Source organism: Uloborus diversus, chromosome 9 (assembly GCF_026930045.1).
Source record: "Uloborus diversus isolate 005 chromosome 9, Udiv.v.3.1, whole genome shotgun sequence".
In the NCBI taxonomy this organism is placed as follows: domain Eukaryota; kingdom Metazoa; phylum Arthropoda; class Arachnida; order Araneae; family Uloboridae; genus Uloborus; species Uloborus diversus.
In genome coordinates this window covers 150,212,293-150,273,240 of record NC_072739.1, presented here as the reverse complement: position 1 = coordinate 150,273,240, position 60,948 = coordinate 150,212,293, and the positions used below count along the sequence as shown (strand labels likewise).

The following is a 60,948-nucleotide window of genomic DNA, read 5'->3' as shown; positions in this document are numbered from 1 at the left end:
TGGAACGCACTTACCCCATCATAATTTAAAGAAAGGGAAAATGCGACCCCTCTTATAAAAAAAAGTCAGGTTACAGTAATTAATCAAAACACGCCATGTATACTTGCTGACTTCAGTTGTTTGATATGACAACCAAATAAACAAAACTCTAACCTTCTCAATCTTTACATTAGAGTTCTGTACAAGACATTTAAGTTATCACTGATTGTGTTTCATCTATGAGTACCAGTGCCAATCTCTACTTATAGGAATTATCCCTAGACATTCTCCCAACATATTCAATGTATGGCAGCAGTCTCTTCAAGTCAGCATTCCCATAATTCTCAGGGGACGCACTTACCCCGAACTCACCTTATACCAATAAGGTATATAAGTTAACAATATGTTATATAAGTTAACAATAAGTTATAAAGTACCAATAAGTTTATCAAAAGTAGTTTTTCCCTCAGAGCCTCAGATAGAAATCCCGGGCTCCTATGCACCTATACTGCCGGGTCCCGATTCGAAACTTTATATTTGCGACTTTGACAAAGAAAAACTCTTTTACATCTATACAACTATAAGAACATTTAGAAGTATCTAAAATGAATATTATTATGATACAATCAAAATAATCAAAATCTATTTTTCAATCTACTTTGATTAAATTTCATGAAATCTCTTTTGTTTCTAAACTACTTTCGGCCCTCTAGAGCAACGAGTTGCTATGCAATTGCCCCTTTTGCCACTAACTTAGACTCGGTTCTGTAGAAAATTTTGCTTCTATCTCACACGATACTGATTGTACTGGCCTTCGTGGTTCTGATGCAGACAGGGCCGTATTTAGGGGAGGGCAGGCGGGGCTACTGCCCCGGGGCCTCCACTACAAAGGGGCCCCCACAATAAAATTTTTACAAAATATCCTAACTTTCACGGGTCGAAAATACCGAATATATATACATATATATCAAAATATTCGGATAAAAATCAAAGTATCGGATATTTTCGAAAATATGATCTTTTCGAACCCTGATTAGGGGCCTCCACATTTCCAAATACGGCCCTGGATGCAGAATCTTTACTTCGAATGCCGGAGTTTGCACCATCGGTGCCCTGGTCATTATTTCCTGCCTTTGTGCTGCAAATCTTTCTTGCGTTGTCCTATGTGAAAGACCAAGCTCTTGAACAAAGGCACCCCATTCTCATGTATATAATACCGAATGATCGAATAATGCTCCTGACGTCATCAACAATGAAACTGGCGCCATGGCATGATAATTTAATAATATTTTTTGGTAATGTTCGACATTAACTATCAAAGGGACCCCTTGACCCTTAAACTATGAAGGAATGCGTGGCAGGCGCCTTGCCCTCGGAAGACAACACAATAGATAATGGTGTTATCTAGGGACAGTTCTAGAACTTAGAATCAGGCCAGGAGTTGAATAACTTTCTGGTCTGGCACCCCCAGAGGTATCGTTTCGCTTGGAGGACATTGTGACCATGAGCATATTTAACGTCGCCCAGTCACCATTAAAAACGACGGTGGATCTTCGACTAGCGAGGATCGAACCCGAGACCATCCGGCCCCAAGTCCAATGCCTTACCGATCAGGCCACCATCGGCCTAATGTTTGACATGCAGTCAAATGCTTTATTTTGACAAGGCTGAACTGGATCCGGTCAACTGTTTTACTGGTAAAACTGTCATTTTAGGAGAGTGAAGAAACGAAAAAGTGGTCAACTATTAGCACTATTTACTGGAGATTAGGGTTCATCCACTTTAGTTAAGGCTAAAATTTTAGCTATCAAAATATCACCTAACAGGTAAGTGCTTCGTTCAAATGTAAAAAAATAGAAGCAATTTTCACCCGTCATACCTTGACGGGCGACTTTCTAGTATTTTTATAGCGATTGGTAACTATGAAACTACAACAACTGATTGTGCTAAAGTTAAATTGCAAATTCTGAATTTAAAAATTTTAATATTTTACCCTTTAAATTAAAAGAAAATAAAAATTAATTTGAATTTTGACATCTTGAATTCAAATTATGCTTTTCGCAATCACGAGTGTGTATATGTAGGCGTGTGTGTTTGTGTGTGTGGGGGGGGGGGTAGGTGTGTTTGTGTGTAGGAGGTATGTGTATGTGTGTGTAGGCATGTGTGTTTAAGTCTGTGTGCTGGTATAAGTGTGTGGGTAGTTGTGTGTATGAATGTGTGCGGGGGGGGGGGGAGTATATGTATGTGTGTGTAGGCATGTGTGTTTGTGTCTGTGTGCAGGCATAAATGTGTGGGTAGTTGTATGTATGTGTGTGTTTGTTTTTGTGTGTGTGTATGTGTAGGTGTCTGTATGTATGCGTATGTGGGTGTATGTGTGTGTATGTGGTGGTGTGTGTGTGTGCGTGCGTGTGTGCGTGTGCGTGCGTGTGTGTGTAGTTGTGTATGTATGCGCGTGTGTGTAGGACATGGATGCAACCTGGAGACGGCTTTCGCTATAGGAGCAGCATCGTGAGGAGCCGGTCGACGGTGATGGTGCGGAGGGTGGCGGTGGGAAAATAAAATGATAGCACGCCAAAAACAGTCAAATAAAAGCAGTAAGCAATCGTGATTGCTCAAAAATATTTTCATAATTTTGCTGATATTATAACTGCTAAAGCATCCACAAATCAGAGGCGTTTCATTTCTACTGTTTTTTTACCCCTTTAATAAGTGGAAGAAAAAAGGGTTGAGTTATTTTTAGTTCGTGGCATCACTCTCAATGTAACGCGTTATCAAGTGTTTGACGGCTGATTTTATCGAGTGTCAACAATAGGTATCCGTAATAGTGTCAAATACCTGGAAATAAATCGGTGAGGAAGATAGCTTCGGAATTCTTACTCGAACTGTAGTAAGTCTTTTATATCAATATTCTTAAAATTCAAGAAATGATACTTACGTAGAATGCTTGTTTGTAAGGATATTGATAAGAACTTTGCCGTGGATAGGTAAAGGGATGTAACTACGCTTTATTATTTTTTCTGCCCTTTTTTTTGTCATCCATTAAGTATTTATTTTGTCATGCAGTGCGTTAGTTTTATTGTAGAAGCTTGCTTATTTGGTTTTCGTTGAAAATCAAGCATGTAAAAAACATCTAATTCCAGCATTTCCCTATTGTTAGTATTGAATCCAAAACGCATTTCTTCAAATATCTCGAAAACTCATTTCTGCAAATACTGCCGTTTACCTGCACACGGCAGAACTGTGCTTTGAGGTATCACTTTGATAGGATGAAATAAAGGTATGTAAGAATGCTGATTTAAGTCTATATTTGTATAATGTACACTGAAAAAAAATTGCAGTACTACTATCAAATCTGTAAGAAACTGGGCTTCCAAGCCCACTTTCCTAGAGATTTTCTAGTAGCACTACAGTTTTTTTTTTGTTTGTTTTTTTAAGTGTAGATCGCATTTGTTTATGCATCATGTCGTTGGCACCATGTTAAACTAACGAATGTGAAATTTGGCACTTGTCAGGAGAGCCAAAACAATATTTCTTTTCTCCCACCTGACGCGTTTAGTTCTTTTTAATGTTTTAATTTTTACTTCCTTTTACAAAAAAAGAAGTATTGTTTTCGCGAAAAAATTTTCACTCAAAAATCGACCTTAACTTCCATTTTGCTCACCCCCGAATGAATGTTGAGTTTTTTTTTTCGACTCGACCACACGTGGATAAGTGCCTAAGAGCGTATAGACACGCGAAATATCCATTTTGACGATTCCCGAGTTAGTTACAACGAGTTTTCTCGTGACGTCTGTATGTACGTATGTATGTATGTGCGGATATGCTTATGTGCGGATGTATGTCGCATAACTCAAGAACGGTTTGTCCTAGAAAGTGTAAATTTGGCACGTAGACGCCTAGTGGGGTCTCCTTTTTTGGTTGTATTCGGGTGTTTCTAAGGTTGCCTTTTGCCCCTTTTTTTTGGGGGGGGGGGATCATTGTTAATTTCGATGTAAACTCAAGTGGTGTTACAGTTTGGCGGACACTTGGCAATATATCGCCAGTCTTTAGGTCGCCCAGTTTTGTCGCCAACTTGGCAACAAATTTGGCGATTTGCTTTTTTAAAATCTGGTTTCAATTTGGCCACTGTTGGTGATATTTAGAGAATAAACTATTGAATCACATTAAAATTACCAATAATGGGAAAATGATATTAAATTGGAGTAAAAGGAAGTCATGTGAGGCACACAACAGCTCGTTAGCTCGTTATAGATAACTTTAAGTGTAAAACTATCGTTTGGAGTAGTTATAACCAGTAGATAAGCCTTTTTGAGTGCTTGAGTAAACCATCGAATTCGAAAAACACGATTCGCGATTGTTTACATTCGTTAGTTTAGCATGATGCCGACGATGTATTGAACATTTTTATGTAAACAATAGACAAACCGTTGTTTAAGTATCATAATGAAATATTTTACATTGTTTAAGCTAAGAATAAAATTTTGCAGTTTTTAGCGTTGAAATTCGAAAAGATTGAAGAAATAGATTCTAGTCTTTGCTGTTTAGTATTATTGATTCTGGTGTGAGTAAACATTTCATCTTGGTAGCAAATTGAAATTGCATTGAGTATAAACGCACTCTAAGGTACGAACTGACTTTATTTATGTTAAATAAATATTAAAAATACGGAAATAACTTCAATAATTACATGAGATAATTAAATTTCTAGAATTTAGTCCAGATCAAGTTTGATGAAATTTCCAAAACTTCGACTGATTGATTCTGTTGCGAATACTTTGATAAATACGATATTAGTTTAAAACCAAGACACAAAAAGTGCCGTTTATAAGGATTACGCATGCATTACCCGCGGGATTGCGAACATTGCATCAGAACGCTTTTGAATCTCTTTCGATGCAATCCAAATTTTAGTTTGTTGAAGATTACTTTAATCGGGGGGGGGGGGGGGGCGAATAAGAAATTGCAAAGGAAAGCCTTCGAAACGGAAATGATGATGATGATTTTCATGTTACATTGTTCTGTTCTTTTATAGGTTCTGTTTCCCAAGTGGATTTATGCAAAAAATCACGAATGTATTTGCATAGAGATGAACATAATATTCTTTTTTTTTGTGCAAAAGTAATTTTAGTATAATAAAGAGAGCTTTAATATGAATAAGAAATTATTAAAGCTTACCTTGCGTCGACTGTACATTTGAGAAGATCATACAGTGAAACCTGTGTAAGTTGACCACTTGCGGTACACTACTTTAATGATCAACCTAAACAGGTATCTATGGTAACGAGCTGGCCGATACTCTTGCCAAAGAGAGTCTTGCCCATCCAACACCTTTCACTTCGGAGCTCACTTATCTAGAACTGTTCTCCAAGCAAAAAGTCAATAATAAAGAAAAATGGTTAATACCTCTATCTCACAATTGGTACAAAGGCAAAAAAAAAAGGCCAAGACAATCTCTTGCCCTTCCCTGTGACAGGCAGACTAACACCCTTCTGTCTCGCCTCGCCAGTGGACATCTGAAAAGTCTCACTTTCTCTGGAAGCGCCAAGAGGTTCCCCATCTGCCCTAAATGCCAACAAGACCAGGTATCACCACAGCATACCTTGAGCTGCCTGGGATTGGACTGGAACGACATATTCGACGGTCCACTGCTAGTGTCAGATTTCATAAGGGTCAACGGCTTCATCGACTTGGTCTGACGGAGTCAGACCAAAGGGCGATTAAAAACAACAACTTAAACAGGTGGTCAATTTATAGAGGTTGAATTATATGATATAGATCTAACTATGAGCCTAAAAATAGCGGTCAACTTACAAGGGTGGTCAACTTTACAGGTTTTACTGCATTAGAATTATTGTTCAGTTAGAAATTACAATTGAGGGAGTGAGAAGCAAAGGGATGTAAGTGGACGCTTTGAATAAAATGCGTTTAAAGTTCCAGTCTTTGGTAGGCTTTCATTGAAAAGTTTTTTCTAAATCGTACTGTATAGCAGCACCCATCAGCGTTACTAATACTATCTCTTGCCTCAAAACAAAGGAGAGGTTCTCCTACCATTTGTACTGACTGTCTCCATTTTATTTAATTTTGGCACTTACAAACTTTTTTTTTCTCACTGGCTCAATTGCAATCACTAAAAGGTTATTAAAGTCCCGTCGTAAAAAGGAAGAAGTTTGACTCGCGCATGTGTATATTTATGTGCCTGTCTGTGGCATCGTAGCACCTTAATCTAGACGGATGAACGGATTCTTTTTTTTCTTTCATTTTTTTTTTTTTTTTGAACGGTGATTTAATCGAGAGTATTCTTTGGTTTGTCCAATGGCCAGTGAATCTGATCCATGTAGCCTGTTGTTGTTTCAAAAGTGACTTGATGAGAATGTTTTTAGTAGTTGTGACTCTTTAAAACGATTTTTTTTTTAAATTTTGGATTTAAAATTTGCTCTTGTTTTAATTTTAGAAAAATAATTGCATTGATTCCTGGATTGCTTAAAATGCAAATGTCTTATTTATTTATCCATTCATTTTTTTTTCAAGTGGCATTTGAACCATTTAGTTCTGTCACTTGGAACCATCAAAACAGGTCAGCTTTATCTCCAAATTTTTCAAAAAATTTAAAAGCAAATAGAAAAAGTAGCCAAGCTCTAAAAAACAAAATACAGTATATGCTATTGCAAATTCCCTGGGGGAAAGAAATGTAGATACCGACCGCGATTTTACTAATGAACGTCTAAAAATAATCACAGAATAGTAGAAAATGTTTTCCCTTGTGCATTGACTAATTCAGATAGAACAATTTAAAAATGCGCAAAAAAAACGAAAAAAAATGCGGAAATGGTTTGGTGTTTTACATAAGTATGTATAACAAAAAAAAAAAAAAAATCATACAATGTTGCTGTCATCTTTTGCAAATTTACTGGGCACGTAGCAAACGCAATTCCTAATGTTTGCCTCTGACCCACTCTAAGGCTCCTATATATAATAGCCTAACACCTAGGAGTTGGAGGGGGAAAGATTAGCTCTCACTCCGGGAATTTTAGAGCCTTGATTTACCCCTAAATCAGTTCGACTCGCATTCACGACTTCAACTCTGACTCCGCAACACTGGCTGAGTTGCGGACTCGGAGGTAAAACTACTGATTCCGACTCTTGGAATTTTAAAGCTGTCGACTCCCAACTTTGACTATTTTACCTCAAAAGCACTTCAAGACTAACTCTGCAGCCCTGGTCAACACCAATTGAGGCAGTGAGAAGCAAAGGGATGCAAGTAGCAAAATTAAACATTTGGAGAACACCAGTACACATGGTAGGGGAAGCTTTCCTGTGTCTTGGGGCAAGAGATGGTACTAGTCGCCCTGTTAGTTGCTGTATAGCATGATTTAGAAAAGAATTTCAATGAAAGCCCACCTAGGATGTTATCTTTAAACACGTTTTACTCAAAACTTGAAAATGTCCACTTACATCACTTTGCTTCTTATTTCCTCAATTGTCCTTTTTCGCTGCATACACCAGAAGTTCTGATTGTCCCCTTCCCCCTCCATTGGAGAGTGAATAGCAAATGTTGTATGAAGAGCTACAGTAAATAAATAAATTTCAATAAAAAATATTTCTTTAATTGAATCCTTTATGCGATCTGTTTATCTTGAATTGCCTTTTCAAATTACAGTCGAGTCCCGACTTACGCGAGGGATGCGTTCCAAGATCCTTCGCGTAAGTTGAAATTTCGCGTTGTGGAAAAGGGTACGTGTAAAAACTTTTATAAACGTATCCAATTATTTTAGACACTTGTAAACACCCCCTCAACTGTTAAAAACCATTTCGTAACTAAACATTACTGTTTCTTACATAAAGAAGTGAATGTTTACTTATATTAAAAAAATATTTTATTAAACTTTAAATACTGCTACAACGCACAAAATCAATGATCAATGGGAAAGAAAGACAATTAACCGATATACGGTGCGTACAGTGTACAGTAAGAAAAGCTAATGCACTATAGTTGTACTGTACACTAGATCCAGTAATGATATTTGTAACTTAAAAAAGTGATGATGATAATGATTTATGCTGTATAATCAAACAGTTAAACTAATATATTTTTAAACAGTTGCTTCACTGTTCAGTGATGCAAAAGGGATGAAGGTCATTTTTCACGAAAAAAATATTGTAGCCAATTAAAAAGATAATACTTACACACCACGATTCCCCCCCAAAAAAAATTCGCGTTGCGGGTGAGGAATTCGCGTTAGGTCTAAAATTCTTTACTGGTGAAAAAAACGCGTTATAGCCATTTCGCGTAAGTCGGATCGCGTTGTAGCGGGAGTCGACTGTAATCACAAATCGATCGACCGTGGATAAGAATGAAAGTGATTTGAGTGCTCAGCTGTGGGAAATAAAACAGTTGTCGATCCTGTACTCCACATCCACTCGAATACCCCACAGCAGATACAAAATCTATTTTCTTATCCGGAAAACAGATAGTTCTAAATCAAGTGTGAGTGAAGAAGAGATAAAGGGGAATTGCGTATTCATTTTTTGAGATCCCCAAGTTCTTTTGAAACAGTGATTTGCTAAGTCGTTCACACAAAGATATTTCTACAATAGGGACATTTTAAAATTATGAAGCTTTTTGTTTTGTCCCGAAGGAATGGTTTTCACAGCAAATATGATTAACAAAATTAATGTCCAGATGTATTTTGGAACATATTTTCAGCGGTAAAAAGTTTTCAAAATTAAGTAAAAATAATTTAAATAACCTGTGAAAAAGTTGGCAGTACAGGAATCCATTCTGCGTTTAGGGTTTATCTTTTGTAACCTTGGATACTTCCGTATACAGGTACGTAAATATTGTTAGTTTATCGTTCGCTACAACTAAATATAAATGAAAAAAATAACCATGCTACCTTCTGCATTTAAAACGCTTTTTATAAATAATCCAGTAAGAAAATTAATTTCAGTTTTAAATAAAAAGTGTTGAGTAAAAGTATTAAAGTACACTTTGAAATTGAAAATCTTATATAATTAAAAACTGAGCGTATGTATCTATGTATGTACGTATGTCCGAGTCACTTCTCCCGAACGCTAATGAACTGACCATCGATCCAGGTATCGATAGATTCGTAATTTTTCCGTATTTATGTTTGGCTATTTAACATAATGCTGCGATAATAATTTGACGAGATATCAATTAAAAACTATTAATTATGACACTTAAATTGTGACTTAAAGTCCCTATTTAACGATTTGCATTAACTACTGCATTCGGATTGGCAACAATGTTTAAGAAAAGACCTCTGCGGGGGGGGGGGGGGGTTGTGTTTTTATCCTCACTTTGCTGCGCCACTGATGTTCCGCAGCGTTGGATTAGCCGTGCAAATGATGATGATTTACCCTTTATACGTTGGCCAGCCAGATCCCCAGACCTAACCCCATGTGATTTTTTTTATAGAGTTGTCAAAGACTGTTTATACACCACCATTGCCTACAACATTGCAAGAACTGAAAGATCGCATATGGCTAGCATTAGGAAAAATTGACAGTGAAACACTCTAAAATCTATGTTAGATGTGTGTCGCGTTACGAAAGGCGCACACACCGAACATTTGTGAATGAAAAATAACTTTCAGAGTTTATCTTTATGCACCATTTATTGTGCTAAGTGTAATAGTTTATGAAATATAAATTTTTAAAACCGGAATATTCTTTTACGCTAACACTGTACTTTAAACTGAAAGGGAAACTTATTTAAGTATATCCCTTTAAATAAACAATGTTACAATTTCATTAAATAATTTGATATGGTAATATAAATGTCTTCCTAAAATTAGCTATTTCGGCGTTTGACTGATTTTCGAAATAAACGATTCAACTGTCGTACAGATATGATTGTCCAAACATTTACCATTCGAACCTGATCGTCTTATTACCTGTCATATAAACCTGATCGCCGTAGAGCGCACTTAGAAATTCAGTGAAAAACAACAGTAACGTAATTATTAGGGAAAAAGGTATGAGTTTGTTAAAACTGCAGTCAAGCCAGTTAATTATTATTAATTTTTGCAGTGAAAAGTTCAGTTTCATAAATATCGTTTCTGTAGCTATCATTGAAAGTTGTTAAAAGTGAAACAAAAGGTTTCGGTTTTCGAAGTTGGAAACTAAAGCAGTAGTGCCCAATCTCATTTAACCAGAGGGCATCAATTTTAGTATTAAGATTATTCTCGGGTCATAATGTATACAAATGTTTTAAATAGTTAAAAATTTTCTAGATAAAATGGTCAAAACATGAAAAAGGAAAGAAAATTGCAGACCTGAAATTGCTGTTACCATTGCTTGATGCCTATTTTATTTACGATAAATTTGCAAGTTTTTAGAAACCGATTCCTGAATACTTGGCCCCAATGTTATGACATAGTGACTAGGGGAAACTAGGGAGGTTGACCCATAGGGAGACTTGACTAATGAGGATTTTTTCGACGAAAAGGATATATATGGAAAACTTTAGACATATTATTGGTTGACCAATCACACAGCAGTATTTTTCAGGGCGAAACCATTTCAAAATTATCAGTGGTTTTCAAGAAATTTAGTGTTAGAAGATACTTTACCTTTCAAGTAAATTTGGAAGGTTTTGGAATGTGTATTGTATTTTAGCCTCCAATTTTGAGGGAAATAAATTTTAAAAGTATACACGCTTTAGTCATTTTTCTAGCTATATATTAATATGCAGTAGTTTTATATAACTTTAATCTGAGTTGCTGAAAAGTTAAGGTAAACTAAAGAAAACAACCTAGGGAGCTTTGACCGAAGATAGCTGGCGAGACATGACTCTAAGACTAATTTGAAATTTTGTGTTAATTTGATGCTTTTTCAATGAATTTTTGTTTATGAACGGCTAAAATATTCTGATTTAGGCCTAATTATTTTATTGATCTAAGTTGCTAAAAATTTAATGTAAACAAAAGACAGCGACCTAGGAAGCTTTGACCCGAGCTAACTAGAACGACATGACCCAAAGAATAATTTGATAATTTTTCTTTGAATTTTTGTTTATAAATAGCTAAAATATTGTGATTTAGGCCTAATGATTTTATTTATTAACAACTCTCTAATATTGTGAATATGAAGGCCTGTTTTTTTTTTTTTTTTTTTACTTAATGAATAACTAAAATATTTTAGTCTAAGAAATTGTTTTTAATTGACAAATAACTAAAATACTAATAGTCTTTAAGCCCAATGATTTGTTACGTATTAAAATGGCTGAAATATTGTTTAAGTCTGAGCTGATAAAGATTTGTTTATTCAATTCAAGTATCACTTATTAAAGAAAAAAGCGCCATCAAACCTGTGTTTTTGATTTCAGTATCCATTAATTTTCTTAAATTCATGAAAGTGGGTCATGTCTGCCTAAGTGTTGGGTCAAGTCTTCCTAGATCTAGGACACTTGATTCATATGCAGACGTGAGGAATATAATTTTTTGTACCATCTCTACTTAGACTCATGCTAGTATTTTTAGCCATAATAACGTGCAAAATGACAGGCTATTTATGTATAATATTTTTTATTTCGTTCTAACTACTCAACAAAAAATGGAAAATAAAAAACCAAAAATTGGGTCAAGTCTGCCGAGTTACCCGTAATCTTGGTTTTCTGTCATCTAATATTAAACAAAATAGCGAGCCACATGGGTAACATCTCGGGCCACATGCGGCGCATTGGCTGTAAGTTGGACAACGTAAGGGGCCATTCATTAATTACGTAAGGATGATTTTGGCAATTTTTGACCCCCCTCCCCCATGTGAGGATACGTAAGATTTTTCAAACCCTTGCCCTTTATTTTTACGTAAGATTCCATTTCGTTCCTCAAATTAAAAAAAAAAGATTCTTACATCACTGAAATCGAAATTAAATTCCCTATTATTAAATTAAACCCTTTTGTGTAAAGAAATATTTACTAAAAATTTGGAATCTACTGACTTTTTTTGTCACATTTTTGTATAAGGTGAGGTATTAATTAAAACTGAAAGTTGCCATACATAGTGCGATTCATTTATTACATTTCACACTATTCATTCTTTGTAAAACAAATAAACAACTCATCCAATTGCGTTTTTTACCTCCCAGGCGCAAATGAAATATAATCCGTGTCGAACCATTTGGCAGTGCGATTTCAAATGCAAAATATCAACTTAGAAAATATTACGTAAGAATGGGAACCCCCACCCCAAACTAAGGGTATGTAGAGATTTTTCCAACTCCCCCCCTCGGGACCCTTACGTAATGAATTAATGGCCCCTTAAGTAAGTAAAAACGCAAGTAAGTTGTGTAAAGTGACAAGAAAGGGGTACTTTTCCCTAATCCGTGCCCATGCTTTTACTGATGCTCAAATTTAATAGCTCAAGAGTAAGACTGAGGATTGAAAAAGAAAAAAAATCGACTGCAATGTTACAGCTGTATTCACAATCCTTTTGTTAGAAGGTAATGTCACGTCAGATTAGAACGCGAAGAACAACTTGACAGTGTCATATACGAGTCACTGGGAGAGTGAGACTTCATCGTAAACGAAAGTTGGGTCACGTGGTTTTTGTATGCTTGCTCTTCTGAGTTTCATATCAATGAGATATATCAACATATGGAGTATTCTAATTATTTAAATGCATTCGCAAGTTTAATGTAGTCCTAATCGAACGTACATATGCAATACTAGAATGATAATGTAAGCCTTCTGGTTACTTGGAATTGCACAGTTGTTTACGAAAACGTTTTCGGTTGAAAAACTGTTTGCATGCAATTTTTTTATACGAGTAAGTGTTTAAACATGAAATTGTACTTTTTATGTTTTTAGTTGAAAACGTTACGTGTTCATTTTTAACAGATGCGAACTAGCCATTATATTAAAATTTTTTCTTTTCAGGTAGATGTGTGCCTTAAATGGAATAAATAGTTTCCTTCACCATGACACCCTTACAAGAAAACGATTCTGCACTAGAAATCTTCACTGATGTTTGTTCATGTTGTATCTGACGTGCCATCAGCACTAAAAACTCGCCAAGGCAAAAGCTAGCGACGTAATTCAAACATACCTCAGGGACAATGACTATTACTTATTCGTTGGATGTAGCCAATACACGATTTTGCGGATTTACGAAACTCCTAGGACGATGGAAAGGGAGCATTTATAAAATTTTGTGGAAGGAATTCCTCGTATTTATTATTGGATACGTTTTGTTGAGTATCACCTACAGAATTCTCCTGAACGACGGACAGAAAAGGTAAATATCGTTTTGCATAGGAATTTGAAACTCTTGAACTAGTTTGTTATACTCCGATCGATTATATGTTTCAAAATACCGTAAAACCTGTAAATTTGACCCAGGCCCGTGTCCAGGTTTTCATAAAGGGAGGGGTTTTAAAGCGGGGTGGGGGGAGTAAGAGTTTAATTCACTACCAACTTTGGTTTTATGTTAAATTACTAATCCCAGCATGGCATTTATAGACCTGTAAGGACTACTGTACCATCCCCCACCCCCGCCCCAGAAGAATATTTTTGGCTGCGCAAATAGCAGCAGTATTCCTTCATTTTACATCTTCTTTTCAATCTAACCTTGTTTGTTTCTTTTTAAATCAAACCTATTTATGTTTATTACGCAGCATATTGCAATTAGTATTAAAAACTGCCCACAGATTTTTGCATAATGTAGCACATACATTAGGTTTCATATTCTGGAATAATGCTTAATAAACTAAACATGAAAGAGCTTATGGTAGATGCAAATTACATTACTAAATACAATCAATGCATCTTTATAGCTGCAACATGTACCGCATTCATCATAACCTTTTAAAGCAATATTAACGCTGTTAATGCTTTGTGTTGACAAATTATTCAGTGGTTTAGCCATAATAGTTTTTCCAAAATGTTATTTCAGCTGGTAAAGCTCTAACATTCTTAAATTACAGAAAAACTACAGAGAGAAAGGGTTTTTTGAAGCGTTGTACACAAACTTTCACATTAAAGCTATAAAAGTCAGTTATAAATGTTCTTTTGGTTGATCATTTTTTCCCCAATGGGAGGGGTTTAGCCCCTAAAACCCTCCCCTTGGACACGGCTATGTTTGACCACCCTCGTAAGTTGACCACCTGGCTAAGTTGACCGCTATTTTTAGGCACATAATTAGATCCACATCATACAATTCAACCTCTATAAGTTGACCACAAAAGTAGGGCACCGCAAGTGGTCAACTTACACAGGTTTCACTGTATTCAATAATTTTGGTTTTGTTGCATTTATAATTTAATATGGTACAAATAGTCTGAGTTGCGTCACGTTTTATAACCTCAAATGTTAAACGCACAAACTGCCTGATGCTTAATCTAACTTCTAAATGTCTTGGGATCACGGATTGTGGCGAGGAGGATTTTCCTACCTGGTTTCGTCACTAATTCTGTATCGCATTTAGGGAAATACAGTGAAACCTGTGTATAACAATACTGTCTATAACAATAAACCTGTCTATAAAGATATTTTCCGTGGTCCCATTCCAAATGTCAGCATTAATAATTAAACTGTCTATAACAATAGCCTGTTTATAACAATACTTTTTTTAGGTCCCAACAGTATCGTTTGTAGACAGGTTTTACTGTATCTTGTAATTTAGATAGTTTCTCAACTTTCCATTCATATGGGTAATTAAAAGTTAAAAACTTTTTTGACTTTGAAGCCATTTTAATTCATACAGCAAAGGGAAATTAGCCATCCAACAATTGGATGTTTCATAGAAGTATATTAGACGAATAAATTTCACTACCTCCAAAAACAGTGAAATCATTTAAGAAAGAGAAAATTGAAATTCCAAAGTCCTCTACTGTAGTAGCTTAGTTCCCGAGAACAAAGACCCTTACGAGAAGGAGAGTTCAAACGAAAATCACTTCAATTTACGAAAATTAGTTTAGACGTACTCGGCCGCAACTTAAGGCTCGCGGGTCACATGCGGCCCACGATGCTAAACCGCATGGCTCGCTGTTTTGTTCAATGTAACAAATGGATAAATATAATTAGTCACAATGTCGCAAATTTTTAGCCAAATGTTCAGCAATTATTTTCTGGAAAGCAGATGCTGCAATTAGTGAAATAAAAGTATCAAGCAGTGGCGTCACTAAGGGGCGGACCACCCCCTTAGTATCTGGGGCAAAGGGGGTGGTTCGCCCCGAGTGTCATTCGTCTGGGGGGTGAAATTGCAGATTTGTTATTTGCCCAAAGCAATTGCAAATTTTTTAAAAATATAAATACATAAAGTCAGAAATTTCCCCCCATTTTTAAAATTATATTTACTTTATCAAACGCAGTTGCATCACCACGGAGAGGGGGCGCTTGCGTTGGTAGACATTCTTTGGAGGAGGCTGATACCAAATTGGATTTTTTAATTTCATTTTTTAAATTTAATTTTTTTTACATTCAAAAAAGTTTATTATTTTTTTATTGTTTTGCGTATGTAGGGGGGGGGGGAGACACCGAAAATTTCTGCCCTGGGTGTCACCCTTGATAGGTACGCAACTGGTACCAAGTATATTGGTAACAAAAATTCTTGGTTCGTAACTACCTGTCCATTTCCATATTTTACCATGTTATGTGGAAAATACTCAAAACTTTACTCGTGCTCTGACCTGCGAGGCTCATTTCAAAAAAAGGTTGGGAACCGCTGTTCAGGAGTACCATTTATGTCTAGAAAAATTAATTGAAAATCTTCAAAATTTTCTAAAAATGCTCTAGGTAGAGAAAATAAGAAAAAAGAGAGAGAAAAGCTCATCGTGTCCTTGAATGATAAGAAGAATATTGTGCCTCCTAAAATATCACGTCCCGATACAATAGGCGTTTTATCTTTGATTGATCTGTTACTCTTCTACTTCCGAATCGACAAAATCCGGATAAACATCCGGGGTTCTGAAAGACGATAAGTTAATTATCTGTTAGGGCTACCCTAGGGCTGGTTCAAAAAAAAACTTTTTTTTTTTTTTCAGCTAGGGACACCGTCTTTTTTTGAGCAATCACGATTGCTTATTGTTCTCACTTCACTGTTTTGATGTCCTATCATTTTATTTTCTCACCGCCACCTTCTGAAGCACCACCGTCGACCGGGTCCTCACGATGCTGCTCTTATAGCGAAAGCCGTCTCTAGGTTGCATCCGTGTCCTACACACACGCGCATACATACACAACTACACACACACACATACACATACACCTACACATTCATACACACACACAAACACATACACATTCATACACCTACACACACATTCATGCCCCTGCACCACAGACACATATGCCTACACACATACACATACCCCCCCACTCACACATTCATATACACAACTACCCACACACTTATGCCAGCACACAAACACACATGCCTACACACATACACGTACCCCTACACACAAACACACATACCCCCCCGTACACAAACACACACGCCTACTTACACACACTCGTGATTGCGAAAAACATAATTTGAATTCAAGATATCAAAATTCAAATTAATTTTTCTTTCTTTTTTTTTTTTTAATATTTACTAATAGTATTATGCTGTACAAGTTTTAGCTTCTTACTCAAATTTTAAGAGGGTGCTCAATGACCCCTTAATTTAAACATTAACCGTAGCATAGAATATGTCACAAGTTTAGAAACATTTAATTTCCCCTGCTGTTTTTTATGTAAATAATTATTTTATTGCAATGTATATACATATTACTCGTGTATATTATTATATGTAGCATTGTTTTTTCAGTTAGATGTAATTTTTTTAGCCCCCCTCCCCGTACTGATGAAGTTTGGGGGAGGAGGTTGAGCACCCTCTTTCAGTTGAAATAGGAAGCTAAAACTCTCCCAGTATATTACTATCCACAAGTCTAGAAATATCGAGGGGGTTATCTAGGAGAAACTTTTCTTTACATGTATTTTTGAACCACCCTAAACTACGTGAAATACACCGCCAGCTCAGTCATTTCCAGCCGAGGACTGCAGTTTCGTGTTTATTAGCACTCATCAGCCCGGCATAGGAAAGTGACTGAGCTGGAGATGGAAAACCTCTTAAGGTAGCCAAGAATGCGAAACAAACTGGTAGCTAATAAATCAAGGTATATTCAGTATTTCTGCTTTAGCCCTGGCTAATGGGCGGTGATTTACTGAATATACCTTGCCTCGCGTTCAATCTTCGAGTTGAACGAAACCATTGCTTCGGTCACTCGTCTGGTCTGCTAATTCTATATTAGCTACCAGTTTGTTTCGCACTCTTGGCTTCTTTAAGAGGTTTTCCATCTCCAGCTCAGTCACTTTCCTATGCCGGGGCTGATGAGTGCTAATAAGCACGAAACTGCAGTCCTCGGCTGGAAATGACTGAGCTGGCGGTGTGATTTCACGCATTTCTACTTTAGCCATGGCTAATGGGCGGTGATTTACTGAATACACCCTAAATTACCTGCTTCTTTCACACAAAAGCTTTAATCACATCATAAATTGAATACTTATAGTCAATTCGAAAAGGCGAAATCTTGAAAGTTCGTGCCATTCTCTTCTTTTGTGCTGACCGTAAATGATGCACACTTTTTTCAACATGTTTGTGAATCCTGCCCTGTTTGTCACAAAGTGTCACACTTCCCTTCAATCTCGCCTCTTGTCACGTGTCACGCTATATTATATAAACGTATTGCTTTTTAGGGAGTTGATACTTCATTTTCTGCGACAGAATGGTTTCTGGTCTTTGAAGTATAACGGTTAAAAGCCTAACTTTAAAACTACACGAATAAAGGGAAAATATATGCGTAAAAATATCACACCCGTGGAAGCAAGTTCAGCAATTAACGACGTGCAGGTGCCACATGTCGCCCCCCGGTAAAGAAACTGACACAACTAAAAAAAAAAGCATTGGAGAAAATCAAGGTTCTACGCAATGGGGTTGTTTCCTTCAGTCAAAAGTAGTACTTTTTGTCACTGAAATTGATAGAATAAGCAAAAAAAAAAAAAAAAAAACTTGGCTCAGAAAATACTTTCATTTCCCCAACAGTTATTTTTACATTAATTTTTTAAAAATGCCCGATTCTTCAAACAAGGCTTGGTCTTTATGACGTCACAAATGATGCACTATGGCGTATCTTTCTACCGCATTTCCACGTTACGATAATCAAGAAGCGAATTAAAATTGCGCTCTACGCTTGCTATCAACCTTATCGTTGCCAATACACGAGAGTAAAGATGCGAGTTAAATATTTTGGACCGTGAATGGCAACACTGAATGGCATTTCATCATTTGTGATGTCATCGGCAGAAGCGTTAAACGATGAAAGAGCACCGATTTTAGTAATTTTTTAAAAATATTAAACTTAAATAAATTATTTAAAAAATGATCAGATTCTATGTTTTTAAGCATGCTCTTTCAGAAAAAAATACTTTTAAAATTTTGGAAACGACCCCATTGCAGTTTTAAATGATTTAGTCTAAAATATTACAGTACTCGCAACAGGGTAATAATGTGATGTTTAATGTTTAGTTTTGTTGTCTAAATTAATAATATATAAGAATATTTTGACAGAATTTCTTCTAAATTCTGAAAATTTAATGATGTATCACTATTGATTATACAGTTTTTTCTTCCACCTCGCACCCAGTTTTTATGCGAGTTTTGTGGTCAAGTAAGACTATTAAATTTAGATTTTAAGTCAATAGCTTGTACGTTTTTTCCCAATTTTTGTGCTGTCATTTTCCTTGCCAAGGTTCGAAAAGTAGCATGTACACAAGCGTAAAATGACAGTTAATACACATATGAGGCAATGAGAAGCCAATGGATGTTTGTCGCAAAATTATAAATTTGGAGATAATCAGTACAAACGGTAGGTGAACCTCCGCTATGTTTTAGGACAAGAGGTAGTACTTGTAGCTCTGGTATATGCTCTTATACTGCTTGATTAACAAAAAATATTCAATGAAAGTCTACTTAGGACCTTATCTTTCAACGTGTTTTCCTCAAAACTTGAAAATATCCACTTATACGCTTCTCATTGCTTTATATGCAAATTATACAAACCAACAACATTTTTAACAATATATATATATATATATATATATATATATATATATATATATATATATATATATATATATATATATATATATATATATATATATATATATATATATATATACAATATTAACTATTTTATAATCATATCTTTCTTAAATGGTTTTTCTAGATCTTTCGAGCACGTCGTCATTTACTTCGAGACATTCATCGATCTCATTCCTCTATCATTCGTTCTTGGTTTCTACGTCTCGTTGGTTATTGGGAGATGGTGGAATCAGTTTGATGCAATTCCATGGCCCGACAGGTGAGATATATACTTAGAATTATTGTATAATGTAAGTGTGATGGTTCCACCAGGCTGTAATTTGAGCGTGGTAAGTAAATCTGACCATAAATGAATAGCAGTGAGTGCCCATTTATTCATTTTATACGTCAAAGTTTTTATTACAATTCAAATGATTACCGAATCTAAATAATACCGAAAGGCATGCCTGCCTTGGGAAGGTTCTTCCTCTAACAGTATCACGTGGTGGAAAAATAGTGTTAATTAGCTTCTAAAAGATCGAATCAAATAAGTAACAACAAGATAATTAACGTAACGGGGGAAAAGAAGAAGAAGAATTATTTGAAAAGATGAAAAATTAAATTTAATAAGTAAAATTGCTTAACGAGACATAAAATTCTTTTGCCATAAATACCTTTATGTTTATAGTACTGGTTTAAAAAGTTTTCGGTATTTCACGACGCATTGCATCAGACTTTTATGACAAGTGCTACACTAAATTTATATGTCTCGTAGTAAACCAAGAGCTGACCCCCCAAAACGCGATTTATCTCTTTTATGACTTGTGCCCGGTTGAAATAATAAAAAAATGCAATTAAAAACTTTAGCTCAATCCCCCCCCCCACTAATTTTGGGTCACTCGGCTGCGTGGGTGGATGAAAGGTTAAAAAAAGGAAAAATATTAAAGTGATGAGTTAAATGGCTAAAAATTATATAATAACATTAAATTAATAAGAAAAAACACGTAGCGAATTTCTCCCCCAGCTATAATGGGGCGAACGTGGTGGCTCCCAGGGGTAAAGTATCGATTATAAAACTTTTTTAAAAATGACCACTTTCGTGGGGGGGGGGGGAATTTTAAAGGGTATTAGTTTCATTATTTTGATTGCCAACCCCCCCCCCCCCAGTAACTATGGGTCAATTTGTCAAAAAAATTTTTTTGGTTCCTCTTTATTTGGTCCACGTCGAGTATTATTCGAACTTACGCATGACTGTTGAAATTGCAACCCCCCCCCCCAAAGTTTGAACGTTTATTCGATAAAAAAAACTCGTAGCAATCCCCCCTCCACACCTATGTAGGGGGTTGCTACGCTGTGCGCGGTTTTACAACGTGGTGCCCCCCCCCCAGGGGTGAATTATCGATTGATTAAATTAAAAATAAATGATCACTTTCGTGGAGGGAATTTTACAGAGCATACATTTAATTGTTTTAATTGCAAAACAAAATCTCTCCTCCCCAGCAATTATGAGTCTACTAGCTGCATTGCCAGGCGTTGCACGGTTTACCTCAAAAATGTACGTGTATTCGGCGTTCCAAGCATTTTATACAATTATATAAATTTCCCCGTTTTCATTACATTTCTTATTGCTGCTCCACTCCTATTAGTCAAAGCGCAATGTTATATAGCCTATAGCCTTCTCAATAAATGGACTATTCAACACAAAATGAATTTTTCAGTTCGAACCCGTCGTCCTTGTAGACCAAGAGCTGAGCCCCCAAAACACGGTTTATCTGTTTTATGGCAGGTGGCCGGTTAAAATAATAAAAAAATGTAATTAAAAATTTTGGCTCTAATCCCCCCCCCCCCTCCGCCCACTATTTTTGGGTCACACGCTGCATGGGTGGATGAAAGGTCAAAATAAAAGAAAAATATTAACATGATAAGTTAAGTGAAATGGCTAAAAATTATATAATAACATTAAATTATTAAAAAAAAAAAAACACGTAGCAAATTCCCCTTCCAGCTATGTTGGGGCGAATGTGGGAGCCCCCCCCCCCAGAAGTGAATATCGATTGTTAAAATTAAAAAAAAAAGATCACTTTCGTGGAGTTGGGGATGGGGAACTTTACAGGGTATTTGTTTCATTATTTTGATTTCCAAAAAATCTCTCCCCCCCCCCCCCGCAGTAACTATGGGTCAATTTGTCAAAAAAAAAAAAGTTTTTTGTTTCTCTTTATTTGGTCCGAGTCGAGTACGATTCGAACTTTCCCATGACCTCTTAAATTGTAAAAAACAATTGCAATTATTTATTCGGTAAAAAAAACACGTAGAAAATCTCTCTCCCCCCAGCTATGTTAGGGCGAACTTGTTGCCCCCCCAGGAGTGAATTATCGATTGATTAAATAAAAAAAAAGATTACTTTCGTAGAGAGGGGGGATTTTCTCAGAGTTTACATTTGATTGTAGCAGGGAAAAAAATCCCCCCCCAAAATGTTTTTAATTTAAATTAGAAATTTTGAAATATTTTTCAAAATGAAAGGAAGCAATTCAGCGTCCGTACATCTGCTTCTACCATTGTGTGCTCAGCATGAAAAGAAGGTAGGGGAAAGTAATACGCCTGTGATGATTTCTTCTTGCTGTTTCGAGGGCAGTTTCGTCAGTGATCAACTGTAGCCAACACAGTGAAGTCGTTATAGCTGTTGGTTTTTCTTTTCGGAGCACGCTGTACCGCATCCTTAAACTGAAAACGTAAAAAAATCCTTTTTTCAAAAATATATTTTGATGTTTTTATATTATGAGTGTTTTAAAGGGTAATTTTAAGTGTAGCCAGCCACCAGATAAAAGATAATGTTACAAATCCTGTAAATAGTAATTATTGTAGTAACGTAACGTGTAAATAGTTTCCCGTAATGAATATACAACCCCTTTTCATATGGCTAAAGTATACGATCCCCCTATTTCCTTTTTGTTCATTGATAAAATTTGATAACGGTCTACTTTTTTCCAGAAGCGTGTGGAATATTTGAGAGATTTCTTTTCGGTGTGTATATAAGCCGTTAGCGATGGATAAAAAGAGTTTTCAATTGAGAATTTGTACTGAGAGTGTGTATTAGCTCTGTTTATAGCGAGGCATTTCGCTGTGTTGTTTTCGTATTTGGAAGTAAATACGAGTGTAACCGTTGAGTTTACGGTGTTGAGTGATATTTGCTTAATTACTGATGATTATTTTAGCAGTTGTTAACGATTTCTCCTGTACATAGTGTAAATAAAGCTCCTCTGTTTTTATCAAGAACTGTGTCTTCATTTCAAGAAAGTGGAAGTCGCGCCGGATCCGCTACAATTGGCGCCCAACGTGGGGCTTCTTCTGGACTTTCTTGGAGTAAGTGTGACTTTGGACATTTTTTTCATGAAGACTTTTTGAATTTGGACTTTATTTTTATGGTGATTACTCGCGCAATGGATGAACAATTAAAACAACTTCTTGACGCAATCAACTCTGTGAAGGGTGATATGGCGGCTAATCAAGAACAATTAAAAAATGATATGGCGGCTAATCAAGACCAATTAAAAAATGAATTGACTGCAAATCAAGTACAATTGAAAAACGAATTGGCGGCTAATCAAGAACAATTGAAAAATGAATTAGCGACTAACCAAGAACAATTAAAAAATGAATTGGCGACTAACCAAGAACAATTAAAAAATGAATTGGTGACTAACCAAGAACAATTGAAAAATGAATTGGCGACTAACCAAGAACAGTTAAATAGTGATTTAACTGCTAAAATTACTACAAGTCAAGATGAAATAAAAAGTGACCTAACGTCGATGAAAACCATGATGGAGAATCAACTAACCGCCATGGGAGATAAAGTTGATGCTCTGGAAGAAAAATTTGATACTGTGGAAGAGCGTATCGCCAATGTGGAAAATAAGTTGGAAGAAGAAGACAAGAAATTTACTTCATTTAAGGAAGAAATAATTAAAGACATGGAAAGGAGATTGGCGACCGCGGAAAGCAGCTCTGTACAGTTTTGCGCTCCCACATCTGTTGCTCGACCGTCCATTAAACTGGCCACATTTGATGGGAAAAGTTCGTGGCAGATGTACAAGACCCAATTCATGATAGTGGCGGAAGCGAACGGATGGGACTCTGCTACCAAGGCCTGCCATCTTGCAGCATCCCTGAGAGGTGACGCAGCGGACATTCTTCAGACCCTTCCGGACAGCCAGCGCCTGGATTTCGCCGCCCTCACATCTGCGTTGGAGCTTCGCTTCGGTGAGAAGTGCCAGAAAGATTTCAGCCGACTCCAGTTGAAGTCCCGTTTCCAGAAAACCGGGGAAACCCTGCAAGATCTAGCGGCGGACGTCGAGAGACTTTCTCATCTTGCTTTTTGCGACTGTCCTGCGGATGTTCGAGACACCCTGGCACTCAACTATTACATCGACGGGGTTCGAGATCCGGAAATCCAGAAAGCTCTACGGATGGCAGATATCAAAGACCTGAGTTCTGCTGTTGTGTATGCGATGAAGTTGGAGGCCGCCCAGCAAGCAACCCGTGTGGGTCGCCATCCCATCCGAACTCTGGAAGCTGATGAGTCTGATTCCAGGTCGTCCCATCTCGCTGAACTTGAGAGACAACTCGGTGACTTGGCAAGACATCTGAACAGCATAACAGCCCAAAAGAAACAAGAGCAGAAGTGCTGGAAATGCGGTAGTGAAGGACACCTGCGAAGGAGTTGTCCGGCTCGCCAAGCTACGCGAGGGAAGGAAATCACCACCACCAGAGCTCTGCAGATTTCCTCTTCTAGTAGTGGCAGTGATGGACTTTTCACTTACGCACATGTAAAAGGGAATCCTTGCAAACTGATTGTCGACACTGGAGCCAATGTGACAATCATAAGGACAGATGTGGCTCGTGAATATGGATTGAAACTGCTGTGGACATCGCCACGTGCAAGTCTCCAGACTGTGACAGGTGACACAATCGAGATTGACGGTAAAGTGGACTTGGAAATAGTGTTTGGGAATGCCACCTACCATCATACGGCATTCGTCGCTAATATCACGGACCCCTTCATTCTCGGATTGGACTTTTTGAAGAAATATGACTTCAATCTCGACTTCAAGACTAATGAGCTGCACTCGATGAGAGAAGACATAGCCGTTTTCTCTGCAGAAAGTGATGTAAAATCCGCTCATCAAATAATAGCCCAAACAGATTTATCGATTCCCTCAAGGTCAGAATCATTAATACCTGGCTCTCTTGAAGAAAGCAAGTTTTCGATTTGGACTCATTGAATACCCTAACCTAAGCAATAACCTAAAAGGAGTGCTGGTAGCATCTACGCTTGTGGACCTTTCTAATGATGTAATTCCTGTGAGAGTCGCCAACGTGAGTGAAAGGCCAAGGAATATTCGGAAAGGTGAAGTGTTAGCTACTTGTACTCCAGTAAACTGCATCATTAGAAGAATCAATTCCCCCGAGACTGTGTCTTCTGAGTCCTTGACATCGAAGTTAATTGGGAGTGCGCCATTATCGAAAGATCAAAGAACTGCTGCGGAGCAATTAGTGGAGGACTTCAAGCATCTGTTTTCATCTACATCGGAGGATGTGGGTAGGACGAATTTAACGCAGCATAGGATCTACACTGGAGAACACCTCCCTATTAAACAGCATCCAAGACGACTACCGTTCGCCAAGAAGGAAGAGGTTGAGACCCTCCTGAAAGAGATGAAGGAGAACGATGTAATCGAACCGTTATCCAGTCCTTGGGCGTCTCCCATCGTCTTGGTCCGAAAGAAAGATGGCTCCATTAGATTTTGTGTCGATTACCGACGGCTGAATGAAATCACCAAGAAAGACAGTTACCCTCTTCCACGGATAGACGACACCTTGGACACTCTTTCCGGACACGTGGTTTTCGACCCTGGACTTGAAGAGCGGCTACTGGCAGGTTGAGATACACCCTGATGACCGAGAGAAGACAGCGTTTACAACTGGGCAAGGCTTATGGCAGTTTAAAGTGATGCCATTCGGCCTCTGCAATGCACCAGCTACGTTCGAGCGTCTTACGGAGACAGTGTTAAGAGGACTTTCCTACGAATCCTGTCTGGTCTACTTAGACGATATCATCATCGTGGGACGCAGTTTCGGAGAGCATCTGGCAAACCTTAGGAAGGTGCTGCAAAAGCTTAAGGAAGCCAATCTGAAGTTAAGCCCGTCCAAATGTAATTTGTTCCGCCGGGAAGTGAACTACCTTGGTCACATCATCTCTTCTGAAGGTGTACAAACCGATCCAGAAAAGGTATCTGCGGTTAAGAGTTGGAGTCGTCCCGAAAACATCCATCAGCTGAGAAGTTTCCTGGGGCTCTGCACGTACTACAGGAAGTTTGTAAAGGGTTTTTCCAACATTGCACGACCTTTGCATAAGCTGACGGAGAGCAAGCAAAAGTTTGAATGGTCCAAAGAATGCGAAGATGCATTTCTATGACTGAAGGAGGCTTTAACATCAACGCCTATCCTCAGCCTGAAAAATCCTTCATCCTGGACACTGATGCGAGCAACGAGGGCATCGGAGCTGTTTTATCCCAAGAAATTGACGGAAATGAACATGTCATCGCTTACTGGAGCAAATGCTTATCAAAGTCGGAGCAAAATTACTGCGTCACCAGAAAGAGTTACTGGCCATAGTGAAAGCTGTAGAACACTTCCATCATTACCTCTACGGCCGAAAATTTCTGCTTCGGACAGATCATGCCTCGTTAACTTGGCTTTTGAACTTCAAGAATCCAGAAGGCCAGATAGCCAGGTGGATACAGCGGCTCCAGGAATATGACATGGAGATCAAGCACCGAAAAGGGTTATCTCACGGTAATGCTGACGCTTTATCGAGGAGACCCTGTCCTGAGAACTGCCACTATTGTTCCCGAATCGAGAAACAGTATGGAACGACTAGCCCTACCGCCTATCGGATGACAGTGACTCCAATATCATCAGAACTTGATCCATGGAGTGACGACCAAGTTCGAAAAGATCAACTTGAAGACCCCGACATAAAACCAATTTTGGAGTTCATGGAAAGTGACAGTCGGCGCCCTAGCTGGCAGGACGTTTCCATCTTCAGCCCTGCAACAAAGAGATACTGGGCTTTATGGAACTCACTCCATTTACGGAACGGCGTACTGTACCGAAAATGGGAATCTGATGACGGCAAAACGTCTAAGTGGCAATTACTACTTCCCCGATCAAGGATTTCAGATGTTCTGAAAGAAATACATAGTAGTGCGACTGGAGGACATTTTGGTGTTTTGAAAACCCTCAATAAAGTTCGGGAGCACTTCTTCTGGAGCAAGGCGAAGGATGACGTGGAGAAGTGGTGCCATTCTTGTGACGCCTGTGCTGCTCGTAAAGGACCGAAGAAGAAAAGCAGAGGGAAGCTACATCTGTACAACGTTGGAGCTCCTTTCGAACGAATTGGGATCGACATCCTGGGTCCTCTACCAAGAACTGCTGATGGGAACAAATACATTCTTGTTTCCATCGACTACTTCACCAAATGGCCCGAAGCGTATCCCATTCCAGATCAAGAAGCTACCACCGTAGCAGAGACTCTAGTCCAACACTGGATCTCGAGATTTGGAACACCTTTGCAGATTCATTCCGATCAAGGGAGGAATTTCATCTCTGCTGTGTTTAAGGGCCTATGTCAAATTTTCGGAATTGAGAAAACTAGGACAACACCACTACACCCACAATCGGACGGCATGGTGGAGAGATTTGACCGCACAATCCTGAATAATCTCTCGCTTATGGTATCCAGAAATCAACAGGATTGGGACAAGAATCTTCCTTTGTTCCTGCTGGCCTACCGCAGTGCCGTCCACGAGACTACCGGATATGCCCCATCTCAGATGCTCTTCGGACGAGAGCTTCGGCTACCTTGTGATCTCGTCTTCGGTCGTCCTCCGGATGCGCCTTTATCGCCTGAGGAGTACATCCAGGATCTCCAGGCTCGGTTGGAAGACGTTCATAACTTCGCACGAGAGCGAATCAACATCGCGGCGGAGAAGATGAAGACCCGATACGACACAAGGTCTACTGGACATGAATTCAACGAAGGCGACAAGGTTTGGTTATGGAATCCCATCCGACGGAAAGGTCTGTCACCCAAATTGCAGTCGCATTGGGATGGACCCTACAAAGTCCTTAACCGACTAAATGACGTCGTAGTGAGGATCCAAAAATCACCTAATGCAAAACCTAGGGTTGTACATTATGATCGGTTAGCCCCATACTATGGCCGTAGTTCATGAGTATTACGTAAGCAACCATGGTTGATAACATAAAAGTTGTAGATAATTTTTGCTTTTAATGTTTAGTAATATTTCTTGTTATTACTGTGTTTTCTGTATCTGTTAGTTATTAATTAATGTGTATATTTTTAAACTTGTGATAGAAGTTTGGCACCCTTTCTGGGGATTGTACTGCCCTGGACGTGCAGTCCTTGGGAAGGGGGCAATGTTACAAATCCTGTAAATAGTAATTATTGTAGTAACGTAACCTGTAAATAGTTTCCCGTAATGAATATACAACCCCTTTTCATATGGCTAAAGTATACGACCCCCCTATTTCCTTTTTGTTCATTGATAAAATTTGATAACGGTCTACTTTTTTCCAGCAGCGTGTGGAATATTTGAGAGATTTCTTTTCGGTGTGTATATAAGCCGTTAGCGATGGATAAAAAGAGTTTTCAATTGAGAATTTGTACTGAGAGTGTGTATTAGCTCTGTTTATAGCGAGGCATTTCGCTGTGTTGTTTTCGTATTTGGAAGTAAATACGAGTGTAACCGTTGAGTTTACGGTGTTGAGTGATATTTTCTTAATTACTGATGATTATTTTAGCAGTTGTTAACGATTTCTCCTGTACATAGTGTAAATAAAGCTCCTGTGTTTTTATCAAGAACTGTGTCTTCATTTCAAGAAAGTGGAAGTCGCGCCGGATCCGCTACAATAATGTTTTGACAGAAACTTTATTTGAAGGAATAAAAGTTTCAAAGATTCGAAAACACTGAAAACTGAAATTCCGTGATTTAGATTTTTCCGAGTTGTTAACAAAAGCAGATTTATATCATCGAGATTGCAGGAACATTTTTATCAAACTAGATAGACACTATCACAACCAATATGCCGAAGGTAAATAAATCTATATGAATTTCCAAATTATTATTTTAAATATTCATTTAACGCATCGGATTAACGCATTAACATTTACAAGTAAAAAAATCGTTATTGCACTTTTAACATAAAATCACTTTTGTTTGTGAAATAAACTCATAATTACTGGGATAGGGGGAGATTTTTTTTTTTTTGCAATTAAAACAATTAAATGTTATACTCTGTAAAATTCCCTCGCGACAGTTATTTGTTTTTTATTTAATCAATCGATAGCTCACCCCCGGGGGGCACCACATTGTAAAACCGCGCACCGCGTAGCAACCCCCCCCCCGTCCCACAAATAGATGGGGGGAATTTGCTACGAGTTTTTTTAACGAATAAACATTCAAACTTCGTTTTTTGCAATTTAAGTGGTCAGGCTAAAGTGCGAATAGTACTCGACTCGGACCAAATAAAGAGGAAAAAACAAAAAAAAAAAAAAAAACAATTTTTTTGACAAATTGATCTATAGTTACTGAAGGGGAGGGGGGGGGGGAGATTTTTTTTTTGCAATTAAAACAATTAAATATATGCTCTGTAAAATTCCCTCCACGAAAGTGATCATTTTTTTTTATTTAATCAATCGATAATTCACCCCTGGGGGGGGGGCACCACGTTGTAAAACCGCGCACAGCGTAGCAACCCCCTCCATAGGTGGGGATTGCTACGAGTTTTTTTTTTTTTTATCGAATAAACGTTCAAACTTTGGGGGTTTTTTTTTTTTTGCAATTTAAAGAGTCATGCGTAAGTTCGAATAATACTCGACGTGGACCAAATAAAGAGGAACAAAAAAATTTTTTTTTGACAAATTGACCCATAGTTACTGGGGGGGGGGATTTTTTTGGCAATCAAAATAATGAAACTAATACCCTGTTAAATCCCCCCCCCCCACACGTAAGTGATCATTTTTTTTTTTAAGTTTTATACTCGATACTTTATCCCTGGGGGCCACCACGTTCGCCTCAACATAGCTGGGGGAGAAATTCGCTACGTGTTTTTTATTATTAATTTAATGTTATATAATTTTTAGCCATTTAACTCATCACTTTAATATTTTTCTTTTTTTTTTTGACCTTTCAACCACCCACGCAGCCGTGTGACCCAAAATTAGTGGGGGGGATTTGAGCCAAAGTTTTTAATTGCATTTTTTTATTTTTTCAACCGGCCACAAGCCATAAAAGAGATAAATCGCGTTTTGGGGGCTCAGCTCTTGGTCTATAGGTGTGCCCCCAGTTTCGCCAACACGAAATTTTCTTCCTCCCTGATGTTTTTCAGTTTCAATCTTACTTTTTAATCTCTTAAGGGGGGGGGGGAGGAATTTTAAATGTCAAGGAATCGGAGGATAAACCGTCTCATAACCTGTTGCATAACAGAAAGAAACGTTATTTTTTTGATTAATTCTTGCATTCAAAGGTGACTTAAGAAGAAAATTCGAAATTTCTTCTTTTTTTTTTCGTTGTGACTATCATGTAAAATCACATTATGTGGTTGTTACAATGGAACACCATAACAAATAGGGACTGGGCGATTATATGTTTCCACCCCAATCAGCCCTATGAAATGAAAAGAAAAAACGGAACCAGACCATATGCAACTAGAAAATCAACGGGTGAAAATAGCTTCTACATTTGAACGAAGTAATTACCTGTTTGGGGATGGTTTGATGGTTGAAATTTTAACCCTAACCCCAGTGGATTAACCCTAAACTCCAGTCAATAGCATTAACTGACCCCGTTTTTGTTTCTTCCTTCTCCTAAAATGACAGTCTTACCAGTAAAGCTGTGAAGTTAACCAATAAAGCAGTGAACCATTTCAGCCTCGTCCCAATAAAACATTTCCCTGCATATCAAACTATACTAAACTATGTCATCAAATTATCATGCCGTGGCGCGAGTTTCATTGTTGATGACGTTAAGAGTGTTACTCGATCATTGGCTATTATATATACACTCAGGCTTGTGAAAATTACAACAACAGGAAGGACTCATTGGAAAGGAATGAAGTTTATTGCACACTAGCTGTACCCGACGCGCGTTGCTACGCCAACAAAAAAATACATCATTATACTGATTTTCATGACAATCGGTTGAACGAGGCAGAAGTTGCTACTCTGCCGTGCCGCCTGGTGGCGAGTGGCTTCAATGAGCATATTATGCACCTTCTCCGTTGAAAAATACATATATATAGCAATTTTCATAATAATCGGTCCAGGTATCAAGTGAAGCCGTGACTCTACACAAATTTTGTACTCACGCAGTTTGCAAGATCAATCCATCGCTAAAAATATCAAATAGAAAAAGTTTTAAATCCCCCCGTTGCATGAAAAGCCATAAAACAATAAAGAAAGAATTTATTTGTTCAAAGTCAAGAAAAATGGCAACAGCTAACTTCTTATCAATGAGATCTTTCACGCGAATTAATTTCTGCAGCCGATCATTTTATTCGTATTTATCCAATGGATTGTGACTTAAATTGGAATAAAAAAGGAACTATCGATCGGATTTTTTTCGAACTGGTCTATAAACATTCCCAGTACCAAAAATAACAAACGGTGAAAGTTTCAGCCAAATCTGCCGGGTAGTTTTTGAGTTCATGGATGACATACAGACAAACATTCATTTATATATATATAGATAGTACTCAATGTGCTACAAATAAACGATCGAAATTACAGATCAATGAAAATAAAAGGCGTTATTTAATATTGAATGTAGCGACCCCACGCAGCTATAAGGGCCTGTGCAAGTTTTGGCATCGAATCATAGAGGTACAGAATGTCACGACTGGGAACAGCATTCTACATGGCTATATTCTGAAGCCAAAGTTCATCCGTACTAACTGCTGGACGAGACACATGGACGAGTCTCCGACCAACGCATCCGAGACATGCTTGACGGGCATCATATCCGGAGAACGGGCAGACCAAGGAAGTAGCGTAACCAATCGTCCACCGAGGAACACTTGTACATTACGTGCGACATGTGGAAGTGCATTGTCCAGCTGAAACACTGCACCGGGAATGCTCTGAAGAAAAGGTAGTACCTCCGGCGTCATAGCGTCCTTGAGGTAACGCTCGCTATTTAGGTTACCCGTAATTTAGACTAGATGGGACTGCCCTTGATATTCAACAGTACTTCAGACCATGACTCCTGGTGTTATGCCGGTATGACGTTGGATTACACACTCTGGGAGGTGACGTTCCCATGTGTAACGTCTGACGCTTACACGTCCATCGTTATAGTGCAGATTAAATCTGGACTCATCCGAGAAGACGACCTCTTGCTAGTTCGGACGCCATTGTGTGTGTTGCTGGGCCCATTGAAGCCGGAAGTGACAATGGTTGAGGGTAAAGGGAATCCTGCATACTGGAATCTTTGCATGCAGGCCCTGGCACAGCAGACGTCTACAAACTGTGATGCAGCAAGTGTGACGCACCTGTAACCATACTTCAGCGTTATTCTAGCGTACGAGAGGACGCTAAACGATCCATCACAGCTAGATGGGTGACGTGTCGATAATCTCGTGGCGTCGTTTGGTTGCGTAAGCTGGCGCGAGTCCTTCGGCTAATTTCATCATCCTCTGTCCATCTTTTATAAATACGCATCACAGTAGGGCCGTCCGAAAAGCTGACGACGCCCGGGGAGAAAGTTTTCCGGCACCCCCCTCCCCTACACACAGATAAATCAAGTTAGTATGCATTATACGCATGAATATGTCATACTTGAATTTTTTACATCTTAATGAACAAAACATTCAAAGGGCTATGGATAACACAATTTAAAACACTGTTTTTAATATTTATTATGCATTAATACTCCAAAATGTTTTCGAAAAATGAAAATAGTAAAAATCCAAATATTTATCTTGTAAAATGTTACCCCACATCATAAAATTAAACAACAATTAAAACTGAATTAGTTACTCATACTGATCAAACTAAGAACGCGAATAAATATTTTTTTGATTATAAATAGAAATTTATTTTTATCGAAATAAATTACATCAAAATTAAATTTCACTCAGGACTCATCCAATGATTCTTTTAAAGATGTTTTTGGTTTTACTTGTACCATCTTAATACCAGCTTTCTGATATGTTAAAAACAAAGATGTCAATTTTTTGCATCAAATTTTTGTAAGTTTCAAGGAAAAACCACCTGAATACTCAACAACATCGAAAATCGCTCAGAATTGCGATTCTGGAGATTTAATTCTGAAAAATTACTGGCATTAATATTACAAAATATGGTGTCACAATTGCATTTTAAGATTTGAGTTTAAGAAAATATTAGGGCAAGAGTCCCCATAGAGCCTTTTTCTTTAATATTACAAGCAATGGGTTTTTTAAACGACACTTACAAAATATTTAGGTGGAATAGCCTATGAATATGAAACATTGCTTAAGTTTTTTGGACCGTAATTTTGTAAAATTTTCCAGGGAAGGGCTTCTTTTCCTGCGTATTATCCGAGGGCGACCTATAATCCGCAGATCCTAAAATCAACCTGGGGGGGGGGGAAGCTTCGTATATTCCGTGGATAATGCGATGTGGAAAAAAAAAGTTTGAATTTAACATATACTAATCCAACAATTAAACTATGAACGTAAAAAAGTAATTACATTGAAAGTATAATCAAAATTAATCTGAAATATAGTCTAAAAAATAATGATTTCTTCTTGAAATCATGTTTATAGTACGCTAATTACTAGAAAAACCAAGAGTCAGAGCAAATGGTCTAATCTTGTGCAAACGAAGGATTTCTCCTTCACTGTATTGTTTATTTTACATGGCCTGAATCGCGGTAAGAATTGAGGGGCGCCTTGCGAAGCCCCCTCATTTCGTAACGCCCGGGACGATTGCCCCGCTCGCCCCCCCCCCCCCTGGAACGGCCCTGAATCACAGTTAAGGCATTACACTGCGTGCGGGCACTGATTTCTCCATACGTAAGTTCACCCTTACGCATGCAGATCATGCGGCCCCATTTGAACTTCGTTACTCGTTCGTATGACGTTCTGAGTTTTGAACGAGTCATTTTGAGTATTAGAGAAACATCTACCATCGGCAGATAATTATACAATGATTTCAAAAAATCCTTACAGTCCTTAATATACAGAGTCGACGCCGCAGTGCAGATGGCGTAACTCGGTCCACGCATGCGCGACGTCTCTGTAATTCTAATCATTTGCATATTTTATCTTGCTATACACTTCCTGTTAATTTCAGTTCATTTGCATTATTCCTTCTTGGTGTTGCTATTTTCACAAATGTCAGTGTATATATGAGGGTTGCTAATGAGGGGAACTAAAAAACATTTTGTTCGGTGATAGGATTTCGAAAGTCTTTTCTGCTATCACCAAAGAGCGAGAGGAAGAAAAACGATATTATTTTATCGTGTTTTAAAAGGTTAGTCAGTACTTTAGTATTAAACTTCATTATTGTGAGACTTAAATGGAAACGTGTCTCTAACTGTTGAGTTGAAACTGTTTTGAACAAAAATTTGACTTGAACTCCGAATGATTAATGCCATGTCTTTGGTAACGACTCGATTCAGTTGTTTTCAGTACGTGATTGTCCACGATTTATTTTCATATGACGTGATTTATGTGTTAAATATTTCTTTGATAACTTAGATTTATGTTTAAAAAAATCATATTCTGTAAATGTCTGCCTCGTGTGTCTAAACTTACTTCAAACGATGTCTTTTCTTCAGACTTTGCTATATGATAGCTGCATACGTGCACGGTGCTGATGAAAGGAGTCGCATGATTCGGAGGACGCTCGGACGCTACTTGATCCTAATGCAAGCCTTGACGTGTCAATCTGTCAGCACGTCTGTCAAGAAGAGATTTCCTTCTACGCAACATCTTGTTGCATCAGGTGAGCAAATAGCCAGCTCTTATAGGGCATGCAAAGTGTGCGAAGTCTCTGATCCAGCACATTTCCACAGGGTGTCCATCGTCCCAAAATCGACCTCTCACCCCTGTCAAAAAGAGTGAAATTCTCAATGAACGATACCCCCAAAGCTCTCTAAAACAAAACTGTTTAAAAATTTCAATGACACAATCTAAGTCATTCCCCTCCCCCCCTTATTCCCGTGGGCACTCCTTGTTTCCATAAAATAACCAATTTCTATGTTTTTTTGCTGACAATAAAATTGTTGCTACTGTCTACTCTTGTTTGACATGGCGTCCAGCTAATACGATTCTATATAATTTGAATGAGTCTTACAGGGGAGGAAAATTTTGATGCGGGTACTTCGTTCAATTTTGATGTGACTCTGCTTTGAATTTGGCTAACTGGCATCTTTGCAAAATAGTAAATGGGTCTGCCTCCGCATGTTAACCGGATGTTCACCTTTCTGGTTCTGATGGTCTAACATTAATACCAATGATGATGACTTTCTTGTTACATCTTATGTCCTAGTGCACCAAGAAATCATAGCGTTTGCAGAGCTTCGGATAGTTATCTTTTTTCGTTCCGGTTCAACTAAAAAAAAACATCTGTTCACTTCCGGTTTTCATTCAAACAAAAATAACGGTTCAAATACAAATGAATAATATTATTTGGTGTATGTTTTTATTTGTACTAAAAATATAATTTTATCATGAAGGTTGAAATGTACATGTAATGAAGATAATTATGTGGTGGAAGTGAAACTGGAAATTTGTGTTAAGTTCATTACAGTAGCAAAATAACTGAATATAAACCGAACAGAAAAAAAAAGTTTTTTTCTTTTTTTTTCTGTTCGGTTTAGATACTCGTTTTAACCAAAGCGACGGATTTTTTTTTGTTTAGTATTGGTTTGAAGCCCAGGTAAAAAGTTACGTGAACGTCCGAATGTCCCCCGCTCCCCCCCCTTCCTCAAAGCGCGTTGGCTCGTTATGCTTGTCAACATTTAAATGTACTTACAGGGAATTTGACTGTATATAAATCAGCTCCCATGCCCTTGGAAAAAATTCAAATCGTTCCCCTGTTTCGTTACGTACGATTTTTTTACGTACAATTATGCAGAGCTGCGGAGTCGGAAGTCAAAGGTTGAAAATTCCACCTGTCATAGCCGGTTGTTTTCCCTCACAGTTCACAACTCTGCCAAAGTTGTGGAGTCAGAGTCTGAGTCAGACTGATTTCGGAGAATGACTCGAAGTTGAAGGTTCTAAAACTCCCGAGAAGTTGGAGTCGTCGGTCATTTTCCCTCTCAACTCCATAGTCCTGCAATGGGGTTGTTTTTATCAGTCAAAAGTACTACTTTTAGTTACTGAAGTTATAGAATGAGCAAAACGTTTCATTTTTAATTAATTTTTTTGAATGTCCAATTTTTCAAATACGGTCCTTTTCAAATACGGCGGGGTCTTTATGACGTCAAAAGTGATGCACTTTGGCGCGCTGAATGTTTACGCTTAAAGTTACGTTGTAAACCAGTTGTACTCCAGTTACGTTGTAAACCAGTTGTACTCCAGTTACGTTGCAACTCTGGAAACGCGGTGGACATGTCTACCGCGTTTCCAGTTTATGATAATTCAGAAGCGAATTAAATATTGCGCTCTGCGCTAATTACATCAGTGAATGGCATTCATCAATTTGATGTCATATGCAAGAGCGTAAAAAAGGAAATTGAATCTGTGCAGCGATTAAAATATTTTTTTCTTTTTAAATATTAAACTTTCAAATTGTTTTAAAAATGGTCAAATCCTATATTTTTAAACATGCTCCTACAGAAAAAAAACTTTTAAAATTTCGAAAACGACCCCATTATGTTGAAGTGAAATTTTATCAATTTTTAGAGAAATCGCAAGGAGACCTAAGCAATAACTACAACTTGTAGGGAAAACGAAACTATCCCGCTGATTTACAAATTCTTAAGATCTTGTTGAATTTATATTTGGCAACATGTATGTTTTTTCTAAGGGTCTGTTTATGATAATTATCTCTTCGCTTTCGTTAGGAATTATGACAAAGGAAGAGCGTACCGTGTACGAGAATTTGGACGCTCCTTACGGCAAGTGGTGGCTTCCGGCAGTGTGGTTCAGCGCATTGGTCATGCGGGCAAAAAAGGAAGGTAGAATAAAAGATTCAATTTTAGAAGATGGATTGTTTAGGGTACGCAAGTATGCTACTAGAATGAATATCTTTTTATTGGCAACTGTTTTGTGTGCATTTCAGCGAGCTAAAGCGGTACATCAACATTTGCTTAACATCTAATCGTAGAAATTATTGTTCTAGGAATTCTGTCTGTTTAGAAGCGCCTGTGGTACGATGTTCAATTACGATTGGATAAGTGTCCCCCTCGTTTATACTCAGGTGAGTTTACAAGTAGAAATTTCAATTTAAAAAGTTGTATTTTTTTATTTTGAATTAAATAGCATGCGACTTTTATTTGTTTAAATATCTGAAAGGAAAAATTAAATGAAAAAAGTCTAAAAAAGTTTTTTAATAAAGCTTTTGTAGCAACATAAACTAAACAGTAAAAAATAATCTTTGAAGGTAAAATATGTCCAGCAACAAGAGGATGTCCGATAACAAAGTGGTATAGCTGAATTGTTTTGAATAAGTTTTAAATAATATGAATAAAATAACTGACGAAACATTTTACTTTAAGGTAAAAAAAAAAAAAAAAAAAGTGGGGTACTCTCTATTTTTATTTTTGCAAGGATTCTGCATCAACGAGTAGCTAACGATGAGAAATTTAAGACAACTGATTTGAAGCCGCCCAAACCATGTTGATGAGCCTCAGCTGTCTAATGATTACGAGGATGATGATCCACATGATATGATTGGAATAGAATGTTTAGACGGGGTTTTTGTACTCTTGAATAGAGAACGAAATGTAATTTTGCTGTAAGTACTCAATATGTAGTTACAATGGAAAGTAGTCGCATAAAACTACATGCACTGATCAAACACATATGTAAGGGTGTGAACACCCCCTCAGACACATATGTGACTTTCTCGTACTTAAAGGTTGTGTCAAACTTCGAGCGCAATTAAACTATACTTTGTCGGGCATTGATTGCTGACTATTCTTAAGCTTTTGTAGTAATACTTCGCGAAAACAATGCAGAATTTTTTGCACAAATGTAACTGGCCGTTCGTGTTTTTCCTTCAGTGAACAGTATCCCCTTACTTTCCTAAAGAGGTGAAAGTCGGATACTTCCAGATTTCCCTGCTGTCGAAAAATGTTCGTCACTAAATCATCACGGCGCATTAACAGCTTGGTTTAAACGGTTACTACGTAATGCAGTTGGCAAGTAAAGTGGAAATCTAAGTTCTCAAATCGTGATTCCATGCGAGTGTTCAAGTACCCGTGCGATTACCAGTTTCATCACTGTCCGCTCTGAAAATGTATATTTATGAAAGTTTGTCATCTGTAATCCCTTCATAAGACCATTTGAGGCAGTGAGAAGCAAAGGGATACAAGTGGCAAAATTAAAAATTTGGAGATAACCAGTACACATGGTAGGTGAACCCCTCCTCTATCTTGGGGCAAGAGATGGTACTAGTAGCCCTGGTAGTTGCTGCTATACAGCATGATTCAGAAAAAAATTTCAATGAAAGCCTACCTAGGATGTTATCTTTAAACGCGTTTTACTCAAAACTTGAAAATGTCCACTTACATCCCTTTGCTTCTCCCTGCCTCATTTGTTACCTGTCAATACTATTTTAATATTAATTTGGGCCAAGATTAGCAAATATATATATATATATATATATATATTCATTAGGAATTTGTGCAACTAAAAATGTTTTTATTGTACCTCTACCTATCTTTTTAGTGGGGAGGAGGAGGAGTGGAGAATTCTCCTTAAGTTAAACATTTATGAATAAAACTTTCCTCAGTTTTAACAAAGTTTTAACTTATCACAGGTATGGTCAAACAGTTTATCAGAGACATTAACATTTGTTAAGCCTTGCCAAAGGTTAATGTATCGAATTTTGGTATTTTTCTGGATTAATTGGTTACTTCAAAAACAAATTAAAGGTTTTTTTTTAAATATCAAACTTAAAATAATTGAAGCACTGTTACATAAAAATGACGTTATTTCTGAAGCATAAATGGTCCTGTTAAATCCAAAAATAGGTTGTTGTTCTGACTTTTTGCAGGAGGACACCCTAGTTTAAGTAAATACCAGTACAATTTTTAAGTTTATTTACATTTATTTACAATATTTCGTTTCTTGCTTATGTATTTTGCCGACCTTCATTACCTATATTGATTTTGTCATTTAGGTGGTCACTCTCGCGACTTACACGTACTCGGTGGCTTTGATGGTGGGTAGGCAATATTTGGATCCAGAGCAGGGTTATACCAATCACCAAGTGGATCTTTATGTTCCCGTATTCACTCTGTTGCAGTTCTTCTTTTACGTAGGATGGTTGAAAGTAAATATCTGAAACGTTTTGGTTTTGCTAGTTTTAAATGGAAAAGTATGCTAAATGAATTAAGTGTCTGCGTAGTTGTAGTAAAAATCTTAATCTTTCACTAGTCCATTTTTACTCGACTGCGCGTGCGCGACGCAAAGGAGGGTAATGTGTTTATCAATCTATGTATGTATGTCTGTTCCTATGTGGCGTTCTAGGGGCTAAACGCCTTGGTCAATTTTGGTAATTCTTACGTCAAACGATTTGTCTTAACCTTCGGAGTGTTTTTAAACACATGACAGTAATCAAAAATCACCGTATCAACAACCAGTTTGCCATATTTTGTCAGTTCGTTATCGGCGCACGTTTGATGTCGCACGCTGTGTCGCACGCTACCTGCGTGCGACAAATGCAGGTCGTTTTCGCTGCCTGATTTTTTTTGTTTACTAAGTCTACTAATTGGGATCTCAGTGGCCGAGTGGTCTAAGCGATTGCTTCTCCCACTTGTTTCGTTGGGTCAAGACACCCTCGCTCCGGATGTACTTTCCCCTCTTTCTGATGTAAATGTCTTTCATGTGTTCTTTATTTGTATTCTGTACTGTAATAAAAAGTATATAATGCGTAACGAAAGCAAGACACTCAGATTGTAGTCCTCATCAAAATAAACCCGTGCAATAAGCACCAAAAGAAAGAACGTTTACTAATTCGATTTTCATCTTTAACATGTTGCATTTGTTTTTGCCTTGATTCAAGGGACTGAGTTTCGCGACGTGTACTTTCTCGACAGGCTTCTTTAGTTTTGCGAGAAAGATTTGACTGACGGGACGTTTCCGATTTCGCGTCATCATGGCTGTTTATATAACTGTGCTGTGGTTGACTTAAGTTCGCGCATTTTTGCCGAAGGTCAAGCACATGTAGCTTTAAGCGGAGTTAGGTCCCTAGAGGGACTAATTATCAGTAGTTTAGACCACCGCAAGTTACTTAATAGACCTCACGGTACAAACAAACTCTCTCAATAAAACGACAAGATTGCGAAATGTATCGTATCATAATCATAATAATTAAGTCAATGAAAATTAACTTTAAAAGTGTCAAATAAAAAATTATTAAATAAAAACAAATGCTCTACTGAGTAAAAACCAAAAAAAAAAAAAAAAAACTAAAAAGAATAATGTATAAGAAAAATGTATAAGTTTAGAATGTTATTAAGTACTACAGAATAACTACACAGTTGAAATAGTTTTACAACCGTACACAGATAAGACAAATCATAAATTCAAAAGCAGAATAAAAGGATAAACAGTCGGGGTTCATTCAAATTTTACGGGGTTCCTTGAATCAGAAAGGAATGAACCCCGACTGTTTATCCTTCCATTCTGATTTTAAATTTATGATTTGTCTTATCCGTGTACGGTTATAAACTATTTCAACGGTGCAGTTATTCAGTGGTACTTAATAACATTCTAAACTACTGGGCTTATACATTTTTCTTTTTAGTTTTTTTGTCGCAGTAGGGTTCTTTGTTTTTGTTTAATAATTCTTTTTATCTATTAGGTGCTACCCTCAAATGATATAACTATGGCCTTTTTTCGCGTAACATTGGCTCAACTAACGAAAAGTCGACCATTACTTTCAGTAATGATTATGTCAAGCCAGTGCTGTCTTAAATAAACCCTTGAAACTAATAAAATGATAATCACCCTCCTATGTCCAATACAGTATGGATAATCATTTTTAGTTTTCTAGTTCAATGTTGCCGGCAAATGCCAAAAATACCTTAGTTGTATGTACATTAAAATTATATTTTGCCTTAAGATTGGTTAAAGAAATAAAGCACATTTAGATGTATATTCTTTTAAAACTAACAGCAATATGTATAGCGTAGGTATATCTTAAGTTTTATTCTTAATTAGTTTAAAGTCTTTCTTATACTGCATCTCAGAGCCGAAAACTTTAAGTTATTCATTTCACCTTAGAATAATATTGTGATGCACACTTAAACATCATTATATCGGAATAGCTGCGATTCTAATTAATCATAGGGACATTAATAGGGACATGTATTAGATTTCAGCTCAGCCTTAGAAAGTTATTAAGAAAGCAGAAATTTTCAAAACACTTGATTATGGATGCAAAGATTTCAATTACATTTATTTGTGTCTTTTGAGAGGTTAGAGGAGAGAAGGACGCAGAGAGGCGCATTATGGATATTATTTGAGGTTCCGATAGACCTAAATTTAGTTAATTTCAAATCTACTTGCAGACGTTCAGTTGAAGCGTATTATTGTTCTATTATTTTCTCTCTCCTTTTATGTTTTTGAGTTTTCGTGTCAACTACGTTGCCATTAAGCCACGAACAGCGTGAGCCTAATTGTTGATCCAGAAATTAATTTAAAAAATGTACGTTTATTTGTTTATTTATTTATTTAATGCGAAGGATCATTTAAAATTATAAAGTAATTTCCTTGTTTTTGTCCGACAGGTTGCTGAACAAATAGTCAATCCTTACGGTGAAGATGATGATGATTTTGAGCTAAATTGGTGTTTGGATAGGAATTGTCAGGTACATGTTGCACAAAACATTTTGTGTTAGGATATCAGAATAAAGTCATACCTATAAAATACATATGGATAAAAGTTTTACACTTAAAGTATTTTTCATAGACTTTTCTTCTGCATTTAAAGTTTAAACCAGCTATTTTTTAAAAAAATATTTTATTTATTTCAGATTGTGTATTTGATCGTGGATCATTTCCATACGAAACATCCGAAACTGCGGAAGGATATATTCTGGGACGAAATGCTTCCTCAGCTACCACAGACAAAAATTACTGCTAAGAATGTCGTGAATCCTCAATTAGGATCTGCTTTTAATTTGGAGTGAGTAACTTTCATATTTCAAATGACGCAAAGTTTGGTTTATGCATACAAAGTTCGTTGTTTAGGCTTTGCATAATGTTTAATTATTGGCGGCGGGAGCCTGATGGATAAGATGGCATTAGACTCGGGATCACTTTGTTCAGAATTTGACGCCGCTTAATACCCACAGAATGCATGCAGCATACAAGCTCCTTAAATTCGTGGGTACAAACGCCCTGCAGTCAGTCGCTTACAATTACTACAGGTCAAGAGATTTTCGAGATTTTCCTACACCTTCAGATCAACAACTGAATTATGAAGCTGGGGGTGAATGGTGCTGCCATTTATTAATTGAGCCTACATTCGAAATTCACCCTAATATGGGGCCTTTCTTCTTCTTTTTTTTTTTTTAAATTACAAGAATCGCTTCTTCAAGCCTTAATTCATATTCTTTACGCGGAAGGAGCTTAGTATTCTTCAGTGGGCATCAGTAATAAAAACAACATTTTTTCGATCCCTCCTGAGTGAAATCGATGCGATTCCTCCTGTGTCCTTAGGCAAATGAAGCCATATCAGATTAAAATATATTCCGGGCACCTTTTAACAAGCACTTTTTTCGTATTACTTTGCAGTACTGACGCGGAACGACCCCAAAGGGAAAGTTTTAGGAGGTACATAAAGTTCTTATAAATATGGTTTAAATTTTAGTTATATTGTGCTCGTACAGCGTACGAGCACAATATAACTAAGCTCTCTCTTTTTAAGATACTTTTAAAATATAAAACCTTTATATTACATTTTCATACATCTTATGTTCCCCTCTTCATCTCCGTAGCTAAATGATATTCTACTTAGCAAACTCAATGATAAATTAACGGCTGAATTTTCAGTCAATGATACAGGGAGGGAGGAGTACTCATAACTTTTCTGATGAGATTTAAGTGCATTTTCATTCAGCTACAAAAAAGACAGCAGCTATAAAATAGATCAGTACTTTTGTTCGTTTGCGTTTGGAGTATAATTTTTATTTCTAACAAATTCTGTATATTTTTAACGTGTTAATTTTTTTAAATAAATTAGTATCAGGTGCTATAATTTTAGTTTTTCACTGAGTACTAAATTAGTAAACGAGAAAAAAAAACTGTCAAATGTGTCAACGAGAATCTTTAAATATATAAAGAGCATACCTATCACCTGGCAAAAAGCCCCGCCTGACCTCCTTTACTTAACTTTTGTGTAATTAGGGCATGTTGATGTCTGTAAGTGTTGTGAAATTAAATAAAACCATGTGAAAAGGCAGTGGTGTTTGTCTGCTTGTGTAAAGATGGTTTAAAAGTATCTTAGAGACTCATATAATTTAAGAAAACAAAATTCTTTTTTTCGCTATGCATAATATAATTTTTAATATCTCACTCCATAGTTTCTGACTTGTGCCAACAGGAAAGTAACATTTCTGTCGCATATTTTCAGAGTCGATCCTGCCGATGCAGAGTTCTTACCAATGGAGACTTTGCTAGAGGAGGATAACGAAGCCAATGTATATTCCAGTGATTCTATGAAGCATGCAAATGGTGTTCGCTACAGACCTTCTTTTCTCATGAACATTTTGAACTCTAACTTTGGCCAGAGTATTCGTAAACGATCCATGCAAAAGACGGACAGTTTTAAAGATCACGGGCATGTAAACCCTGCTTATGCCGTCAACATGGAAAGATTTGCTCCTCCTCGTGGAAGCACACCTACTATGAGCAGAAAATCCAGTCTGGCAAAGAAATCTCCGACGCACAGCCGTGCATCAAGTATATCATTCCATCCCAGTAGTATCAGCAGGCATAGGCATAAGTCGTATGATTTACAACAGGCTGAAACGGCTCATGCAAATGGCCCTATTACAGAGTGTGAAGGCACTGGCATCGTTTCAGCGATGGCTGCAGCGATGGCACCAGTTGTGGCCAATTTCGAAGAAAAAGAAGCTCCGAACCCCATGGAAGTGGATACTGGATATCAGAAGACGGAAAGCTACATGCCTCCCATCCCAGAAGAGCCTTCCAGGCCGATATCCATGGTCAACACAGAACCTCAGTGCCAAGATTTGAAAACGAAACAAATGGATGACGTCCAGAACTTGGTGGCAGAAGCTAGTAAAGTTTTGGAAGAGCTGAACAGAGTGGTAACATCACAAGGCCATCGTAAAGATTGCGCGTTAAAAGGTTACGAATCTTGCTGTTCGTTGGAAATCAGCGAAGCTTCCTCCGAGGAAGACGATAACGATTCAAATCCAACGTCCATGGATGTGTATGACAATATCGATAAGAGTTCCGCGGTTATTGAAATGGGAAAAATGCACGAAGAGGAAGATTTTACGTCGCATAATTCTCGAGCATGATAGTAGAACATAACGTAGACAAGCTTTTTCGTACATCATGAATTTTCATTTTCACAACTCCTATTTGCAGTAAGCTCTATGCACATAATGCATGCGAAGGACAGCAGAGTTAAGCGATATAGAACATGTTAACTTTTACGCGAGGATACAAAAAAAATCAAGCACAGAATGTTATATCACTGTTCGAGTCCGTGAGCACAGAGCAAGAAGGAATATTTCTGTACTCGCTCGACACATCTCAACAGTAAATTTCTACATTAAATAAATTTAAGGAAAAATTTATTCATACGCAGAAAATAAATTAATTATAGTATATTACTATTTACTGTTTCTTAAATTATCGGTCCTATAACATTTTGTGTTAAGTTATTTAGGTGTGCTTCATAAGATGTTGAAAGTGAAGGCGAAAGGTCCTTGCGTTGCAGCAAAACGATTGTGCCAGTAGAATTATAAGGAAATAAGTAACCAAAGATTGTTCCTTTTATCAGTTCATGCAAAAAGTTTTACATAACTTATTCCGAAGGAATTGTTTTTGACAACGAAGTGGAATCATTTAACTTCATGAGTGAAATACTGTGCTAATTGACTTGAATTAGTTTGTGATTTTAATGACATTTTAAAAAGTCCTGTAATTTTATTATCTCAACTTGTTTAGCATGAAAGCAGCAATAAAGTTTTGAGTAAGTTTTTAATGTCTTGTTGTTAGCATCACTTGAAATCTTTTCCCAGCTTTTTCATTGTACTGGTAACACAGGGGAAGAGTCATTTTAGTGCACAGGTATTTTGGGCTGATTTCGTATTAATTTGGTAACCTTAGCTCAAATATGACATCAGTTTTTGCACAGGAGCTCACATTTCTAAGGTATAACATTGAAATATATGTGACATTCGTTTAAGTTAATTCCATGGATCAAATAAAAAACGAAACATGGGATTTTTATTCCTATAGTGTTATACAAATAAATCCGAGTTCAATTACTAAACAGACCAATTAGGCTGTTGGACATGGGTCCCCGATTTTAAAGAGCCCAAAAAAGACTAAAACTGTAGTAATCTATTATTTAAGAAAATGGAAGAAAGTTAAGGTACTCTCTTTTATTTATTTACCTTTTTTTAGGTATACAAGAGTGGGATGCTCTGCCTCTCAACAACAGGTATTTTGAATGAATGGTTCAATACTTCAACACCCCTGAAACCACTACCCCTGGTTCTGCATTAATGCTTACATTTATACGGTTTGACTGCAGAGGACCACCGAAAAATGTCTGTCTAATGTCACACACTATATTAATCGGGCCCTAAACATATTATATACGGAGATCCAATTCGTCACACATCAAGCGAAACGAATACAGTCAGACCTCGATATAAGGTCACTCGCATATAAGGTCACTTTTCTAAAGTCCCGGCTCTCTGAATAGGAATTCTATGTTGTGTCTTATCAGATATGTGGTCAGGTCAGAAGACATTAATCGCTTATAAGGTCACTTCTGTCTGATTTCTTTAAATAAATTCAGTGCTTAATAGATTCACTTCCAAGAATTTTTCGCGATATACAATATTTAAAAAGCGAAAAGTCGTATTCCTATTACGTAGCATGTAGTGCACCAAATGCAGTAGAAAGTGAGTATTACGACAGTGACGCTAAAATATGAAGCAGTAGTAATGAGGGCACTCAGCGTGTACATATCGCACTTTTTTACCAGTCATGAGAAGCCGATGAAAATTTTCAGAAAACAATTAGAAACCATTGTGCTTAAACGACAGAAAAATCCTATCAGTCCTGTATTTATGATAATTTTAAGTTAGGTAAGTTGCTCATCAGTTCTCTGCTTGGGCATATTTGTATGCAGCTTTACTCTAAATGAAAGTTCTAAAAAATCACTTCAAAATGTCTTATTGCTTCTAAAAGTTTTAATTGGTTCAAATCTATTAAACTATTATAACCTAATTACTGATATTTTGAATGTATTAAATTTTAAAAATAATGTATATACATGTTTATTAATTAATATACATGGATCGGTTATAAGGTCACCCCGCTTATAAGGTCAGTTTCGTGAAGTCCCGAGGGGTGACCTTATATCGAGGTCCGACTGTATATGGAAAGCAAGAAGCTGACTGTTTTTTTTTTAACTCCATGCAGTGAATTTTTCTGAACGTAACTGGACTGGAGAATGACAATAGGGCAAATATGCTGAAAGCATTCCTTGCTGCATATTTTGGGTAAAACAGCAGTACTTATCTAAAAAAAATAGATCTGCCAGAGAAAACCTAATTTCATATTTCGATTCAAAGCTACAACATATCTAAAATCAGTTTTCAAACTCCGAACACCAAAGAAAAAACCTTTTTTTTATTCCCTGTGTAATCTGTAGAGTATTGCTTTTAAATTGAACGTTTATGAAGCTTAGATAAAAGACACATTCTAAAAACGGAAAAATTTTATGCTTTTCAGCGTATTGATTTTCTGGTCGCGGAAGAGTAATGAATAATGTGATGAACCATCAACTCCTTTTGATTTTCTTCAATTATTCTTCGAATTTTAAAGTTTTTATAGGAAAAATAAAAGAAAGGGATTATTTTATTATTATTATTATTGAAAAGTTGTTGCAGACGTCAGTTCCAAAATTTTTTCAGAGATTCTATTTGACCTGTTTTCCTACAGAAGTAAATTCTAAAATAATAATGATAATAATAATAAAATCAAAATATAATAATCCATCACACAACATAAAATATCCAACCCTAAGCGTTCCACCCCAGGCATTAATTTGAATTTTGACATCTTGAATTCAAATTACGTTTTTTGCAATCATGAATTGCGATAAAGACCCTGCTCAATGAGTTTCTTGTTTCTACAAATCAGGGCTGCGGAGTCGGAAGGAAAATGGCCGACTCCGACCCCGACTCCGACTCCTGGATTTTGAAACGCCCGACTCCGACTCCAACTCCGACTCCGGATTTTTTTAATTGTATTTTTCAATTCCCTCTCTCCCTTCAGGAGAAGGGGGGAAACCTTTAAACAGAGATTAAAATATTAATTCCTTTTTATGAAAATTTCGCATTTTTTTTGTAAACCCAAGATGCATACAACGTTAGAAATTCAATTTAAAAATCAAATTTTCCAACAGTTACGAGTTTAAAAATGAAATGACTTAAAAATTCCTTTAAAAAAATTTAAAAGTATTACCTTGCCCCCTTTAATATTTAACAAATAGATATTGATCAAATCGTGTGTTTTCAATTTTTGAAAGCTGTAATTTGAGAGGAAAAAAGCTTCTTTTTTTTCGAAGTCCAAGTTCTTGAGAGGGTGTGGTTTGCCCCGGGTGACACCCATGTGGTAGGTGACACCTAAAGTTAATTTCAGAGTTTATAAAAGGTATCAATACTTTAATTCTGAAAATTCTCCCGATTATATTTTAAATTATATTTCATCAATAAAATTTCAACGAAAATAGGGCACATATACGTCAGGAGCAAATTTTACACAAAATGCGGCGGTATACAGATTTATACGAATAGTTTTTACTATACCTATATTTCTTCTTCGCTAAATTTTTAATTTCAATTTTATTGGCTCCTTTAGAATTAACCTTAATGTGAAGATTTTAAGATTAACTTCAATTATTTAGTATTGTAATCAAGAAATCATTTATACTTATTTTGCTCCAAATTTTTTAGTGAGAACCAAACTTATAGAAATAGTCTTAATAAAGAAAAAAAACATTAGATTATTTCATCGGATCTTTTGTATTCGTGTTTTCGCGCAAGAACTTATTTGAATTTGTCGATCACTCTCAAAAGTTTCCACCTGAGGTACGGGCCCCGACTTACTAAATTGTTACATCCCTTTTACTATTTTATAACTGAGATCGAACAAAACACTATATTTTTATTTTTATTTGAAATTGATTACTTGAAAATGTTAGGCGATAAAACTGTTTGCTGACAGTTGCTATATATTAGTTAAGTTAAAAAGCAAGCAAACTAGGGGACGGCTACAGAAAGTTCGATAAGCACTCAAGCTAGCTGATTGCCATTGTAGCAGTTATTTTTTTTCATTAGTAACTTTTTATACATGTAATCGAACCAATTGCTAGTAGTCAGTTTTTAAAAAATGCAATGAGAGTCAGTAAAAATGAAAGACAAAAAGAAGCCCGGAGTCGGAGTCGGAGTCGACATGTTTTCTAACGACTCAGACTCCGACTCCTTTACCCCAAAATTAGTCCGACTCCGACTCCGACTCCGACTCCACAGCCCTGCTACAAATGGTCCTTATCACAATCATAAAAGCGAACAACATAATTTGAATTCAAGATGGCAAAATCCAAGTTAATGCAGGGACTGGACGCTTAGGACCGGCTGCTAGGTGTTGTTGTTGGATACTAGATACTGTGTGCTGGATACTGTTTTTGTTTCAAGAGGACTGTGTAAAATCGAGAGAGTCGGGTATAAATGGAGTCGCTTCCGGGGGACATGGACGCGGAGCCGCAGGAGTCCGTGTCAGTCATCGCCCAGGATGAGCAGCGGCACGTGGAGGCTGGTTGACCTCAAAAAGGATATGACATAAACTACTGTCAAGCAGGGGCGGCATTTCACCATTTCATTTGGGGGGTCGAGTTTCTTAAATATGTATAACCCCAAAGCGAAACCATACACACATTAGCTAACAAGAAGTTGTCATAAAATCGGTTTAATATGAATAAAATTAGTGTTTAGAAACAATTAAAATTTTGATTCATTGACTAAAAAGTTATCATACAAAACATCTTGCTACTAAAGTTTTTATACCTTTTGGAAAAGTTATAATGCTTGATTTTTGGAATTCGGAAGAGCAGGGAATCATGTTACTAATGTATCAGTGCTCAATGTCGTGCTGTTTTACCAGTTCAGCTAAATGGAAAAAGGTTTTTTTCCCCTTTGCGCTTCGAAAATATTTCTCTAACTTCCTGAGACATAAAAAAAAATCTTTCCCTACTAGTTGAGCTGTTTGTAATAGTTAAAAAATAATTGAAGTATTACAAAGTTATGTATGAAAACACCTTTTATATCTTGCTCTTCAAAATCACCCAGGCTACTTCAAAAACTGTGAGGGGCTTAAACTTTTCATCATTGAATAATCTAGTCATGTCGGCCCTCTCAGCTTCAATGAGATATCATCTGCCTCCAGCTCTGTTATTCACTATTCCAGACTGATGAGTCCATAACAAGGGCGAAACTGCAGTCTTTGGATGTGGAAACCATTCTGTCGGTATATTGCTTGTAATTTTTCTTGCCTCATGCTAAAAATTTTACTCACAGTTGAAACATTTTATTTTTCGTTTTCGAAATCCAATCCAATCATATAATAATCCCAGCCAATCATACAGAAAAATAATTATCATCAAATCTTGTGTTAATTTCATTTGAAACTGAATCTATTACTTCATACAAAATATTCAAAAACCAATGTTTAACTTCACATCATCATGTGAATTTTTGTCACTTTTTTTTTTTTTTGCGCCTCTTTAAAATTGACTCGGAGGAAGAATTTTTTGGAAAAACTTCACGATTGATTGAAATATACATCTATAAAAAATCTATTTTCAGTTTCAATTGTAGATTCAACTGTGGTAGCATGGTGCACAGATCAATTGTAGATTGAACTGTGGTTTGAATAGTCGAGTAGCGGATTGAAGATACAGATTTTCATAGAGTATAAAGCATTTTTCAAAAACCTTTTCCCGATGCAAACAAAGTGGATAAAAATTCAAACGAAGTCATACATCCTAAAGGGCATGAGCTTTTTCACCATTGAAAGAATCGTTTTGCAATAATTCTTCCAGTCGTCAAATCACTGCTTTGAAGTTATAGAGAAATGTTTTTATCGTTTTAACGCTTGAAGATCATCTTGTGTCACTCCGCGATTGCATAATTATATAGCCCCATAAAAGGTATTTGGTTGATATGTCTTTTTTTTATTCAATAATCACATGCATTTTTAAGAAGTTTCTATGAAAGCATCATAATGTATTGAGCAGCTGAAACGTGTTTCGAGCAGAAGAAAGCGATGAACACTCATTAAATAAATATACACTTAAAAATGAGAGTAAAAGTGAATGTAAAATATCAAGGAATTTTTTTATGAAAACCATGCAGCCACACCACTTTTCACGAGCCTTGGAGATACCATCGTTACACTGGGCACACAAGTGTGAAATATTTAGCCTATATGAGGCAATGTCTTCTTTCGTTAAAATTAACCATTGTTCTCTGTCAGTTGTCAAATAGTTGCTGAGAACCAGCGAGATTTCCTTTCATGAACATTGATTTCCGACTTACATAAATTGAATTCACCCACTTTCTATCATTCTGCTCAAAAAATTTGGGGGTGCGACCGCCCCCTCTTGACCCCCCTATTTGCCGCCCCTGCTGTCAAGTAAGGATAGTAAGCGATCGTAATTACGGCAAAAAAAAAAAAAAAAAAAAAAAAAAAAATTGAATTTTGACCTATGGAATTCAAATTATGTTTTTCGCAATCACGAGTGTGTGTGTGTTTATGTGTGTGTGTGGGGGGGGGGTATGTGTATGTGTGTGTAGGCATATGTGTTCATGTCTGTGTGCAGGTATGAGTGTGTGGGTAGTTTTGTGCATGAGTGTTTGTGTGTGGGGGGGGGGAGGAGAATGTGTATGTGTGTGTAGGCATATGTGTTTGTGTCTGTGTGCAGGCATGAGTGTGTGGGTAGTTGTGTGTAAGTGTGTATGTGTATGTGTAGGTGTCTGTATGTATGCGTTAGTGTGTATGTGTTTGAGTGTGTGTGTGTGTTTGTGTATGTATGTGTGTGTGTAGGTTCGTGTATGTATGTATGTGTGTGTGTGTGTGTGTGTGTGTGTGTGTAGGTTCGTGTATGTATGCGTGTAAGTGTAGGATATTGAGGCAACCTGGAGACGGTTTTCGCTGGAGAGTTTCGCAGCATCGTGAGTCGGTCGGTCGACGGTGATGCTGCAGAGGGTGCTGGCGGGAAAATAAAATGATAGGACCTCAAAACAGTCAAATGAAAGCAATAAGCAATCGTGTTTGCTCAAAAAAATATATATATATATATATATATATATATATATATATATATATATATATATATATATAATATTAATTTGAATTTTTGACATCTTGAATTCAAATTATGTTTTTCGCAATCACGAGCGTGTGTGTATGAATGCGCGTGTGTGTTTGTGTAGGCGCATGTGTGTGGGTGGGCGTGTGTGTATGTATGTATGTATGCATGTGTGTGCGTGTTGTGTGTGTAGGCGTTCGTGTGTGTGTGTGTGTGTATGTACGCATATGTGTTTGTGCGCTGGCATGAGTGTGTGTATGTGTGGGTAGGCGCGTGTGTGTGTGTAGGATATGGGCGCAATCTGGAGACGGTTTTCGCAAGAGGAGCAGCATCGTGAGGCCGGTCGACGCGGCGGTGATGCTGGCAGAAGATGCTGGTGGGAAAATAAAATGATAGGAATTCAAAACAGTCAAGTGAGAACAATAAGCAATCGTGATTGCTCAAAAAAAAAAAAAAAAAAAAAACCATGATAGAAGGCCGAATGTATCATCAATCTAGATAATTATATAAAGGAAGAAAAAAATTCCACTGAAGATCTCAGCCAGAACACCTCTATCCCATACTTCATATTTTGATTTAATAATGTTCCATTCAATTTTGAGCAGTTCAAACAAAATTTAACATCAGCATCCACGAGGAACTAAAGTTCTGAATAAATTTCGAATTGAAAGGCTGATTTTCTTCGAATAAACTTTGTTGAAAATTCTACAAAAGGTTCTTGATGAAGTCTTGATAGTTAAAAATGTAGCTATACGTGACAAAAGAAACCTTAATAATATTTGAAAACCAAAAATGAGAAAAATGAAACTTAGTAAAGTCTAATACGAGACGAATTTTTCATTTCGATACTTTTGCAGCTTTAATCCATTTATATTGTCACTGTATTTTCAATTATTGAATGATTTTTATCCATTTTCGAATGAATATTTCACCAATTTTTGTTAATGCAAATATTGTACTTAAAGTAGCTTTAATATTCCTTATTCATATACATCTTTGTTACTTTTACAGCTTAACTATAAAAAAAATTCCTTAGATAGTTTCAAATAGAAGAAACAAAAATATTACAGTATTTTTAAACGAAATTGCCACCGAGTGAAAATTCTAAAATCTGCCTCTTTTATCATCAGAACGATATGTACTCCCTAAGATTAATTTTTGAGTACGCCCCTAGTAGTATGAAGTTAACCAGTTAAAAAGGATCTAGTAAAGAAACTTAATGCCCTTAAAAACAGGACGTGTGGTAAAGAAACACGATAGAAGTGAAACTTTTGCAGTACAGGGAAACATTTTAACTATTCATCCATCACTTTTACATGGCATATGTTATGTTTATCATTCATTCATTCACATAAAATTATATACGTACTGTCTGACCATCGTTTTTATGGAAAGGCTAATATCCGGTTTATAGCCGGAAATGGACGTATCTATTACTTTATAGGGATGTTATTTGGTTTGTTTCAGATGTGCACTTTTGCCTCTCTATTATTTAGCCTTAGTTTTGTAAAAATGAAAATTTACTTACAGCAACACTTTTTTGACTCTAAAGTATATTCGATGTATATTCTCACGGCCAAAATTAATTGATTTATTTATTTACCACAAAGTTTTGGCCTTACCATTTTGCTTTTACGTTCCTGAACGAAATGAAAACATTTTATTTTCTTTTTGTTGTTTCCATGGTAACTATTTTCGTTTCCTCTTATTTTATTTTTTAGAATGCAATAAATGAATAAGGCACTAGTGACAATATTAAACGCGTGCCTCAAAATCCCATCGTTATTTTCCCTTCTCCCCTGCTAGATTCATTCAGATGGAATCGTCTTTACTTGGCAATCCGAATTACAAGCCGAATTACAAGCAATCCGTGGTCAAACAGTATGTGTCTCTGTACATCATCATCTTCGTTCTTAGGATGAGAAATTATCGTTTTCGTACGCATACTAACATTACCATACAGCACAATCTGACTGACAATTACAGTGGCTCAATCAGCAAGGAGCGAAGTTTCGAACCCATCGGACTCCGAATCCAGTAGAGGCCAGGACGTTTCTGGTGTATTTGCAGCAAAATTGCACATTTTAATGAAGAAAATAGATTATAAACAGCGAGAACACTAAACAGTACTCGAAATGCGTTGATTGTACACACGCGTTTCAAAGGATGCTCTGCTGATCATCAACAGCTATACTCAACGCAGTACACGCAACCACGCACAACGAGAAATACAGAAAGCGAGAAGAGCGCATATGCGACTTTTCGTCACACAAAAACACACATCACTTGCTTCAAACAAAAGTTTTGCCATTCAGACTTTCAAAGCCTTCGCATAAAAAGTTTCACTTAAAAAAAATATATAAAAAAAAGGGAGATTTTGTGTTATAAATTCTAATAGTTTTGTGAAGAGTCTTCAAGGAGACGATAAAAGTTTTTAACCAACCCCTGATTTTCACATTACCCCCATTGACCAAGAAAAACCAGTAGAATCTACTGATAGAGTTTTTCTTGGTCAATGGGGGTAATGTGAAAATCAGGGGTTCCAGCGCAAACAATGGGTTGAATAACCAACTGCACAATTTCGTTACCGACTTTAAGAAATGTTCAATACCCCCCCCCCCCTCCTCCACCATACCATTGGCATGCTTTGTAACAAATACAATGGAAAGTATTGCTAATACAAGAGCTGTGAAGTAAATGAATTAGTTTCAATTCGAGTGAAAAATATTTTTCCTGTTGTCTCCATCATGTGATCTGTTTATCTTTAAGTTCATTTTCGGAAATAATCTCAAATCTAGCTTTTCAAAACTGATCTTCGGTTGATAAGGTGCAAAATAAGTTCGATTTCGAGTACTGGGCTGTGAGAAATACAACAGTTGTGGACCAGTTATTCCATATCCACTCTAATCACCCCACAACGCATGCAAAATCTATTTTCATATCCACAAACAGATCGTTCTAATCATATGTGAGCGAAGAAGAGATAAAGGGGTATTGCGTAATCCGTTTTGGAGAATCTCAAGTTATTTCGAATCGGTGATTTGTTAAGTCGTGCACAAAAAAACATATTTCACAAATAAGAAAATTTTGAAATTATGACGCTTTTGTTTCACTCAGTTTTGTGAGAGATTAGTTTTCACAACAATTACAATTAACAAATTTTATGGTGGCTCTTTTATTTAACGCTTCGTGGATCTATTGTTTTAATCCTAGAGATGTTTGGAATGTTGTACATAAACAACACTTTAAATTAAAATTTTAATGAAAAAAAATGTTTTATAATTTGAACAAAATCGTTTAAATTAATCAGGAAAAAGTTAGCGGTGCAAGAAAACGTCCTATGTTTAAAGGACTTTTTTATATCTTGGAGACCTTGGATATATTCTTTGCCAACAGGTAAGTAAATAATTGGTTTCATTTGTTTATATTCATTTATAATATTGTTTGTTGAAAGTTGAGTCCCTATTTCCTCTGCATTTAAAAAGTATTTTTTTCTTTTAGTGTCTCATCAGGAAATTTTATTCTTGTTTCCAAAAAAAAAAAAGCAAAAACAAATATGCAAAAAATATACAGTAGAACCTCCATTAAGGGACACCTCCGAATAAGGGACAACTTTATAAAGGGACATTTTTTCTGGTCCCAGTCCCTTTGAATAGAGACTTCTATGTATTTACCTCTAATTAAGGGATACTCTGTTTAAGGGACAGTCACAAAAAAGCAAGAAATAATGTATAGAATACATTAGACATAAGAAATAGTGAATATACTGGAATTCAAGTTTCACTTTTCCTCTAAAAATTGATTGAGGTAAGTTTGACATAAACATATGTGAAGGAAACAAGTAATGTAGTATAAAAAAACAACATTGCTGAAATCAACATGCATAATTTGCTCTCTCAACAATTTATTCAAGTAGGTTCCGCGCCGACGAAGAATGCACAGCAACTAATTAGCTTTGTCTGTAAAACTTAAAAAATTTGGACATTAATTGTAATTCACATAGTATTACATTGTAAATTACGTAACACAAAGCAAGTACATGTAATGAATTACTTCACAATTATTTCTGTCTGGTCCCCTTAATTTTCCTTATTAAGAGGTTCTACTGTATATGTTTTCAAAAATTTTTTTTTTCTTGCGCTGTACTTGCTAGTTTGAGTGGGTTAGTTGGACAAGATTTTAAACGTTGCCAGAAACAAAAATTTATAACTGTACTTAAAAAGTTTAGAAGTTGTAGCCTCTGAGCTTTTACAACTTCAAATAATGCAGGTTTTCGAGCCTTTCCTCGCTTCAACGTATCAATTTTAAAGCTCCCCTCTCCCCAAAAACTTGTGATTTTATGCTAACAAATAGCTTTTTTAGAAAATTACTGTTTGGGGGGGAGGTGAAAATGTGAGTTAACACTTTTAAAATTACTCAAAATAATATAACTAGTTATAAAGTAATGTAGTTAAGATACTATTGTTAAAATAGGGACTGGCCATAGAGGACCGGGGAGGAGGAGAACAATTTTTCCAGAAAACATGTCATGTAGCAAAACAGCATCACCCACTTAACACGTTAATTGTTTAGATTAACAACTGAAACGTAAACTATACATTAAATTATTTTCTCTTACTGATGTCCAAAACAAATTGTATGCAAATTTTCTGATCCAGATTTACAGCGAGATTAAGATTGATTAAAGTCCGGCAGTATCTGCAGAAATGAGAATCGAGATTTTTGAAGAAACGCGTTTTGGATTCTTTACTGTAACAATAGAGAAATGATGGAAGTAGACTATTTTTCGAGCTTCTTTTTCAGCGAAAACCAAATAAGCAAGCTTGTACAATAAAACTAACATACAACAGGTGATAAAAATGCAAAAAAAAAAAAAAAAAAAAAAAAAAAGAGGAAAACTTGCAGTTACTGTCGTTTACTTTCCCAGGATAGAATAGTTCCAGTTATATTTCAGTTATCTACCAAAGTATCCTTAAATTTCAAAAAGTTGGATCAAGATAAATCTTTTTTCCTGATCTTTTTTCTACATCACTCATTTTCGCTCTTTTACATCACTCCTTAACTATTAGCATGACGCCTTAAGATTGCCATACTGATTTCACCGTAGGACCAAATAGGTGACCATAGCTTATTGAAGAGCGCCGAGGAAAGTCCAGTACTTCAGCCCATTGTAGAATTATCTCTTTGCAGCTCGAAATTTTTGATTTAAATTAGGAGTCCGATGGGTAACAGGCCCTGGGGATGCCTGTTACAGCATCCCCAGAGAGGATTAGAATTGGAACGGGAACTTAAATAACTTTGTGATCTCGAAAGATTAGAAGTAAAGTTTAGCCAAAAAACAAAAAACTCAAGTGATGAGGTAATGTTCAACGTTTAATTAAGATTTGTTCCTGGTTGCAAGCTCAACACATTTCCAGAATCGTAATTTTTAATTCCAGCCCATTCGCTATACTTTTAACGCAGAAGAAAAGAAAACATCTTGCCAATTTGTTTGTCAATGGGTTTCTATGGTAAAATCAAATGTTTTGGAGACAAATCAGTGCGTAGTCTTTCTCTTTCTTGGATGACTCATTAATTTGTGTACCAGTAGAGTCGTTTCTATCGTACCTGCAGATTAAAATCTGAGAGACATCCAATCTGCCCTGTTTTCTTCACGTCTTCTCTATTTTTCTATTGGAAAATTGACAATATCATCCTATCAATGACACTTTGGTCTGTTTCTCGATCTTTTCTTATCTCTTCACAATAGGACTTTGGTTTTCTATCTGACATCGTTTCTTCTGGCAAGATTCTCAGCCCAGTTACATTATAACATCTTTCCATCATAAATGACATCAGCAATTTTAGTTTGATTTCTAAATCATGTATTTCTTTTCATGTGTCTTCGCTTGAATCCTTAAGGAGACCGTGGATCCTTTGCTTCTCTGTGTTATTTGAAGCTTTGGTGCAGTGTTGCTCGTTAATGACCAAGTTTCTAAAGCATAAGGTTACACAGAAACATTACGCTGCACAGTGGAGTATTTGATTCAAAAACCTGGCCAAAATTATCTTATGTCGTTTTTCAAAAGAAAATTCACAGAGCAGCAATATAAGGTATTATTTAATGTGTATTTCTTTAAAAATAGTGGGAAAAAATGCTAAATTAAAAATTAATCATCAAAATCTGATGCTTCGCTTTCAGTTTCGGCTTCTTGATCGCTGTTCACATTTTGCACACTCTGCATTTCAGTCAGCAGAAGACTTATATTGTTTCAGAAGAAAGTGATTTGCTTTTCTTACGTGGTTGTCTTGTGTTACGTGGTCTATTGCTGTTGATTAGCGGGTCAGGGATTAATAAAAGCCTTTGTTCAGTACGTCCCTATTGCACATCGCGCGTGAAAATTTACAAGAGAAGCTTTGCCTGTAGCGCTTGAAATATCTGTTTCTAGCTTCAGCAGCTTCTTCCGAGAGTTGTCCAATTGGCAGCATAAAATAGAATATGACGACAGGACCGTGTATTAAAACCTCGTGAATTGTGGGTGACATTGGATACCGCCTATATAACTGCAAGTAAAGTTCTGCAGTTTCGTGCGTGTAAGTTGCAAATTTTTATGTATCGATCTTATGGCCGCTGGCCCTCCACAAAAATTGCAGAGGCCTCAGACAGAGTGTGTTTTTTAATTTCATTTTCCTTTGCAGAAGAAACAGCCTTTCAAATTTTTAAAAAGCTTTAAAGTTATGTCTTTGATTAATTTAGACACATTAGCATTTCCTTCTGCTCACTGACTCATTTGAGCAGCATAGATTAACTCCTCCATGGGTACGTGATCAATCATCTTTTGTTTTTCTTCTTTTGCCTCTTTCACTTAATTCGACAAAATCCTTAGTTGATCTTCCAGGTTTCTCGGCGCTCCACACAGCGAATTTGAGGAAACTGCTGAGCCACTGCTCATTCTTTTTATAAAAACGATCCTCCATACACTTAGCAGTAGCCCATTTTCTTTTGAAATCGGTCTTATAATGACTTAAAGAGTGTTTTAACTCATTAAGCTCACTTTCTGGACATTTGGTTGTTTCAGCAAGATGTTTCTGAAAAAATATAAATTTTTCATCAATTTTCTTGTATGGACACTTTTGCATTATGACATATAATGACTTTTTTGTCATTTCTTTAAACTTCCTTGAAGATCCTGAAAAGAAATGACACTATGTGCAAACCCAAAAGAAACAAAACAAATGTACATCATTAAGTTTAAACCGGTTTTAAACACGGGGGGGGGAGGGTGAAAATGGGGTAAATTTTCTTTCAAATCTATTTTATGGAAACACTGAACTTCATTTTGATGCCCGAATCGTAGCCCGGAAGTGCCCGGAAAACATACAAATACCTTTTAGTTTAAATTTTTTTCAGAAAATGGAGCAGCGTTTTTATAGTTGTTTAAAATGCTTCAAAAACATATTTCCTGAAGTAAAAGATGTATTGAATGTATACTATAGTAAAGTATATACCTTCGTCTTCCTTCTCCATTAGGGTTATCCTTCATTTCCAAAAACAGCACCTGATACAGCTGATAGAATTTGACCAACAAATGCAGCTTCCACGAAAACAGCAGTGCAGATTCAACAATGGCTGCGTTTAAAGGTGCTTAATTAAGGTGGAGAGGTTTCATGGGATAAGAATATGACGTAGTAACTAATCAGCTGTTTGAAAACGTATGAAAGAGGGAGATTGACTCTACTTTCCATTTTCGACTTTTGGCCAGGCTTTTGGTACAAATACTCCTCTGTGCGCTGATTGAATTCCCTTTCTTTTTAAAGAAATTATTAGGTCCCTTTTGAATATAGTGCTAATTCCTTCGAATGTTTTTATACAGGTTTAAACTTGTTAATTTATTTCATCATGCTTTCGTTCATCAAAACGATTTGTACCAGATAAATATAAGTGCACACCTTTTCCAATTCATCCACACTAATAGTGATCTTATGTCAAAAATTAATAACTGACATAAACAAGCAGAATTATTTATTGACACAATTTTTGTGTCGCTGTGATGGTTCATCCTCACTCCGACAAACTTGCTGCCTTTATTTTAATTCTTGAGTGCATTTCTTACAATTCAGGAAGTACGCAGTACAACGTCATCCACAAATTTTAAATGGTTCATGAACTATTTAACAATTTTTATGCCCTTTTTTTCCCAATTTAGATTCTTGAACTTTTTTTTGAAGTACTGCGCATTGAGTAGTTTAGTTGAAATTATCTTGTCTTATCCCATTTCAGATTTTGAATGCATTATTACACGTACAAAAAATACGTTGCACAACTTTAGTTTTGGAAATACTGCAGGTAAGTCCATTAAGTATAATCCCAAGCAGTGAGAGACGTAGTTTCATAACTATACTTTTTTACAGTTATCCTTGCAAATACGAAGTTAAAGGTTTCAGTTACAAATGTCGAAAACTGTAGAAACATAGTATTTGAGTCTTTTATGGGGAAAGTTGTGCTATTTCCGTGCCCACGTCCATCTTTGATGTGGTGATCCGTGTAATTAATGTTAAACTGAGGTGTGCATCGATAAAAGAATATTACTCAGGCATTATTCATAAAAAGCTATATTCACGGAAGAGTTCCGTTTTAGAAGATAGTGTCATGTGAGATTAGGAGAGTGAGAACTGATTGACATTGTCAAATATTTGTGTCACTTGAAGAACAGAACTGAACATAAACAAAAGCTGGTTCATGTGGTTTTAGCATGCTTGCTCTAATTAGTTTCATATCAATACGATAAGTGCATTAGTACAGACAAACGTGTGAGTACTTTAACTATTTAAATGTCTAAATTTAGGGTCAAGTCCTAAATGTTCATACACATAAAATGATTAAAAGATAATTTTTTTTTTTTCCCGGTTAAGCTCGAAGTGCATAGCATTTTCTGAAGGTTAAGCTGAAGGTGCAGTTTTCTTATAGGTTAAACTAAATATGCTCTTTCCCTCAATTTATACTACTGAAAAATTGCTTGTATACAATAACATGAAATTGTGGCAATTTTTATGTTTTTGCTTGAAGAAGCTATCATTTAAAAAATAAATTTACTTTAAACAAATGCTCCTTGGTCTTTATAAACAAACAGTTTATTTACAGGTATGTGTGTGACTTAATTGATGTGAACATATCTTCACACCATGACAAGAAAACGACATCCAGCACTAGAAATATTCACTGATGTTTGCTCATGTTGTATCTGACGTGCCATCAGCACTGAAAACTCGCCAAGGCAAAAGCTAGCGACGGAATTTAAAACCTACCTCAGGGACGATGACTATTACTTATTCGTTAGATGTAGCCAATACACGATTTTGCGGATTTGCGAAACTTTTAGGACGTTGGAAAGGAAGCATTTATAAAATTTTGTGGAAGGAGTTACTCGTATTTACAATTGGATATTCTCTATTGAGCGTCACCTACAGGGTTCTACTGAACGAGGGACAGAAAAGGTAAATATATATTTTTTAATAAATCTGTAAAAATAAATTTTGCTACATTCTGATGAATTGCATTCTATTCTTTCCTTCAATGTTGAGTAATTTTGGGCTTATGGTAATTAAAGTTGAATGCAGCTTAAATATTCTGGTAGTTGAGGTCCAACCTTCAATAAACTTCAAAGGCTAAAGGTGCAACTGGTGTGACACTCAATATTACTCCTGCTTCTAATGGGGTGGTTTCCTTCAGTCAAAAGTACTACTTTTAGTCATTGAAATGGATAGAATGAGCAAAAAACATTTACATGGATCCAGAAAATACTTTCATTTTCCCAACAGTTTTTTTTTAATTAATTTTTTAAAATGTCCCATTTTTCAAACAAAGTGTGGTCTTTATGACGTCACAAATGATGCAATTTGGCGCATCTTTCTACTACGTTTCCACGTTATGATAATCAAGAAGCGAATTAAAATTGCGCTCTACGCTTGCTATCAACCATATCGTTGCCAATACACGTGAGTAAAGA

At 36.6% G+C, this 60,948-nt stretch overlaps 2 protein-coding genes across 2 annotated transcripts in view; both read left to right on the top strand.

The window, feature by feature from the left end:
• The first annotated feature begins 12,905 nt into the window (after positions 1-12,905).
• Positions 12,906-44,532, top strand: LOC129229676 (bestrophin-2-like). Its single transcript, XM_054864034.1, has 9 exons — positions 12,906-13,239; positions 19,214-19,348; positions 33,975-34,141; positions 36,207-36,361; positions 36,485-36,562; positions 38,489-38,641; positions 41,103-41,183; positions 41,349-41,500; positions 42,950-44,532. The coding sequence occupies exons 1-9, from the start codon at positions 13,061-13,063 to the stop codon at positions 43,863-43,865; spliced, it is 2,016 nt and encodes a 671-aa protein (XP_054720009.1). The 5' UTR covers positions 12,906-13,060; the 3' UTR covers positions 43,866-44,532.
• A 15,725-nt stretch (positions 44,533-60,257) lies between these two features.
• LOC129229882 (bestrophin-4-like) overlaps positions 60,258-60,948 on the top strand; it is a 20,925-nt gene continuing 20,234 nt past the window's right edge. The window contains exon 1 of the mRNA XM_054864261.1: positions 60,258-60,436. Within this exon, the coding sequence (XP_054720236.1) occupies positions 60,258-60,436 (179 nt within the window). The remainder of the gene's footprint in view (positions 60,437-60,948) is intronic.

Coding starts and splice junctions, on each gene's coding strand:
- LOC129229676 (XM_054864034.1), top strand. CDS start 13,061: ATGACTATTACTTATTCGTTGGATGTAGCCAATACACGATTTTGCGGA. Junction 13,240..19,213: donor CTGAACGACGGACAGAAAAG/GTAAATATCGTT, acceptor TGGTTTTTCTAG/ATCTTTCGAGCACGTCGTCA. Junction 19,349..33,974: donor GCAATTCCATGGCCCGACAG/GTGAGATATATA, acceptor TCTTTTCTTCAG/ACTTTGCTATATGATAGCTG.